The 72,089-nt window shown below is 34.4% G+C and overlaps 3 protein-coding genes and 1 long non-coding RNA gene across 4 annotated transcripts in view; 3 read left to right on the top strand and 1 right to left on the bottom strand.

Moving 5' to 3' along the window:
• The window catches only part of LOC138328997 (putative beta-hexosaminidase), a 9,467-nt gene extending 8,935 nt beyond the window's left edge, over positions 1 to 532 (top strand). Inside the window, exon 9 of the mRNA XM_069275696.1 lies at positions 62 to 532. Coding sequence (XP_069131797.1) covers positions 62 to 532 — 471 coding nt within the window. The remainder of the gene's footprint in view (positions 1 to 61) is intronic.
• A 1,908-nt stretch (positions 533 to 2,440) lies between these two features.
• Positions 2,441 to 13,307, top strand: LOC138329403 (putative beta-hexosaminidase). The gene is made up of 9 exons (XM_069276366.1): positions 2,441 to 2,552; positions 6,814 to 7,542; positions 7,908 to 8,329; positions 8,764 to 9,498; positions 9,945 to 10,182; positions 11,395 to 11,674; positions 12,008 to 12,184; positions 12,555 to 12,603; positions 12,838 to 13,307. The coding sequence occupies exons 1-9, from the start codon at positions 2,441 to 2,443 to the stop codon at positions 13,027 to 13,029; spliced, it is 2,934 nt and encodes a 977-aa protein (XP_069132467.1). The 3' UTR covers positions 13,030 to 13,307.
• A 22,555-nt stretch (positions 13,308 to 35,862) lies between these two features.
• LOC138328779 (uncharacterized) lies at positions 35,863 to 39,506 on the top strand. Its single transcript, XR_011209354.1, has 3 exons — positions 35,863 to 35,934; positions 37,920 to 38,077; positions 39,061 to 39,506. It is a non-coding gene; the product is annotated as an uncharacterized lncRNA (long non-coding RNA).
• A 6,583-nt stretch (positions 39,507 to 46,089) lies between these two features.
• Positions 46,090 to 71,747, bottom strand: LOC138329402 (endothelin-converting enzyme 1-like). The gene is made up of 14 exons (XM_069276365.1): positions 70,696 to 71,747; positions 69,994 to 70,053; positions 63,252 to 63,398; positions 58,507 to 58,596; positions 56,297 to 56,433; positions 52,994 to 53,216; positions 52,451 to 52,546; positions 51,714 to 51,791; positions 51,116 to 51,398; positions 50,188 to 50,339; positions 49,600 to 49,671; positions 48,954 to 49,049; positions 48,238 to 48,311; positions 46,090 to 47,078 (listed from the first exon to the last, which is right to left on the bottom strand). Exons 1-14 carry the CDS (start codon positions 71,395 to 71,397, stop codon positions 46,979 to 46,981), a joined length of 2,310 nt encoding a protein of 769 aa, XP_069132466.1. The 5' UTR covers positions 71,398 to 71,747; the 3' UTR covers positions 46,090 to 46,978.
• Positions 71,748 to 72,089: the final 342 nt, after the last annotated feature.

Below are 72,089 nucleotides of genomic sequence, written 5' to 3'. Positions count from 1 at the left end.
TCAAAAAATTAGGACTAACTTGTATGATAGGTCAAGTATAACTTTCTATTTTGTTTACCAGCACACTGACCCATATGCCAGTGAATATAAAGCCATTATGAACAACTTTACAAGGAGTCCTGCTCTGATGTTCCCTATCCAGTTAATGTTCGGACATGTAGCTGATCCCACGGGCCGATTCTCTTTCGCCATGACAGACGATATCCCATTGTACTACGACACGGATTTCCGGAGGTACTTTAACCAGACGGGGTTTGCAGCATTTCAAGCACGGAAACCCATATTGCTGGCGCGGCAACAGCTGCAGATAGCCATTGTGGAACAGTATCGATGGGAACGACAACTCCGAATGTTGGCAGCGTCTATAGCATCACGCCAAGGTCAGAACATAACGTCTCAAGGTCATGTAAACACTAAACCCACGGACATTGGTGATAGCATAACCAATCAACAAAGTAACAATGGTCCAGTAATTCAAAGTGAACCAACTGTACCTGGGAAGTCGAGCGGCCCGACTCCTTCAGCAGGCTGATCAGATAGAAACTGTTCGGAATGAGAGATGATATTTGGCTACCTCAACTGTATAATACCAATGTATAACAGTATTTTATGGCGTATGTGATGGATTTAAGGCATCTGTTGTGATTTATTGCGTTATCTATTCATACCACTATTTCAGCGGACAGAAGATATTCTACACGTCGTATAATGTATTAAATCACAATTAAAAAAGTGCAGACGTCCATAATTGGTTTTCAGTTTAACATATTCTTTCATCATTTCCTTTTGGGGAAGTATGAAGGATAGTTTATTTATGTTATATATATATATATATATATATTGCTAATAATGAAGTTACGATAGCATGAACACAGTTAGATGTTGTATTACTAGAAGTGTTTGTGTGTAGCATAGTGTAGAGTTTCTAAATAAGATATACATGAATTTTCCCATCCATATTTTTCATAGACCCATATATGATTAACATGAGTATAATAAAATAGGAGTGACAAGTGTATCAAATAGTTTTCAAGTCAATTGTCTTGTCTTTACTAGGATATGGTTTTTTCATGATGTTTACCTGTGCTGTCAGTGTTGTGATCGTAGAACTTTTGTTATTTTAGTAAAACATACCTATTCCATCCTGACCAACCTTTTAGTCTACCTATTTCTCACCTCAAATTCCAAACGTTTGCTAGACTTGAAGACACCCAGATATTCTAGTAACCTTTACAGTCGTTGTCCTATAACAGTAAGGAAACAACCAGTGACCAATTCGTGCAATACAGGAAGTCGTTTACAATGTATGCTGAATACCCTCGAATGTCAGTGGATATTTTTGGAATGATAAAGGGACGGTCGAATATCATTAATATTTATTTGTAGGTAATTTTTTTGATGAATATATAATTTTAAAGATAATACCTTTCAATGATGCATCAGAGGAAACCCATGTGCTAAGGAAGCAAGCGAAAACGTCCCGGATATAGACGTACACATCTAGATCAAATCTTGATACAGCTTCACAAACCTATCGGCAGTCATAGCTTGTGAATTTGTGACTGAAATTTCCTTAATATATACTTTGGTCTGAAGTTCAGACAGATAAACCAAATCATTCTCACTCTTCGACTACTGTAATTTGATATGGTTCTACTAAGATACATGTTCTTTAATGTGTGTGTAAGTGTCGACAGGAGGCGTGCAGAGTGCTGATTAAACAAGTTTTGTCTTGAACAAGTGATATGGCATACCCCAATACAAAACAGAGCAATGCGTCATATAATATTTCCATATTCACGTATACTTTGATAAATACGGCACCTTTTGTGGTTATTAATACATTATTTCTGACAAAACTGAATTCGTTAATCCGGAATATATAATTAGAATCATTTGCGCTGTAATGATTTTTTGTAATACAATTGTACATACGTCAAAAACTATCCTGATTTTAAGAAACATTTAAACATGTTTTCCGCTGTGTAATAAAACTGGAAAATAATAGTTCTGAAATTGTTTAACAGTAACTGCCATCACATCAATTTTTATGCAAGTGCTTGTCTTAATATAGTAAATAAACATATACACATTCTTACCTAAACGGTACATTGGTAGATATATATATATATATAGTAACATTAGTGAAGGTCATGTGTTAATGTCCGGCGTGACGTCATAACAAGTGCGCATTTTGAAATCAACCCCATCATAGTTACAGACCCGTACAGAACCGGTGTCCATCTCGTACGTTGACCAAAACATATGATGTTTGGACTGACCACTACGAACCAGGTAAGCTCGGACTTTGATGACGTCACTGACGGTTTGATGGTCAGTTGTCCGCCCGGCTTTTTATTTATTTATGGAGCTGTCAGGGGACAAACGACCAGTGTGACGCAGCAACATTTGGGGTCAAGCCATCAACTGGACGTATATAATGCTGGCCGGACCGTCCACTCGTTCACTCCGTCCGCCATTCCGGCCAGACCAGAAGTTGACCATGAAGGTCAAGTTATATATCCCATTCCTATTAGTGGCATTGAATGTCGGTAAGTTGCAATATTTCAAAAATATTTTCATTTTGATATTTAGGTGGATTTGGGTGGATTTTTTCTCATTTTATTTTACTCTAGGCTATGGTAAAGAGGGCTTGGACCGCGCCATTTCAGTTTTGTTTTAATGTCCACATCGGTTCAGAATACTCATTGAGTATCAGTCATGGTGGCGTCCTCTCAAAATTTTTACATCATATTGACGTTTTGATATTTATAATTTCTTTTGATTTTTCATATCTTTATGAACATTTCCTTTCATTTTTGCAAATATATTTTCCCAGAACTTCATAGCATACGATGCCGGTTTCTGTCTAACACGTGTATAGCATGGACACAGCAGTCTAAATGTACTATTGGATATAGAGTACATGTCAAATGTACTCAGTCATTCTATCATCCGTTTGATCGAGGTCATAAAATGTATGCAAACATTGCCTAGAATGATTAATGAGGTGTTTAGGGAAAGTCTTACAAAAATATTGCGGTTTTATTTTTTTTTTATTTTTTTTTCTTATGTTTTTTTTTTAAATATGCATTTTTCTTTATAGGTTTTATCGATATTTTTCCATATTCGATGCAAATTGATTTAATGTATATATTTAAAATATTTCATTTAACATTTTTTCCGCAGATATACATTTTGTATTACATATGTTGGGTTTTTTTCTCAATCGAGTAAGACACAATTTAAAGGCCCACTACCTTTCCGAAACGGCTTTTGATTTTTAAAATGGAAATGTAAAACGAGATTGATAATTTTGTAGAGTCGCAAAAGTTATCAACTTACCGGTAATGCTACACTTATCATCACCTTCTGGACAATTTGATTGAAATAAATAAAATGTTAATTTTCATATCGCGGGTCGTCTTATGTTTCCCGCCGTCGGCCTAAATGCCGCGCGGTAGTTGATTATCACTGCCCCAGAAGGCAAAACAGTGAAATGAAACCCAACTGTTATCACATATTACGCAGGATATCTTGCATAAGCTTCATGTTATAACCTTATCTTAGGCCATCAATATATATTTGCTTATGTTATCTATGATTTTTAGAAACCTTTAAATTTTGCTCCGGACAGGTAGTGGGCTTTTAAGACGGATTCGAATTGAATGAGAAACGATAGTGTCTTATACAGGTGTGTGTTTCTATCTATCATATCTTGTGCTAGACAAATGCCTGTGTGTTTCTATCTATCATATCGTGTGCTACACAAATGCCTGTGTGTTTCTATATATCATATCTTGTACTAGACTAATACTTTGTGTATATCTTCATATCTTGTACTAGACTAATGCCTGTGTGTTTCTATATATCATATCTTGTACTAGACTATCTGTGTTCTATGTAGCACTAGACTAATACATGTTTGTTTATATCATATCTGTACTATAATGCTGTGTACTAGACATATACTTGTATGTTTTTTATATATCATATCTTGTACTAGTAACCTGTTGTGTACAAGGCTAACACCTGTGTGTGTGTATATCTATCATATCTTGTACTATCTTGTACTTATATTATCATATCTAATGCCTGTGTGTTTCTATATATCATATCTTGTACTAGGCTAACACCTGTGTGTGTATATCTATCATATCTTGAATTAGACTTACACTTGTGTGTGTATATCTATCATATCTTGTACTAGACTTATACTTGTATGTTTATATATATCATATCTTGTGCTACACAAATGCCTGTGTGTGTACATCTATCATATCTTGTACTAGACTAACACCTGTGTGTGTACATCTATCATATCTTGTACTAGACTAATACTTGTATATTTATATCTATCATATCTTGAGCTAGAATATTCACTCTCTTTCTTTCAAAAGCTGTTATGGATTTGCATTTAGATGTTGTCTAATCTGATACAGTTATGTGAATATAGGTATATAATAATGATATGCTTCAGTATGCACGAGCAAATACATCAATATACCTGTAGTGTAGTGTAGTTGTTTATCTTACCTGTCGGAACAAACATATCTGACAGGTACATTAGCCGCCTGACAGGGCTACATCAGTAGGATGACGTCACAAAATAACATTATGACGTAATAACACGCGTTAACAAATCACCATTATCCTTTGAACCACTGATCGATACTGATCGTTGACGACTGTTACGTAAACAAGACAAGGTGCCCGTCTGTACATCAATCATATATATCATTCTATTGCCCTATCAAGGAAGATACATGTAGGTTAGCTGTTGGCTTTCAATGTAATTACCATTAACGCTTCATCATATTGTCATTATTTTGGAAACGTGTTTGTAAATAAGAAAAGTACATTGTTCATGATATCACTGGTTTCCACTGGGCAAGTTGTACTCTGTGCTAAAATACTCCACTGACGTTGCCATTAGGAATATCATGTACATGGATAACACACATGTGCATGATGATCATTAATAATCCTTTTTATTGATTCTGTTTTTACTTTTACTTTTTATACTTTATTTTGTTTTATTCTGCTGTCGATTTTAATTTTCATAGCTAATTTTATACATATTACGCATATGAGACATTATTTTATTGAAATAGTTACATATTAATTAAGTATTTCTACGCCAAAATATTTCTGAATCGTGACGAGGGGTGCCTTTTTTATCAGTGTAAACATATAAACATACATGTCACCTAAAATACAATGTACCTAGAATTCAGGTTAGTTGCGTGCATCTTATACGAATACCTCACATACAACGATCTATCAGTTTTAGTTTACATCTCAGCCTGCGAAGTTCACAGAGTGCAAAGTTTTATCTTTTGAAGCCAAACTACAACTAAACACAGATTTTATATGCTCTTCACACAACCTAAATATCAGATTACGACTAATTCAGCTTTATATATGTAGCATCTCCCTTCTTTCTTGGAATTTAATAAGTATGTAATAGACCCTGCTGATATACATGTATACTAAGTCTAAATTTGCTGAGTAGTGGTTTCGCTCTCTGAGAGTATCCACATTTGTTATAATGATGAAATACGACAAATGTTAAAAGCGATGTTCTGCTACATGCATAGACATTACGGAAATGCTCACTCTACAACACGCTTCCTAAATTTGCCTCAAGCATTATCTTTGTAACAATAAAATACACGTTCATATATCTTGCCCAGATTATTCCTCCATCGTACATTGTTAATGTACCGCTATATTCCCTTAATGTCAGCTGAACAGACGGTTATCATTGACGATGGACCACGTACTGCCTCAGGCGACATCGTCCGGCCTGTCACCGGCTCGTTACGACCGGACGGGATAATTAATGCACTGTTTTCTACAGACATATATTTCAACCAAACGGATCACATGTCAAACTCCCATCTATATCACGTGGTTTTTTTTTACTTGTTTGGCTGACTTCTCTGTCAAAATAAACATTTTTATTAAGATTTTATAAACAAAATATCACCATTTCATGAGACGATGACTCACTATCTAACAGTTTTAAATTAGATACACTTTATCTCAATCAAGGTTGACCTTTAAATTTAAGGTCATGTCAGATGTAGACAGAAACTACATGGAAAGTCAATATCGTTCTTTATAACACTGAACCCGTATTAATTTCTATTATGTTAAACAAATTCTCATAAATCAGCTTTTTCTGAAATAATTTTTCCTTATTTATTAATAATTTCCGGTTCATTTTCGAACAATTACGTTAACTTTTACAAAAGGCGTAATGAAGGGCTGTTTGGTCTTTGTAGATATTTTTTGTTAAGATTAAATCAATTACTGCAAATACTTAAATTTCACTCGTTTTTGTATTATCGGCGAATAGTCTAAACGAAAATCACGTTGGAAAGTAATGGTGTTTTATACTATCGCCATGGTTTCTAATAAGATCGTCTCTTGTATGCTTATTGATTCTCATCTATTCATTCTCATCATTTGATTCCCAACCTTCCTCTAAAGGTGATTATACTGGTACTATTTTAATTAGTGTTGTCCTCAGATGATCTATGCTTCTTGAAATTGGTTCCAGAATATGCAAAAAAGCTACCATCAATGAAGCAACCTTCGCCGTAATATAGCAATTTTAGCAATAATTTACTGTACCTGCTTAAACTGGGGATATTTTCATTCACGAGTTATCTTTCTTCTTACCATGCCTTCTGACATATCTTCATATACGAGTTGTCTTTCTTCCCACAAAACTACTTTACACCATACATTTGGTATAACATTGCTCTATACGAGTTTCTATACGAGTTCTCTTTCTTTTTACAGCTCTCCTGCTTGCAGTCGATGTTGAGCAGCTGGCCAAGGAAATAACGATTACTTATGATGTAGACCGTCACAACCCACCCAGTCCAGTGTACGGAAACTCTTTCCTGGCCAATATATCGATAGCTAACGTCGGTAATAACACTATCCCTGCCTCAGGCTGGAGTCTATACTTCTGCCATAACCCACTGATACAACCCTTGTATTACAACACCTCCGCCGCACAGTACTTCGGAGGGGGACTCATTCTATCTGGAAACATAACCCTAACGCACGTTAAAGGATGTATGTTTAAATTTGAGCCATATATTGGTAAAAATCCGGCTTACCAATCGCAGCCCTTGTATCCTGGCGAGTCCCGCAATGTGTCGTTCCTGTCGTCAAATACAGCCGTCAGTCGTTATGATGTTTACCCCAACTGGTACTTGTCAAACGGTACCCACACCGCAATTATACAAAACACACAAACTGACGTCCCACATTTCGTCACACCACATAACACCTTCCTGAAGTGGATGAGAAGTGTCCCTACTGACTTGTACGGGACACCCCTCGGTCTATGGAACCGATACACTGGGTACAACTTTACAGCGGTCAACGCTACCAAATATTCCGTCATCCCTACCCCCCTGGAGCAAAAAATGAAGCCGGGGAAAGTTAACGTCAACAACAAATGGTCGATCGACAGGGACCGCGATGGGCGCCTGACCGGAGTGGCAACCTACCTCAAAAGTATGATACCAGTATCTGTTTTCGTTAACATATATTTCCCTTTTTTCATCTGAACTGATCGTATTGGGACAAATCTTTTAGTCGTTTTTGATAAGGCTCCTGGTAAAGCTTTGATGGCGTCTTCAAATTAGCGACTATAATTCAGATATATATGTGGAAAATTTATCATCCCATTGAGTGGTTATATATCTATATTAAAATTATTTTACCTCAAAGTTCAATAGAATTAATTTGAACATTATCAGAATGCATCTTTGAAAAAATGCTCACAAAATGGAAATTCTCCGTGTAGACTAATTATTGTGGTTATCATGCATATTCGGTAGTATAACTTATGCTTTGCAATGTGATCTTTCTTTGTGCAGAATCCATCAGTGGAATAACTATCAAGAACAAGAAGCGTGGCAGCAAAGACGTCATTCAGCTATACATTCGTAGAAACAGGCCAGCCAGCGAGAGTCCAGAACGCTACCTCCTTCGAGTAAAAGCCATACCTCCTAGGATAGAGATAGGCGGTAACACCGTGCATGGGGTATTCAACGGTATCCAAACTCTCTTCAGTCTTCTTGCATTCGACGGCACCGTCCAGGAGATGGAAATTTCAGACGAACCCAGATTCCCGTACAGAGGAGTTATGTTGGATGTGGCGAGCAACTTTTACCCCAAGTCAACAATCATCAAACTTTTAAATGTAATGGCTTTATACAAACTGAACAAACTTCAGCTCAAACTTGCCAACAACGAAGGCTGGCGAATTGATATACCGGACATTCCCGAGCTTGCAGAGGTACGGTTAATATTTTATTTTGTAGTTTAGTCCCTGCTAGTATCATTTATATTCTTAAACAAGAACCATACATTGGTACTGGTCATTAATTCGTTTTATGGAGATTATCGGGTTTTGCAGGCTATTTCTCTTATGATTTAAACAAAGCATTTTCGCAATATACATGCAATGTAATTGCTTCATTAGTTTCACAATGCTCAAATGTTCAATGGTTTTCTATTCCATTTTAAAGGATCATTGTTATTACAAGAATACACCAAATTAGTGCATACAACGACATGGATTGTACCAATGATAACATGTAAAGCCTGTAAAGTTTTCATAAACGAAAAAACAACAACATATAATTATGGTCTAATGAATCGAGTAGCATATGAAGCCTATAATGATTTCCCGAAAGAATATTAGCAATCTGACATTTTGCTTTCTTTCAGATTGGTGGACGCCGCTGTCATGATCTCAACGAGACGTCATGTCTATTCAGCCAACTGGGCTCCGGGCCGGAAAACACCACATCTGGATCAGGGTATTATACAGGAAATGACTATATGGACATTTTAAAAGCCGCCAAAAGAAGGCATATTGAGGTAATTCCTTTGATCAACTTCGGTGGAAAAGCTCGTGCAGCAATTGTAGCTATGAAGGCATACGAAAATAGAACTGGAGACCGAAGCATGCAAATCTTCGATCCTGCGGATGATGTACACTATATGACAGAAGATTTATACAGTGATGCGGTTATCAATCCTTGTATACCGACGGTAGACGCTTTTTACACCAAGATCCTGAAGGCAATGGTCGGGTACCATGCTAGAGCCAAGTCCCCGCTTACATTAATTAACGTCGGAGGCCATGATGTCCCTGCTGCGTCCCGGATAAACTCAACATATTGTAAAGCACTGAACCTCACCGGACCGGATCCGTTTATGTTGATGAAAGTAAACTACACGACTCGTCTTGCGAACATTTCCTCATCACTTGGGGTAAACATGGGTGGCGTTGAGGATTTCTTCAGTGCCTGGCCAACCAATGACGAAAGAGGCGGCATCCTGGTCCCATTCAGTCGTTCTCGTTTCCCTGGCAACATCGAGCTTTATCCTGTTGTGACCAACTCATTTGACCCTATGACATTCCAGAGGGCACAAGTAATGGCCAATGTTGGCTACAAGGTAGGCCATCACATTTCTTGGTGATGATTGTTACAAATTTTCAAAACATTTCCCCGAAAACAGACATTTTTGTTTTTGTCTTTTTGCCTTACTGACCCAATTAGACACACTATTATAACAAGATACATGAGACTAAGTGAATAAGGTCAGTGAATGTTGCAAGACCCCAAACCTTCAACGCTCACTACAGTCAAATAGTAGTCAATTCTATTTCTTCAAATCAAAACATTATTTTACCTTAAAATTTTGAAAAGACAAATTTTACAAAAACATAAAAAATCAGAAAAATTAGAAAAAAATTGCAAATTTGCTTGTTAATGATCAGATTGAATTTTGAGAAGGAAATAAAACACGAAAAAATCGGTGGGCGGTCTAAATAGGATGCAAATGTAATACGTGTCGAAAAAGGTGTTTTGAAGTGAGAATTGTGAACGTCCTTTTTCCAGGTAATCCTATCCCCTGCTGACTATGTTAGTTTGGACCACGCGCCAGAGCCCGACCCTCACATCCCTGGATCCTACTGGGCAATCCGACATATACAAGCTACGAGGGTATTTAATTACTTACCTGATAATCGCTGCTGTAACCTGAATCCTGATGAGTTTAGATACGGGAAGTTCACACCTAACGGTTGTATCGATACTGACGACTGCGTGCCACTCGATTACCCAGGAAACATAACAGGTAAGGATGGGAGTCCTCACGTGTTTCACCTGATTTGAATTACTCAGGAAACATAACAGGTAAGGATGGGAGTCCTCACGTGTTCCACCTGATTTGAATTACTCAGGAAACATAACAGGTAAGGGTGGGAGTCATCACGTGTTCCATCTGATTTGAATTACCGTACGGTATGGACGGTGATTTTAGCAGGTCATTGTTTTTCTTCATGATTTGAATTTACCAATTTAAATTTCGTGATTTAGTGTTAAAAAGAAGCCATTTAACCGTTTCGTATTAGTTCATTTATATAGTCTACGTTACCGCTTCAACGAACCTACAAATTACGTAAAGATATTAAAATAACCGCCTAAACCTGTTATATACAAATAAAAATATGTAATTTATAATGGAACAAAATGTAGAAACAAAACAAATCTTTGTTGTTTGTTTTCTAAGACAGGAGATTTTCTTTTTGATCTGTTTTGTTAGGTGAGGACATCTCGCGTTTTATTTGTCTGCATTTTATGTTTGCGTGATTTTTGTTTTTATTTTAAAACAACATAGGGAATAGCATAGCTCGTTAAGTCAGCGCTGATGAAGTGTCACTTCAAAATTTATTAAACGTGTAACTAATTCTAAGTTTGTTATCGCCTAAGTGTTTAAAAATATCATTCTTTGTTGCTAATTACTCTAACTGTGATTCTTTGGGTTATCATTACGTGGATGTTTTGTAACCATCAAAAAACCCATAAAGCTTGAAAGTTTGTTTTGGACGATTACCCGCCAGGGAACTATCCCACCTCCCTTTCTCTGACGATTACCCGCCAGGGAACTATCCCACCTCCCTTTCTCTGACGTTTCAAGCGCTATCAAAACGTCATTATCGTTTACCAGTTCAAATCATTTTTTTATATCTTCAATGTGTACACGGAACATAATGTGCTTCTTGACAATACAGATCACACACATAATGAAAATGTATTGAAGTAAATAAATAATATATTTTAACATTTGCTTTCTTACTTCAAATTTTTGAAAACATTTAACGGTAAAAATCTGTAACAAAAATAGTTCCGTTAAAGCATCACCAGTTAAATTTTAAAGTAAAGAAATAATGATAAATACTGTATAATCAATAAGAAAACATTTGTCTTAAATATGTATGCAAATATATTTTGAGGCCAAAATATTATTCAAAAAACATATTTTCAAAATATGTCTTTCTTATTTCAGGAATGCAAGCACAGATTTTAACGCCTAAGATTCGTAACGAGGAACATCTCTTTGGACTGATGTTTCCACGGTTGCTGGCCTTCGCGGAGCGCGCGTGGCACAAGGCCGACTGGGAGTCGTCTTACGTTGGCCGTTATAATAGATCCATGCCCTTTGTGCCTCCTAACCTCCAGGCCCAGAATGATGACTGGGTTCGCTTTGCTAGTATAGTCGGTCATAAGGAGTTAAGACGTCTCGAGGCTTATACTATACCTCACCGAATACCTCCTCCCGGTGTCCAGTGAGTGATTATCTTAACTTTATTTAGAAACAGCAAATATTGAAATCACAAATAGATAAATTTGGCATGAACGAAAATACTATATGTTATATGTTTTGGTGAGTTTTTTAACCTTAACATTAGAAATGACATAAATTTCTTATTTTTTTTGTTCCATTATCTTCCAATATCCATTGGCATTTCCTTATTTTCCCCTCTTTTCCTGGTCATTATTACCAGATGTCAATAATTGGCGAAATTCCGTTTAGAATCTCAGTCTGTTATAACCCCATTTTAATTATATTTCGAAAGAAGTTTGTTAACCAAGGTTAACCAACCTTTGTTATATTTCAGCGTCGACCCTCAGTTTTATGATCCTTTTGACGGAAAGAACAAGAGCGTCATACTGACCGATGTCCAATACCCCGGACTTGTACCACAGGTATATGGAGCCAATGGTCAATGGGCAGACCTCGGACCAATCACGGATATAACCAACCTGACTATCTCTACTCTGACCTTCAGGACAAGGTAGGCACTGGAATGACCATTAGATGGCATGCTACAGATACTATCCCTTGATTTCTTGGTTAGATATTGTCAATGCAATGATGCATAAGAAGAGCATTAGGCCCATGCAAATTATAAAATTAGAGGAGAAAGTTTTTGTTCCTAACCCTATCCTTTGCTTTATTCCATTTTTTTCGAATGCTATCCTCATATATCTCGTTAAAAATGGAAAGAATAAGATTTCTTGAAACGTTTATTGTTAAGACCATGTAGTGTCACCTCGTTGGAATAACCTACAATGTGATCAAGAGTGTGAAATATCACTTCATATTTAAAAACGCAAATTATTGATATAACACTTAATTCATTATTTGCATTTTATGCATTATAGAAACGCTGCTGGGAACAGATTCAGTGAAATGGAAGGACTCGATCTCAAGGTAAGTGTTTGATAGCAGATCATTGTCATAATAAAGAAACAAAGATCAAAGTTAGAAACAGTAGCGAAACTAGTTCGCTTAGAACACAAGAATTTAATGCTTTTTTCAAAATATTTTTCCTGGAACATGAGCTGTTAAATGATGGATGGAGTATCATAATATCTTGTTACACATTCCCGTCCACTTGTTAAATTAAGCAAGTTAAGCAAATATTTTTTTTCTTTTATTTTACAGGTTCCGAATGCTTATATTGCTCAATTGATCGCCAATGGTATAATGTACAATCCACGAATGATAACAGGAATGAGACAAACTGTTCCATCAGTACCGGTGTCCACAACCAAGCCAACAACCCCGGGTGTCACGCTTTCCTCTAAATCACGCAAATCCACTACAAAATCAAAAGGCAAAGTAGCGAGCCGATGAGAATACAGCTAGTACCCTCTCGGGCCTCTCCTATCCAGTGTCTTACAATGTTTCTGCAAATGGAGTAAAACGTTTCAAAAATATGTGGTTTCTTCCGCAACTGTAAGTGCTGTTCAGTGTTTACAATATCATCTTCTCAGAGTCACGTGTCTAAGACACATTGACGTCATATTTAATCACGTGACTGTCCAGCTCTCCGTATCCCTTGGAATGTCATGTGCACATAACACGAATGGTTTTAGTAGAATAGTTTTTTGTAATAAAATTATGGTATGAAAGTATTGTTTTATGTTTTGTGTTACCAAAATACCAAAAAAGAATATCTGTTACTCGATTTGAGGACAGAGAAGCAACTGATCCTTTCCTTTTATACCTAGTTAATTATCAAAGAATTAATTAATTGCCTAGAGAAAGTCTTCTATTCATGTTTCATTAGCAACACCATGTATATTTGCTTTTATGAAGAATTTGATTACCGTCAAACTTATCTCAGCGACCACCTGTATACTAAGACCACTTTCTAAGTGTCTGTCCCAAATGCTAAATTTCAACACAATTTTCTGTTTTGTGTAAAAAGACCACTTTATAAAACATACAAAGTATGTTTCTTGATCCATTGGGTAGTCTTTACTGAATGGTGTGACTGTAATGCCCTCCATTAATCTATAAATATAATGGAAATGTGTTATTTAAAATGATAATCACGAAAGTGTATTTTTCACTTAATATTAAAAAGAACATCCGTGCATATTTCTCATGTAAAATAAAAAAAAATCAATCTATACAAAGTCAACATGTGGTGACATGTAATGCTGACTGTACAGATGTGTCGTGTAATTGACATCCAGGGGCACGTAAAATATAAAGTGGATGTTTTATAGAGAAAGCAGTTTTCTTTATCTAGTTCACACCCAATAAAAGCATCTATTTGAGAGTTTCATTCCACATGGATATTACACACAGTTATAACATTTTTCATTGATTTATTATATGAAACTGTTATGTGAATAAGTCTTATTTTAGTGTCATATTTATAATTGAATCAGGATGTTAGAAAACTCTGATGTTTGTTGCATCTCCTATTAGTGTTATTCCCTTAGAATGGATAAAAAAGAGCCAAGGTGTGAGACACGAATGTCGGGTTTAAAACCTACATAACAGTTTATTTCTGTTTTACACTCCTGGAGGGGATGTTGAATTACATTACTTGCATTACGATACGGTTGTGTTATCCTGCTATGACAAAGTAATGCTGTGTGTATGGAACATTAAGACTATAACAATGTTAAGAATCTTGATGGCTATGAATATCTTGGAGATAATTTTATACGTAAGATTAGGCCAAAAAAATATGTCTGTTAGGGTTACATTGGCAAAAAAATAGGGTCGGTTGGTCGGGAGATTTTTTCCCCTTTTTTGTGTGTGTCTTTCACTCTAAACTGATGGCCGGAACCGGAGTCTGAGATCGAAATCCCGACTTTTTAATGTTTTTTTTTTCGTAGAAAAGTGGAAAAACAAATTTGGGTCGGGGTAAAAAAAAAAAGAAAGACGCGGATTTATAGAGAAAGTCCCCAAATAATACGTAACTTCCGGTAAGCGAATTCATTACATTCCTCACCACCCTGTTAAGAAAGATTCCGCTGCCACACCCATAAGTATAGTATACGACTGTGGCTGTAAACAGAACAGAACATCCCCCAGTTTGAATGATTGTCTCTCCTCTGAACCATTCATTCTGTATGATTTAGTCGGGATTTTGACTTGTTTCCGCTCAAACCCGTACGGAGTTTCAACTGACATTGAAAAGGCATTTCTTCAAATTAACTTGGATGAAAACGACAAAGATGTAACCAGATTCTTTTGGTTGAAGTGTTCACGTGACCCAAACAGTGAGTTTGTTACTTACCGTTTCGAATCAGTGTTATTCGGGGCAACATGTTCGCCTTTCATTTTGAATGCGACGGTGCTAAAGCATTTATCAGAGAACCCATCAGAAACAGCAGATATAATACGACGAGACATATACGTTGATAATGTGTTGACAAGACAAGTGTAAACACTGTTGAGGATGTCCAAAGATTCTTTCAAGACTCGCGAAAACACGTTCATGGGCCTGCAACAATACAGATCTACGAGAAACCGCTAAGGAAAATGGAGTTTTAGATGAGGATACAGAAACAAAAATACTTCGCATGCGATGGGATTCAAATAAGGACACACTAACGTTTGCAAGGAAAACAGTGAACACGGAGACTAAGTCTACAACCAAGCGTGAAGTATTACGGCAATCATCATCTATCTTTGATCCTCTTGGATTTCTTGGACCTGTAACTGTCAGAGCAAAACTTCTGATGCAACAACTTTGAAGATGGTTTCGCGTGGGATGAAGCATTGTCAGACTACATTCATAAGGAATGGAAAAGAATTTCGCAGGACATACAAACAATTATTGGAGAAACAATTGTGCCCGTCACTTTTTTCAGAGGCCTTCCGTTACCGAACAACGATTCTACTTAACACGTTTTGTGGACGCAAGTGAAAAGACATACGGAGCATGTGTCTACGTAAGTAATGGAGAAAACTCAGCACTGGTTGTGTCTAAAAAAGAGTTGCACCCCTGAAAACATTAACTCTCCCGAAACTGGAGCTGATGGGAGCTGTGATAGGTTAGCTGAAAACGTTCAACACAGCCTCGATATTAAAATTGTTGTGTAATGGAGTGATAGCCAAGTGGTTCTACATTGGTAATCATAATAAAAACCTCTCAACAAGTTCGTAGAAAACAGAAAGAGAAGCCTTCTGAAGCTAACTTCGCCACATACATGAAGATACGTCCCCACTGATATGAATCCAGCTGATCTACAAACTCGCGGTTTAACCTCGGAGAACTTGATAAAATCAGACTTATGGTGGCATGGACCTAAATGGTAAACGAACCAAACAAATGGCCAGTATTTGATCCAAAACTAAACACAGTATTGCTGGAAGTGGTCACGGAAACAGACTCCATGCATCCTCCAACAAACATTAATACGATTGGAATTCAAATGTTGTTGACATTTCAAGATTCAGCACTCTACACAAATCTTCCATTATCGAGCAATTATGCCTTTATCTAGATAATGATGACATTATACGTTGTTAAGGACGTACAGGAAACTCTGGATTAGAGGAGAATACGAAAATCGCCATTCTGTTACCGAAAAAACACAAATTCACATATTTGGTTGTCATGGATACCCACAAAAAAGGATTACATTATGGATCGCTACAAACAGTTACCAAAATTCGGCAAAATTATAGGATTCCACAAATACGACAATGCGTCAATTACCTATTGAGGAAATGCGTAACATGCCGGAAGATAATGCGAAAACCATATTCAAAACCAAATCCTCTGCAATTACCACGAGAAAGAGTGACAGATATAGTACCCTTTGATACTACTTGTGTGGACTTCGCCGGTCCTTTGTATGTGAAAGGTACAGAAAGTCAATGGAAAATGTACACATGTCTATTCACGTGTTCGTATTCTAGAGCTGTACACCTGGAACTATTGCCAGATTTGTCTACAAAAGTCATTCATTTGGCTTTTAGAAGATTCGTCAGTAGTAAAGCAACTCCTCGTACAGTTTATACAGACAATAGAGCTACATTCGTAGCAGCCGCAAAGTTGATACCGATAAATTTAAAAGTCAAATGGAAGTTTATACCGAAAGTAGTCCTACGGTTCGGTGGATGGCGGGAAAGAATGATCGGAATTATGAAATCGCCAATGAGGAAAGTACTTGGTCGCTCACAAGTAAACGAGGATTCTCTGAGATCTGAGAGCTGTTTTGGACGAAATTGAAAAATTCATAAATAATAGACCAATTACATATATATCATTATCCCTGACAGACCCAGAACCTTTGACCCCATTACATTTGATTCATGGAAGACAGACATGCGATAACCATTTTCGTTTCGATGGCTCGGAGGAAAATGATGAGATAAACCACATTTCGGCAAACGCGCAACTGGAAAGCAAAGAACGTTTGATAGGTGACTTTACAAAAAGATGAGGTAAGGAATATCTAACTGGGTTACGAGAACGCCATCGAGTATCTGGATCCGATAAACAAAGCATTGAAGTTGGGGACAAATACACCATGAAGGATCTCGGATTAACTGGAGACTCGGAAGAATACACAGTGTCACAACAGGAAAAGATGGACTCATGCAATCAGCCGTAGTAAAGACGTCAAATGGACACTATACTTCCAGACCAATTGTGAAGTTATATCCCTTAGAAGAAAACTAAGAACCTTTCATTCAGTTATATTTAATTCACATAATAGGACTGAGACCACAATTACATACATCCGGTTTCAGTACCCACGAATGAAGTCTCTTCAGAAATGTATGTATTTAATGAAAACATGCAACATGCCCCTATGAACTTGGTATTTGCCAACAAATTTAATGTAGATGTGTAGTGTAAATGTCATTTTTAACTCTTATAGTGTAAAATACTGAATTTTCTTATGATTTTGTTGCTCCAGGATCCTGTGTAAAAAGTCCTGTTTTGACCCCAACCCATGACCCGGATGTATATAATTTGCACATGGTGACACTTGATGACAGATATCTTGAGAAAATGCCGGTCATGCCAGGTTGAAACTTTCAGAATTTGTTCCTCAGATATTGACCTTGACCAGGTTAGATGGAAACTTGTCAACGAAATTTTGGGAATTTATTATGAATTTTAACGTTACAATGAAACAAATAGCAGAGTTAATTGTGGTCTCGGCCCATGTTCGCTACATGTGAATCTATTACTGTATATTCATATTTTCATGACCATAATTTGTGTTATCATTTCGTGAACCGGAGAATCTCGGGAAATATATGTGCATTATATTGTTGATGACGTAACGTTTACCGAGACGTCATAATACAGTAACGTTGAGATTAAACGACGTAGTTGAACAAAGCAGACGTGCTTTTTGTCGTCAATACATTATGTTACATTTAGCGATATACGCAACAGGTCGGGTAACCGTAAACCCTAAAATATTTCTTGGCCTCAATGAGAATATTTAAAAACACATGGTTTAGGAATTTCATTATTTTTCTTGAATCATTTTCAAAAGGATCATTAAATTGAACAATGTATCAAAATGTGTCAGAAACATTCACAACCACTGTATGATTAATACAAGATGTGAAAATACACGCTAAAAATAACGTCACAATCAATATCTACCCGCAAGAGCGATAACTCCATTTACAAAGATGGAATTGATGTATGTAATCAATAATCTAAAATAAGTGTGAAAATTGAGCCAAATAACAAAAGATTTGTGACCGTTCTCATCCCATTCAGTATATCCCTATATAAAAATTACGTAGCCAAAAATTTGGACAGAGACTGTTTGTATGATTTATATTGTAAATTATTGAAGATGCTCCACTGCTGACAGAACATAAACGATATCTATCATTTAAACATATTCGTGTTTATACGTGTGTAATTACATCAAAAAATCATATTAAATGATTTATTTTGCTTTTGGTGCATGCGCAATCAGTATTTGATTCCATAAAGGACATAATGCCAAGGAATTTGTTCGGGTCGCAATTAATTATTTTTAGTATTTTATCTTGAATTAAACTAAGAAGCTCAAACTTTTCAATATTGGGAATGGTGTTAAGTAAGTAACTTTCATAACTTTAGAAAAATACTTATTCATCTGCTCCTGTTTTTAATAGGGAAAATACCGTTCTTCGGCGGCGGTGAAGCATTTTTCAATAGTCAACACTTTAGGGATAATACATCTACATTCAATCTACCCATTGACTTCACTGCAGCCCATCTAAGTAAACCATTTTCATATAAATCGCTACAGTTGACGTAGTTCGCATAGTTTAACCATCATTCGCGCATCATGGTCAGTTTTTGTTACACATTGTGTGTTTCCTTATCTCATTTGTTCGTCATTGATATATGTAAGCAGTGATTAAACCTACCAAACTTACCACCAACATCGACAAGTCATCATTAGTTAATTTGCAATCGAATATCTTTCGGATGTGTTAGGAGACCGTCAAATCAAACGTAAACAAAATAAGAAGCTTATAATTCATAGTATCAACTATATACCACAATTCACATGATCAGTTTTCGCAGGTGAAAGTTTGTCCGCCCGCTAACACTCGTGGGTGGTAGGATTTGTTCTTTACGACATATCGAAATACGTCCAGCAAACGTGAATTGTTTAATATGTGGTAGGTCGGATTCAAAAAAATGTATCTCTTTTTATAAATAGTAATATTGTCAAATTTTCTCCCTATTGGACAAAAACGTGCTTAGAGAGAGTGTTGACTGAATACAGATTGCTATTCAAAAGAAATTATCACTAGAGGAAGGTATTGTCTAAATTAAACTTTGATCTAGCCAGCTGCAGTCTTCACTTTGTCACACCTAGGTTTGTTCATAGGTCTCTATCCACTGATGCCGTACAAACGTGAGGACGTGTCACGTGCGCACGTGCGTCAGTTAGACAGAAACATTGCGTTATTTTTAAAAAGTTTAACGTCAATGATTTTTTAATGTTATGGAGATATAACCACAAAATACTCTAGATGATTTACGATAAAAGTATACTAAGCTTATAATACATCTATTTTGGTATTCATAATTCAATAACTACACACTGTATTTTAAAGTAATAAATGAATAATAGATAAATTTATACTTTTAATTCAAGGCTGTCCTCCGTTTGATTAAGCCTACAAGATTGCATTTGCTTGAAACGGAATAAGAAAGACTTTTTGAAAGCTTGCTTAACAATGTATACAAAGTTATTTTTTTCTTCTGAAAAATGTCAGATTTTTTTTTTTTTTTTTTTTTTTGACTTCTTGATTTCTTTTTGACAAAGAGAACAAGTGTTTTCAGATCTCGTATTATGTAGATCATTCTTTGCAATAATATGTATTAGAGTTTTGTTCTACTATATGAACAATCAAGCTCCTTTACACCGGACTCATAACATCTATATGGTATTTAAAGTTTATAATGAGATAATAACAGTATAAAACTAGTATATAAATAATCCGAAATAAAAGGCCTAAATAGATTCAAAGTAGAATCAAAAATATTTTCTATGGAATATATATTCAACCATAATAGGGCTTTCTTCAGTCCAAAATAACACTAACACCTAAACTAATTATAGTTCATTTATAGTAACGTTTGTCTTATAACTATTATTCTATTATGGCCCTTTCCAAAGGGAACTATTCTCCTATAGTGTTGTCTGACGAGATATAGTCCCCGAGTCGAAGACAAAAAGAACAATTGTTTTCTCATATCAAATAAATCATTCTTCACAATAATTTGTAGTAGTGTTTTGTACTACTTCAGGAACAATCAAGCTCCTGTACACCGGACTTATATCATCTATTATGAGAAAAACAGAAGGTAAAGTATGGTTATTGAGAGTACAGTAATTCCAAAATCGCTCGGTCAAATTTCAAATAAAAGCCTTAATAAACAGTTTATCAACCAATCTTTCAGTGAGCAAACTCTAAAGAAAATTAAACGAGGGGAATTTTTTAGGCCTAACTGTATCGTACCACCTTAAAGTTGTATGGTCTATCACTTTCGCTCTTTTTGTCATAGTAAAAACTGTTGAAGTGATATACACATTTTTCTCCGTCCGTCCGAGTTTAAACTTTCGAATTTTAAAAGTGAAAAATCTTTTTAACGTGTACATGAACTCTTCCGAACATCGTCGCGATAATCTCGAAATAACACGAGAGTTGTGAAACCAAGAGAAAATGTCAACAATTTTTCGTAAAACCAGTAATATATAGGCCGACATTTGCTTTTGGGGAGCGTAATCATCCATGTTCAAATATCAAATGTTAAAGCGAGAAATTGATACAGTGAAATAAGCATGAAATATAATTTAAAATTCATAATGAGATAAAAACGTTATAAAGATAGCATATTAATAATCCGAAATAAATAAAAGGCCAAAATAAATCAAAAGTAAAATCAAAAATAATTTCTATGAAATATATATTCAGCCACTATAGGGCCTTCTACCCCGCCAGACCACACTTTAGGAGAACAATTTTTCCCGAGTGAAAGGGCCATAATAGATATAGTACGTCATATGACATTCATTATGACCTCACATATTTGATGGCGGGCTCATTCCCGGTGGAATATACTTTGGTATAATTCACGTAGTCAGGTATAGTCTCCCGTAGTCAAAAAGGACAGGGAACTATCGCAAAATAGACCATAGCTGTTATCCAATGGCATTCCTAGTAATTATCATGTGATTTACTACAAAAAATGTCTTGATTTTCATATTTTGTCAAATTTATTCTTAGGCGTTTATATTTTTGGGTGATAAAACATCTTCTAGAAGACTTTGCTTTTAAAAATTAGCAATTCTGATTGCAAAGGTTTTGCTTTTTACCTTGGTTCTGAATTGTTGTTGAAATAATGGCGAATCAAGAATAAAAATACACCTTTTCTATTATTTTTTAGATGCTAAGGATATTGTTAGATGTAAAAAAATGTTAAATTATCCTTGAAAATGACATGAAAATAACTACTATCACTGAATCAATCCATGCTGCAGAACATCAATATGCAATAATCTTCTAAAACAGTACTGAGGTTACATAACGTACATAGACACAATAAATCAAGGTTCTTAATGTCTCTAGCCAAACCATATACAGACAGGCGTCGATATACTGAAGGCCACGGTAAGATCACCAGAGATATCAACCGGAGTTCCTATCGATGGGCAGCGAGTTATAAGTATGTCATACCTATAAGATCACTATAGAGACACTGGAAGAGACCAAGGACATGTCGACCGCACCCACAGTCCCATAGAACAATAAAAATTATCATTAGTATATATATTGTCTATATGAGGAAAGGAGCGGAACAAAAGTTAAATTCAAGCAAACGGTAAATGAAGATTTAATGTGGCAGATTGGTTAAATCATAAACCATAAAGTCAGTTAATATACTCTGGTGAGGTTTTATTCTCGTCAAAGTCTCGTTTCAATATACACGTATATCAAATAGCTTTTGGGATATCTAAAATGATTTTCCTGTTGTCTATAAGAGGAAGGAAACGGTAGAAAAGTTAAATTGGAGCAAACGGTAAATGAAAATTTAATATGGCAGATTGGTTGAATCATAAACCATAAAGTCAGTTTATATACTCTGGTGAGGTTTTATTCACGTCAAAGTCTCGTTTCAACATATATCAATAGTTTTTGGGATATCTAAAACGATTTTCTCTATTTATAGCAAGTATATAAAAAGGTATTTAAAAAAATCACACTCATACTGCTTGTATAATTTTGTAAACAGTAATTCTATGCTAAACTCATTTAGCGGCCATTTTGAAAACGTGAACTAGTTACACTGACTAGAGAGGAGAGTCGATTATCTTTACTTAAATTGTGCACCAGTGCAACATTATCTTTAGCCATATCAAGGAAATATGTGTTGCAAATATGTCGAAGATTGAATGTGGTAAAATATTTAGCATTTACGTGTAAAAGTAAACCCTTAGCGAGATATTAAAACTTTACTCACTATAGCTTAAATAGAGTTTAATCTTTACAATTGTGAAAAAGGCCTTTCAATATTTAAAATTTAGATTTTTTTATTTTAACATATTTTATTGCAAAATGTGAATGGGATTGAGCACAAGTTGTACAACTTATATAAAGCCCGTTCCCCAAAAAATAAAACATTCAAATTACATAGACAAGATGGCATTTACAATTTAAGATATACATAATATATAAAGTTGTTTTTGAGACACAGAGAGAGGCAGAGAGTGAGGGAAGAGGGAGAAAGAGAGAGATGGGGGAGGAAGAGAGCTATTTTAAAACCAGTATGCTCCTCGAGGTGATGATTTCACCTCCCAATATATTTTCATTTTAAAATCTATCCCTCCGATAAAGGCCACAGAAGTTCTAAACCCCTTTTCATAACTTTCAACTTATCAATGTTCATATCATCCTTTCCTTCGTTTGGCTTTCTCCTGGTCACTCTAGGCTTCCTTTGAATATTCGTTTCCCTTTTGTTGTCAGTATCGGAGGGTTATACAAATACAATTTGCTTGTAAATATAAAACCAGTAAGATGTTGGGAATAAAACACATATGAAAATATTTGATAATAATAGAAGGACGAAGTTAAAATCTATGAGTGTCTTTGATATATTGCTGAGTGGGCATGAAAATTTATTCGTTTTCTTGAGTACTTATGATCATATCTCCAAAAAGTAATAAAATGACAGAAAGTGGAATAAATGAGGTAAGCTATCGAAATAAAATGATTCTTTGGTCAATATATGAATTACAATTAAAAAAGAAATTTTGTGGATCTTCAACTTGGAAGCCGCAATGACATTTATTTTCTGTTACAATATTTGCTCTGAATAAATGACTTCGTAATGTACTTGAACGATTTTTAAACTTTGTATGTATTATGTTTAATTTACGGTCTCCAAAACAGAAAAAGTCGGGTACAACAGATAAGTCTTGGTTCCGCATACTTAAAATTAGAGAATGGCTCACTATGCCCAGTAGGTTATAGTGTTTATTGGCAACGGGTTCCATAAACGAATGGTAGACGGAAAAAAAGAAATATTTGAAGATTCAAGTATATTATTAGGAAGTGTGTAATTTTCTGCATTACGAAGAAGGTGTTGGGTGTTATCAGCAACTTTAGAAGGGAGGAGTGTTTGTAGATAGGTTGGGGTTAGCCCATGTTGTATTTTATAAAAGAGTTAGAGTTTTCTGCGAGACTGTCTGTTATAGACAAGGGCTCCCACCCAGTTTCACAATAAATAGAGTTTCTGCTTGAGAACGATGGTAATCCCGTAACAATGCCACCTGCCTCTAGTTGCGATTTTTCTAAGATTTCAGATTCAGCGGCCGTATACCCGTCCTAACTCACAACAATATTCAATTATAGGAAGAAAAAAAATTCTATAAATTTTTGCTTAAAGTTTGTCTAGTTTCTAAATTTCCGAAGAACTCCTAATTGTTTCGTGACAGTTTTTTACTGATATGGTCTATATATCTGCCCTACTTTTCGATATTTACATTATTACAAACAATATCAGTTACATAATTAAGGTCAATATTCGAAATGAGGGGAGCCGGAGTTTTTACTAGATTAAACTTCACTAACCATTTACAGGCCCAAGACTGGATGTTCGAGAGATAATTATTTATTTTTTTGTTCTTTAACTTGTGGGGATTTGTCAGTGCATAAAAGAAAAGTGTCATCAGCGAAAAACTTAGACTGTCTAAATTATCAGTGATATCATTAATATAAAGAATAAATAAAAGGGGACCTAGGACAGACCCTTGAGGCACCCCTGCCTTCCTAATTGGAACATTAGCTTTAGCATTCCCCAAACATACTTGTTTTGACCTATTCTTAACATAATCAGCTAACCATATCAATAATTTTCCCGATATACCATAGCTAGTTAATTAATATTTTGTATTAAAATTTAGAGGGTAAGTAAGTCAGTAAATTTTATTAAGGTGCAATATGGCGGCTGTCGCCCTCGCTTCAAAATTTTCGCACATTCTCTTCAACTTAAGTGATTATCTCAACGAAAATGCAGAGATGATCATGGAGTCTGCGCTATTAATGTTGGATGGATGTTTGTATCACTTTTGTTTGTGATGCTTTCAATATAAATATACAACCAGTCTGATGTCGCATTGAGGTAAGCCTAATGTGCACTAGGAATGTCGAATTATTACTGATTTATAAATTATCAAGTATTGTTCTTCATGTTCCTTATACAGTTATTTGTTTGGAAGAAATACATAAATAAATATGTAGGCTTACAGTAGGCCAAATATTTTAAAAGCGGCGACAGTAGGCCAAATATACGTTTACATACACATATAGTAATATTCTATTATTTTATTAGATTGTTTGTAAAAGAGGTATGGTCAATCTCTCCGCTTGCCATGACCGACACTTCAGGTATTAATGTCACGTGATGAATTATGGATCTCCAATGGCCAAAATAGTTTGCCACTAGTAGTCTACATTATGTATTTCATCGTTCGTTCAATAAACTAATAGTAGATGTGAGCGCTGCGAAAATTAAATTGTATTAATTATAATTACTAATCCACACTTACTTTTTTTTCCATGCATCAGGTTGGGCGTGACACAATGTATACAACTTACACGAAATTTGAAATAAAAAGTGTATAGATTATGACATTGACTAAGGACATTTTTTCCTATTATTTTCTTATCGTCATCTTTATTTGTGTTTTTATTTATCATGTCACATTTAATTCAAAATCTATATTTGTAATGGCAATTAAAGAATCTATGTTGCTTGTTAAAATAAAATAAAATATATTAGACCATTTAGTAATTCGAAGACTGAACCTTCATTTTACTACGCTGAATAAGATAAGCCATAGTAAAAGTTTGTCCTCTGATGCGCTTTATGGTAAAATGGATTTTAATATGGGAAAACCCCACCAAATGTCACAAATTGCTCGATGATGCAACGTTGTGGTCATTTAATGAATTATCTACTGCAATTAATAAATTACTTTTTTTTCTCCAAATAACATCACTATATATCAGATGTGAAGTACATGTATTCAGAACCTCATATTTTGATACCTATTTTTGAATTATGAAAACGGCACATTTAGGTAAAAACGGGCCGATAATCGCCATTCCTCTTTATACAATAATGTCAAGTTTACCAATATTGTCATGGTAACGCCAATGGCCGATCCTGATGGTTTGATGGCTAGATTTCGAAAATAGAATTTTTGAAGCATTCATCAATCTTCCCAAAGAAAAGTTTCATTATTTATTTACATTAACATCATAACATTTTAATATGTATAAGAACTATATCATAGTATTTACAACCATCGTTGTACAGTATACACAGTTATACTGAGGAACTTTACAAACTGTGGAGTTCTCAAAACTTGGGGTAATATTGTATTAGTACATGATTACTTATCTTTATCCTGCAACTGTCCCACATACTTACCGACAACTACACCGGATAAACTTGTGGTTTATCCGTCAATACGATCACGTGAATTTGTTCCATATCTGACGGAACTTTTTCTAACTTGACTCAGAACTTGAACCTTTCTGTGAATGAAACGTCATTCAGTCCCGCTAAAACGTGACATCACATTCACCGGAATGACGCCATTTTTACGATATCGATAATCTCGTATTGCGATGTCTTTTTCTTGGCTCATGGCAAAGGTATGTATAGTAAAGTAATTTTTAACGGGTATTCATTGTTTTTTTTAGTATTTTCATATTGTTGCAGTGACATATCACACTGAATAGAATTACGGATGGCGTTTGTGAATGCACTTATTTATTTCCTACGGCAGTAAAAAAGATTACACTCTAATCCGGTTTAGTGAATGAATGATTACCTCCGCATCAAAGAAGCGTCTCGAATTGAGCGAAACCAAGTAAATAACTGTCAATTTGCTTTCGTTTTGAATGTCATAATACTTGCAGAATAAACAGAATACACGGTTAGTATCTTACAATACAAGTTTTATTTTGGTGCTCGACACGGAAAGTCGAGAGCCGGCTTTCCTAAGTCTCGCCCCCCCCCCACACCAAAACCTTGTATTGTAAGATACTAACCATGTATTCTCTATTTACAACCATCGTTGTACGGTATATTTTATGTATCGGATCGTTACAATGTTTGTGCAAAATGTAAGTCTCGCACAAAAAACCATTGTAAAATTAAGTATCGGATATTACAATGTAACCATCAAAACAAAGTAATCGGATATTACCAATGTAATCATCAAAAACAAAGTATCGGATATTAACAATGTAACCATCAAAACTAAAGTATCGGATTTACAATGTAACATTTAAAACAACACGTATCGGATATTTACATTATTGTGTGTAACCATCTGAAACAAATATCGGATCATTACAATGTAATCATCAAAACAAAGTATCGGATATTACAATGTAATTCCATCAAAACAAATATCGGATATTACAATGTGTGATCATGTGTAACCATTACATAAATGTAAACAAAGTATCGGATCATTACAATAATGTAACAATCATCAAACAAAGTATCGGATTATTACAATGTAACCATCAAAACAAGTATCGGATATTACAATGTAAAGCCATCTAAAACAAGTATCGGATATTACAATGTAACCATCAGAAAACAAATATGGATATTACAATGTAACCCATCTAAAACAAGTGTCGGATATTACAAATGTAACCATCAAAACAAAGTATCGGATTAACAATGTAACCATCAAAACAAGAGTATCGGGATCTTATACAATGTAACCATCAAAACAAGTATCGGATATTACAATTGTAACATCAAAACAAGTGATATATTACAATGTAATCATCAAAACAAATATCGGATATTATACAATGTAAACCATCAAAATCAAATATTCGGATATTACAAATGTAACCATTCAAACAAGTATCGGATATTACAATGTAAACCATCAAAAAAGTATCGGATATTACAATGTAACCATCAAAAACAAGTTCGGACTATTACAATTGTCGAATTTGTTGTGTGCAAAAAAATATAGGATATTACAAATGTAACCAACAAAATAAGTATCGGAATATTACAATGTAAAACCATTAAAACAAGTGTCGGATATTACTATGTAATTCATCAAAACAAATATCGGATATCGTATCGGATATTACTATGTAACATCAAAACAAAGTATCGGTTATTACAAGGTATAACAATCAAAAAACAAAGTAGGATATTACCATTGTAACCATCAAAACGAGAAGTATCGCGATATTTCAATTGTAACATCAAAACAAAGTATCGGATATTACAAATGTATCTATCAAAACAAATATCGGATATTACAATGTAACCCCATCTAAACAACATTAAACAAGCGGATATTACAATGTAACATCAAAACAAATATCGGATATTACAATGTAGTACATCAAAAACAAATATCGGTTGTTTATATTACAATGGATATACAATGTAACATCATATACAAGTCGGATATTACAATTCATCAAAAACATATCGGATAATGTAACCATCAAAATAAAGTATCAAATATTTAAAACAAGGATATCGATCTATGTAAGCCATCATAAACATGTATCCGGTTATTACAATCATCAAATCAAATACGGATTATTAAAATGTAATAATCAAAACAAATATCGGTTTTACATGTAAGCCATCAAATACAATATCGTAATTGTAACATCAAAACAAAGTATTATCTATGTTACGGATCGGTTATTACTATGTTTTTACATATATATATAATTAACCATCAAAACAATATTGTGATTACAACCATCTAAACAAAGTATCGGATATTACAATGTAACATCAAACAAGACGGATCAAAAACAAATATCGGATATTTACAATGTAAACCATCAAAACAAAGTATATCATGTACCATCAAACAAAGTATTCAGGATATTACAATGTAATCATCAAAACAAAAGTTTCGGATATTACAATGTAACCATCAAACAAAGGTAATATTACAAAACCTTCGAGTATTCGGATTACAATTGTAACATCTAAAACAAATGTCGGATATTACAATGTAACCATCAAAAACAAAATATCGGATATTACAATGTAACCATCAAAACAAGTATCGGATTTTACAATGTAACCATCAAAACAAATATCGGATATTACAATGTAACCATCAAAACAAGTATCGGATATTACAATGTTAACCATCTTCAATAATACATATCGGATATTACAATGTAACCATCAAAAATATCGGATACAATTACCCTAATGTAACCATATTACAAAACCATTAAAACAAGTGTCGGATATTACAATGTAATCATCAAAACAATAATATCGGATATTACAATTGTAATCATCAAAACAAAGTATCGGATATTACAATGTAACCATCAAAAACAAAGTATTCGGATATTAAATGTAACCATCAAAAAAACAAAGTATCGGATATTACAATGTAACCATCAAAACTAAGTATCGGATATTACAATGTAACCATCAAAACAAAGTTCGGATATTACAATGTAATCATCAAAACAAAGTATCGGATATTACAATGTAACCATCTAAACAAATTTCGGATATTACAATGTAAAACCATCTAAACAAGTGTCGGATATTACAATGTAAAAATCAAAACAAATTATCGGATATTATTAAGTACAATGTAAACATCAAATCAAGTATCGGATATTACAATGTAACCATCAAAACAAGTATCGGATATTACAATGTAACCATCAAAACAAGTCGGATATACTACAATGTTATCATCAAAACATATCGGATATTTACAATGTATCCATCAAAATAAGTACGGATATTACAATGTAACCATTTAAATACAAGTTTGTCGGGATATTACAATGTAAGCATTCAAAACAAGTATCGGATATTACAATGTAACCTATCAAAACAAATATCGGATATTAAAATGTAATAATCAAAACAAATATCGGATATTACAATTGTAACCATCAAAACAAATATCGGATATTTAAATGTAACCATCAAAACAATATATCGGATATTACAATGTAATTATCATAACAAATTTCGGATTTACAATGTTACCATCTAAACAAGTATCGGATATTACAATGTAACCATCAAAACAAATATAGGATATTACAATGTATCTATCAAAAACAAATATCGGATATTACAATGTAACCATCAAAAACAAATATCGGATATTGAAAATGTAACCATCAAAACAAAGATCGGATATATCATCAAAACAAATATCGGATATTTAATGTAAACCATCAAAACAAGTATCGGATATTACATGTAACCATCAAAACAAGTATCGGATATTTAAAATGTAACCATCAAAACAAGTATCGGATATTACAATGTAACCATCAAAACAAGTATCGGATATTACAATGTAACCATCAAAACATAAGTATGAGATATTACAATGTAACCATCAAAACAAAGTATCGGATATTACAATTAAACACAAAAAAAACAAAGTCGGATAACAATGTAACCATAAATATCGGATATTACAATGTAACCATCAAAAAAAGTAATATTACAATATCAAAACAAAGTATCGGATATTACAATGTAACCATCAAAACAAGTATCGGATAATACAATGTAACCATCAAAACAAAGTAATCATCGGATATTACAATGTAACCATCAAAACAAAGTATCGGATATTACAATGTAACCATCAAAACAAGTATCGGATATTACAATGTAACCATCAAAAAGTATCGGATATTACAATGTAACCATCAAAACAAGTATCGGATATTACAATGTAACCATCAAAACAAGTATCGGATATTACAATGTAACCATCAAAACAAGTATCGGATATTACAATGTAACCATCAAAACAAGTATCGGATATTACAATGTAACCATCAAAACAAGTATCGGATATTACAATGTAACCATCAAAACAAATATCGGATATTACAATGTAACCATCAAAACAAATATCGGATATTACAATGTAATCATCAAAACAAATATCGGATATTACAATGTAACCATCAAAACAAGTATCGGATATTACAATGTAACCATCAAAACAAATATCGGATATTACAATGTAACCATCAAAACAAATATCGGATATTACAATGTAACCATCAAAACAAGTATCGGATATTACAATGTAACCATCAAAACAAGTATCGGATATTACAATGTAACCATCAAAACAAGTCGGATATTACAATGTAACCATCAAAACAAGTATCGGATATTACAATGTAACCATCAAAACAAGTATCGGATATTACAATGTAACCATCAAAACAAGTATCGGATATTACAATGTAACCATCAAAACAAGTATCGGATATTACAATGTAACCATCAAAACAAGTATCGGATATTACAATGTAACCATCAAAACAAGTATCGGATATTACAATGTAACCATCAAAACAAGTATCGGATATTACAATGTAACCATCAAAACAAGTATCGGATATTACAATGTAACCATCAAAACAAGTATCGGATATTACAATGTAACCATCAAAACAAGTATAGGATATTACAATGTAACCATCAAAACAAGTATCTGATATTAAAATGTAACCATCAAAACAAGTAGGATATTACGATGTAACCATCAAAACAAGTATAGGATATTACAATGCAACCATCAAAACAAGTATAGGATATTACAATGCAACCATCAAAACAAGTAGGATATTACAATGTAAGCATCAAAACAAGTATCGGATATTACAATGTAACCATCAAAACAAGTATCGGATATTACAATGTAACCATCAAAACAAGTATCGGATATTACAATGTAACCATCAAAACAAGTATCGGATATTACAATGTAACCATCAAAACAAGTATCGGATATTACAATGTAACCATCAAAACAAGTATCGGATATTACAATGTAACCATCAAAACAAGTATCGGATATTACAATGTAACCATCAAAACAAGTATTGGATATTACAATGTAACCATCAAATTATTTGATGGAACTAAAAAGAAGTCTGATATCGTGTTGCAAAAAGAAATAAAAGTGCTTAAAGGCCAAAAAAATTTACAATACGTTTCATACGTCTACATCTTTCGAATATCACGGCGTGAGGAGGAACACGTTCGTACGGAAGAAATTCACTATCCAGAAATGGAAAAAAATGGTATACACCAAACTTATGATCATATAGCTTGGTTTTATAAAGGCCTATTTGACACCAATGGAATACATAATGCAGTGAAAAAATGTGTCTGTAGATTTCATGGTTATGGTTGAAAAGGTCTTCCAAATAGCATACAGATGGAAAAAAATTGTATAAAAAAAAAAAATGTCTTATTAGTTTCATAATATGACCCCCTCCCTCCCCTTCCATAAATGCTAAACATTTTCATCTATACAAACAGAATTCGAAATAAGTATCACATCAGCTTTTTCTGGGTAAAATGAAATTGACCAGATTTTCGATGATGTTTCAAGGATTCTAGATCTATTTTCAAAAGTGTAACAATTTCAAGATAAGAGGATATTAATATAGAAAGGATTAGCTGCTGATTAAAAAGTAGCGTTCATGTATATCAAAAGAGGACCAAGAATAGATAATTTGTTCTCAAGTAGATCAAAAGTTAACAGGTAAGCTTGAATATTTAGGTTGTGTATTAGAGTTTTTAAATTCAGTATTTAATGGGAAAAAGAGTTATCTATAAGTAATTTCGTTTTCTATTACGCAGGTAGTTTTCTAGCAAACCGTAAGATTTGAACTTCACCATCACACCTTTATGCCATAAGCGATCGATTTTTTTTCTCGAAATGTCACAGAAAATCATGCAAACATGTTTTCCCTTCAAGAGCGGTACAAATATCATAATAAATTTCAATATTGTGATAAATAGCTGAGTGGGCATGCATAAAACAAGAGTGGTCATTTCAAGAATTTAAGCAAACGCGTGCTTAACGATTATCTTTTCGAACATGCTACCAACAGGAGACAATGAAGAAGAAGACCTATAATTGAATGGTGAATGCATATCACCTTTAAATGGTATGGCTAAATTCCCGTACAACAATTACGGTTCCCGGCGCTAGAGCCAAGTCAAGTAAGATTTCTAAAGGAAAACAAATAGTTTGAGATGTATTTTTATCATTTGATGACTTATTTCATTTCAACATTATAGGTGTCTATTCACTAGATGTCGTGTAGGTGGCGAAGAAAGGAAAATACGCTTTAATTTATGATGTAATACTGTACACTCAAAAGTTATGCTAACTCATGTAAAAGGAAAATGACTAGATCAATGGTCCTTCGTCACGACATTCAGGGCAAATCCTGAACCATGCAATACAATAGGTGATAAATCTACATCTACACTTGTTACTGATACAAACAATTACTCGATATGATATTGTTATTGATAGTGGCGGCGCCTTTATATGTGGTCGAAGGGCTAAAAGGCGCGGATCAATTACAGGCGTGAACAAATACAAAAATACACAATGGGTCGACAGATATGCTTAGTAAGCAGGTACTTCTGTCTCTCGATTAACATCCAATAAATGACAGAAAAGACATTTCTTTACATTTTAAAGGAAAATCATGATGCTATTAACATTTAACAAAAATGTTATTACAAATAAATAAATTCAATTTTCTTCGACAGCTCTAGTTTTTCTCTCTTATAAGTACTTCAGAGAGTTTACTACTGTTTGATATCTGATTTTATTCTCACAGTGATTTCTATAAAGTTTTTTGTTATTTACGAATAGGAATTATAATATCTTATCATAAATATCCTATTTCTTAATTTTAAACCTTTTCAGAATAACATACCGTAAATTGGAATATTTTGGCGTCGAGAAATTTGGCGTTTTGAATCAAAATAGTCATGTAATTGAACTTTACATGGCATTTACGAGTACGATCACCTTAGAACAAAAATGTGTTACATTTAAAGATAGTAAACTTCTCTTTTGCTTCATTATATTTTGTTGAATTTTCAAATTTGATTAAGGCAATTTTTTTTTAATTATAAGCATAAAATATATTTTGCTATTAAAATTGTTTCGTTTAAATATATTCCTTATTTGCACATAACAGAGTTATCTGCCCTTGCGGATGAGTATTGATTGTGACGTCATGCGTTTGCGAACGTAACGTCATACTTTTGGGAGAAAGCGACGTGAATTGCGCTCACAAAATAATGACAATCAATACCTACCCGCAAGGGAAGTAACTATGTAATGTGCAATGACGGAATATTTTGTCAGCTGCAATTTGAAACAGGCATCGTCTTTTTATAGAGTTGTATTGCATACGGTAGTTTTTAAGATTACTTAGTAAACTTCCAGATCTTTTCCTCGTTATATCGACATAAAACACGAAACCATCCTCCCACATCAGGATTGACCGATCGCCAGGTGTAATATAGCCACGCCTCGCGCTCACAAACGCACGTGTTTCTATTCAATGTCGGAGCAAACATCGTAGCACACACAGTACAAAATGCAAGGTCACGTGCGATTTGATTGACAGCTGGCGATCTGTCAATAATTAAGGTTGGGTGTAACACGATTTGATTGACAGCTGGCGATCTGTCAATAATTAAGGTTGCTATGATTTTGACATTTTATTAAATTAGAAGAGATGGCATTGCCAGTTGCCAAACCTAATTAATATCTTATAAATATTCTGAGAAATATAAAATGTTAAAATAGTAGTCAGTTATGACGGGACAAAGCTGCGTACCGGTTTTCAATGGAGTGACATAAGATCCTTAAGCACTTATTTGACCATGATTAGAGTAACCGGAAGTAGTTGTAACTTAATTCAGGGAATAATTGCACTCTCTCAATGTCGCGAACTAAGGTTACTGTGAACTTGCCATTTTATCAAATTAAAAGAGAGAGCTAATATAAGCATTGCCATTTTCAGTACCCTATTTGTATCAACATTTTGAAGACACAATACGAATATACCGCAGTCTCCCCAAACACGCACCTCTCACAATATACACGCAACACACCGCATACATGGGGGCCGTCCTTACATGACCACAGCTGTTAATAGGACGTTGATTTATAATCAGTTATAATGGGAGATAACTTAAGTTTTCTAACTGTGTGTAGAATTTATTAACACTTTATTAAATTGTGTTTCGGTTTGCTTCGAAATATATATATGACGAAGTAAGGCTTTTGATGAGGGTTTTATAAGCCTTTAAAATATAGTATTTCCATCATTTTGCGACAAAATCGACAAAAACATAGGTCATGGAAAGAATTAAGGCGTTTTCAATGTCAACCATTTAAAATGGTCAACCATTTTCTCTGAGGTCAAAAGGGGTGTTGTATATCTAATTTTTGCAATAGAAATTCTTGATTTGAGGAAAGATGTATTACAATATTGCAACATCATTACCCATTTTAAATGACTAAGCTTATTAAATAGAATGATATCAACACCTCGTTTATGGGCGTACCAATTTTTTTGGTGATGAACGTACACGTTCGTACTAAGCAACGATCTCATTAAGTAGGGGCTCTGACCCATAACCCAGATGTAAAACCCATTGTAATAACAATTGAACTGCTGAAACAGAGGGACCCTTTCTTGTGAATTGAAACAATATAAACAACATGATTCGAATAAAGTCACCTGAAACATAAATCCAACACAAATAAGATGCTGCATTTTAAATATTGATAAAGACTAGGAACTGTACTCCTCTCCATGGCATATAATGTGCATGCATTAATTCGATATATACTGTACACCTTTGAATTTTCAGATACGTTGTACTCTGATAGTCTGATCATTAGGCGATTCCAAACATGTACCAAAGTCTATTTTTCTTTTAGAATCATTTTTTTCATTGTTTTCCTACCTTTTATTTTAATTTTGATTTTACAAAAATCACGTTTTATTCACAAAATATGTAAATTATTTCTTAACTTACAAACAAGGAGGAAAGAAAAATATTCGTCACTCTCACCTATGCGCATTGGTTGCCACGCAGTCACGTGCTACATGCTTGGAACAACAATAGCACCTCAATGGCACACACAGCCGACTTAACATGCAAATAGCAGTGGGCAGATGTAAGTGGATCAACTTACATCGTATTATCAGGATCTGGTTTCAAATTAAAACTGCGAAAAATAGATGAATCACTCATGTACATAGATATGTAAAGGAGGTGACAATCCGAAGGAGACTGACTATATAAAGCTGTGACTGTCACCGGGACTGTCATAACGTTTCCATACGAAGACGTAACGTGACATACTCTCAAAGGTAGGAAGTTTTTACTTTATCATCTGATAGTCATAACAAGAAGAGACGTAAGAATAATCAGGAATTAATGTTGTTACCCTTATCATCATTTCAGTAGCAATGCAGATCGAGAGATTAATGTTTTTTGGTTAAGGTTAAAATTGTTCGTTAACTGTTTAGATTTTATAACTGCCTCACTTTTAATATGTATCATTGTTTTATTTTTCTTATTGCTAAGAGAGGAAAATGATAGACGTTTTGTCTAAAACAATTACTCGAGGTTGTTGTAAACATGTTCTTAACATACTTTTATAAAATTAAAATAGGATCAAAGATTTTGTATACAATAATACATTTATCAGCAGCTAATGATAAATTTACCTTCATTTTTTTAATAAAGTAAGAATCAATGAATGCTTTGAAACGTAGAAAGTTAGAGGCGGCGATACTACGTGTGATAAAATGATCCTATTTTCAACTGGACAAATCACTTAACACCTTATTATTTGGTATTTAAATTGTCGTAACTTGTTTTATTGAACGTTTAGCTATAAAAGCCACAAAACGTGTAAAGTACTGAATATTAAATATATTGAAGTATTGCTACATATAATCGACGATTTGTCATTTTGATCATGTGAGAGTATTGGTCCGACTATCGTGTTGCCATTGAAACGTTTTTAGAGAAGTCATTGTGACATAGATTCGTATAGGACACACAGACGATTCGGTACCGTGGATTGTGAATTCGAGACCCGGATAAGGCAAGAGTCGTAACATATACTGTCCCCCTTCGTCACGTTGTGTTTTTGAGATGTTATCTATTGCTACAATGAGTATGGGTTTATCTATTATTTAAGAATTAACTTTAATAGATTGTTTATATTATGGAGATATAACACAAAAATCTGAGTGTACTCTAAATAAACCGCTTCGCGGTTTATGATGAGAGTACACTCAGATTTTTGTGTTATATCTCCATAACAAATTCAAATTGATCCTTATAATTCAGTTTACTAAAGAGAGTTTCTTCAATATTCAAAATTCAATTAGGAACACCTTTGTCTTTGAAACCACCGTTACCTCAGCCAATCAGAAGCGACGTTACAAATGGTGACGCCATTCTTTTTTTATAATTTTTTTGGTTGATAAAGTAAATTTTTAACCAATGAAAATGTTCGTTAAAAGCAAACTAGAATTATGGTTGAATGTGTTCTGACACGTTTGGAGACAAACGAAATTTTTGTTATTTAGTGATACGAATCTAGGATACCAATCACACATATACCATACAATATGACGTAGCACTTGTTAACGAGCTTTGGTGTTTATCTGGATTATGTTATCATATTCAAATGCTTTATATCACACGAAGCATGTTAACGCAATATAAGTTTGGTCTCATCATTATAAATTGCGTATATTGGGTATTGGGTTATGCGGTTGACATCATATGCGTAGTATCATCTTATATATACATTTGAAATATCGACCAATAGTTATAGATTGTCTAATAGAATATCTATCAAAGAATATCAATGTGATAAATTGTAAAATCTGTGATTGTTCATATTACAACTCTTCTACCTCTGTTACGATTTAAAAAAAAAAACAAGTGGAACAGATGCCATGAATTGACCATAAATCGATGATTGTCTCTGGTAATTTTCCTCTCTTTCCTCCTGAATATTGATAGATTGTCTAAGAGAGTATGTATCAAAGAATACCAATGTGATATATTGTATGCATATGTGCTTGCTCATCTGAATACCCGTCCGTCGTGTTGCGATTTTGAAAACCAAGCGGAAGAGATGCCATGAATTGACCATAGGTCGATGATTTGTCTTTGGTATCTTTCCTCACTTTCCTCCATGCTGATAGATTGTCTGATAACGTATTTATCTAATATGCACATCTTGTATGTTCGTCCATATTCGTGTCTTCTTATATGAAATGAAAGCATATGGCATTGTCTATACCTATTTTTTCAATATTTTTTATTGTAGATACCGTACCAGTCACACACACACAATCATGACGAGGCTTGGAAACAAAATCGCCGCCCTGATAATGTTGTTAAATTTTCTAACTATTGCCATCACGTGCCCACTTCACAGGAAAACAGATTTAGGAACTCGTTCAAGAATTTTCAATAATGAATACGGTAAGTTTACAAATGTTTTTATTTCATAAGAGAATCGTCTCATACACAGATATATTAATATAAACATCTTTAACGACATTAACACATGAATAATTCGCTAAATTTATAATTACTTGGCAATCGTAGATAGATAAATCTTAAATATAATGTTTTAACACAATTAATTACTCATTTGCATTCATATATTTTTCTAGTAATATCAAATTATCTCATAAAGCATGAAAAGAAATACTGTGTAATTGAAATAAAGAAATGATACATTTATGTTGAGTGAATTTTATAAATAAATATAATACAGAGACATGTTATATTTTCTTTAATTTAATATCGCTGCCAATCTACTTAAATGTTATGAACTTTTAGCGTTATATTCTTATTCTAAAAAGTCTCTCTGAAATCAATTTTAATGATGAATGAAAATACTTGTATAAACTTATTGTGTACGTAAGTTGTGTATATTAAACATCTATATCAGACATCTTATCCACCAATAGAATATAAACAGGAAAATAACAAATAGGAGTCTAGAAACTAATTTATCCCTGATGGCTAACATCCCTACATTTCTGTGTATCAAAGTTATATAACATATTCTCCGCATTATGAGATAATTACAATGTCGAGTTAATCCCAAATGACTAACCTTTTGATTAATTCGTCAATACCATAACATTACTTCTCTTCCACACCTTTCAATTCTCTATCTGTGTATAAGCGTTGCAAATTTCCAATTAAATGTCAGAATATTTTTCTGGAATATATGTCGGTCAAATAGCTCCCCTGAGATGGCGCCTTTGAGCGCTCCTTATTAACGAACATAACGTGATTGTGTTCAGCTTCCAAGAGAAAAGAAGAACTATCCATGTATCCTATTGACTAAATCTTGGCTTGAACAAATCAAATATATAGTATGTAAAAGTCGGATTTGGCAGCGATAGTATTTTACACAACAAATTGACAGTTCGGATCTTCTTACCCTACAGAATCCAGGACGAAGATAGAGAAACGAAACATTCGTCTACCCAAGGGATTTCAATGTCCTCCAGATATAGGAGATGTTGATTGTTACCACGAGCTCATGGGACTTTGGATGAGACTCCTCATGCAACAATAGCACAAGCCTTCTAAGTGGAAAAGAACACGCAAAACAATAGGATTATCATAAAGCATAACGGTATCTGGAGCTGGTAGGGAGATGTTCAAATCTGATTATTAGTGCAAAGCAGTCATAGTGCTAATGCCTGCAAGGATACTTATCATAAACAATAGTCTTATTGCAATGATAAAGATTTCGTGAATTGAAAAAATCTTGATAGTCTTATGGACTTGTTTGCTGAACAGTATAGTTTGGGGGCAATTCTGACATGTTACAGTAACATATTGAATTGAGGATGTACCTTGTTCAAAATTAATAAAGATTTTAATTTTGTATTAAGATGTTCATCTTATATGTTCTAGATGTACCGTTCGTATTGGACCTTTATCATATTAATTAATCAAAAATGAAAAGGATAATAAGATAACAAGTCATTTTGATCTGTGTTGGCTCATCTTACTTCACGTTCACCTCTGTTGCGATTTTTAAAACAAAGTGGAGCAGATGCCGTGAACTGACCACAGGTCGGTGAATTTTGATAATTTAGTATAAGACTTTCACAATGGTTAAACAGTGAATAAAATGGCTCCTCAATTAATCATTTAAAATTTGAGTTAGATAGAATTGAGACGAGATAAATCTTGCAACCGTTGTGTAATCAAAACAAAAATATCTTCTTATTAGTAAGCACTACTTCATCAAACTTCGAACTAAAACTAAAAAGAAAATAAATACTCTTTTATCAGTAAAATGCAATTAAGTTTGATGTTATTTACAATTTGGATACTAATATTTAAACAGTAAACACAGAATGTGTATCTGTTTTTATCCTGCAACTGTCCCACATACTGACGGATAACTACTGCCGGATAAGCTTGTGCTTTATCCGTCAATACGAAATGCTTTATCCGTCAATACGATCAGATGAATTTGTTCCACATCTGACGGAACATTTTCTAACTTGACCCCGAACTTTAACCTTACGGTGAATGAAACGTCATTCAGTCCCGCTAATAAGTGACGTCACATTCACCGGAATGACGTGATTTTTATGATATCGAAAATCTCGTATGGCGGTGTCGTCTTTTTCTTTGCTCATGATAAAGGTATGTACTGTAAAGTAACTCTTTGATGGGTAAATATTGTTTTTTTCAGTATTTTTTATATTGTTTCAGAGATATTACACACTGAATAAAAATACTAGTACTGTTTGCGAATGCGCTTATATATTTCCCACGGCAGTAAAAAGGAGTATACTCTCATTCGGTTAAGTGAATGAATCTTTTCCTGTGCATCAAAGAAGCGTCTCGCTTCGCGCGAAACCAAGTAAATAACTGGCAAATTGCTTTCGTTTCGAATGTCATAATGGTTGCAGGATAAACAGAATACACGGTTAGTATCTTACAATACAAGTCTTATTTTGGTGCTCGACGCGGAAAGCCAAGATGACTTGACAAAGCCTCGTCATTTCGGCTTTCCTAAGTCTCGCACCAAAATAAACATGGTATTAAAATATACTTACTATAAATTCTCTATATAACAAGCTCCTAAGTATACCTATATGACGATGCAGTCAGGTGCGCGGTTGTGCCATGTACATGATGCAAGGTCATCACTTAACGTTATTGCATGACTGTAACAAATAGCTTTGTCTATATATTTCCATATGTGGTACACGGTCACCTGGAATGTACGTATTAAGTGATGCAATTTCAGGCACACTATATTCCAAGCTCTACCCACGTGTTGGCAGTCAGCATTATACATGTACAGTACAGAATTTAGATTCTGCATTATAAAACCCCAAGCCTCGTTCATTGCCAATTATCTAACTACATTTTAGTTATAATACTTAAACAAAACTATTTTCGTAACGGTGTCAAATAATTGACAGCATGCGACTTTGTATTGAATATGCTACGATGTTTGAATGGACACACGTGCGTGTGCAAGCACGTTGCATAACTTCCTCCTTTCTGGCGAACGGTCAGTTTAGGACGTGGTGAATGTAAAGTATGATATTAAACGTCAACTGGAAGTCGTTCTTTTTTAACTAACATACATAAATGTTAGGCAAATAATTTGAAAGGGTGCACCAAGATGTTTTTAGTAACCAAACATGAATTGACAGAATTTATGCAATGTGAAAAGTAATATTATGAAAAGGGAACCGACTCAACCTTTTATTAATTTCTTATTCGTGTATTTCAAACTCTATCTTTCGTCCCAACCCAATTTGAGAAGGTGTAAATGGTATTTTCGTAATAGATATTCCGTTGTTGGTCAACCAATTATACTGAATGCTGGTAGTGAAACGGTATTATTTAAATACCACCCAAGAATATATGTTTATACCAAAAGGTTAAAAACAAATGTAAAAAGAAAAAATCTGACGCGTAAAATGGTCTGAAAACAACCTGCGATCAATAGCATGGAGCGTTGTATTTTATCAAAAGGAATGTTATAAAATATCCCAAGTAAAATAATTCAAAATTTCAAATTACTTGAACGTTTGTAAATGAGAGATTTATAATTTCATTTTATCATATATCTTTCGGATAGAGAGTCATGTTCATCGGAATCACAAGAGAATTTGATGAATATGTTACCTTAGAAATGCTTTACACGTCGTGCGCGAAGACGGGCTGCTCCCCTATTAACCCTTATAAAGAAATACACTTCATCCGTAGAATTATGAATTAAAAATTAAATGCTTGACATTAGTAATATATCTCGTCATATTTATGAGTGACATAATTATATTGGCATACCAACAGTAAATATGTAGATAAACCAATTTGTGTTACACTCAAATGTATGTTTAAAATATAACCAACCTTAATGAGTTTTAATTGTGCAATGAAAGCAAAATGCATCATCATATTGATCAACATATCTTTGCATGAAGTTAAATTGGCGATCAGCATATCGAAGATCATATGATTATAAGACTTTGCCAATTAAGTAAATTGAATAACCACGTCCAGTTTTCAAAATGACGACTGGGGTTAACGTTACGATAAAGGATCCACTGATGTAGAAAATGATATTTTGATAATAAATAACAATGACGCAAAATATGTCAAAGAAAATCTAGAATGCAAATCAAGAGTGTACAATTCTATTCCTAATGAATTAATGGTCATTTATCCCAGACTGGTGCAGTAATTACACTCATCAAACGTCACATATAGTTGATAGTGATAGTGATAGTTAGTAATACTTTTATAACGAATTCCTGTTGATTCGATATTTCTGATTTGGTTTTCAGCTTTGAAAAATCCATGTATTAAAAAAGCACTACATGTATGTAGAAAATACAAAATGTAACCGTCATCAGATGGTTGCAAACTAGGTTTTATTTTAGTATTTGGACCTCGTACTTCATTTGAACGAAACAGTTATCGTTATTTTCTCCTGACTTTTAACACCAGTGAGATGAAGGTCAGGAAATGCTTCGTATAGAACATGTGGAAGTCAGTGCTAACAGAGATTTAGATGGTGTACCTTAAACTCTGTTGTGAAGTCCGTTCAGTTGTGTGCACTTTAAACGGCGTTTTAGTTATCAAGGGATGGAAACCAAATATCTTGTAATCAAATAACATCAAAGTCCTTCGTGTAAAGCCTTTGAGTACGCGTCCGTCTACGTATAGGAAGTACGCCTACGTTCATGTCTAAAGTAATTAAACATAGCCGGAAAGTATGATGATGCTGAAAAGGTTAAACAAATCCAAATCATCATATAGCTAACACGAATTACAGTGAACTAAACAAGTAGTAATCATCACCCGTGAAAATTTCAAACATAATTTTGTTTTCATTTGTATAGAATTGTACACTAGGTGTACATATCTTTTTGACATACATTGAAAACTAATAGCAACTGTTCTACACGGAAAATATGCCTGAAGTGGCAGGATTTTCGCCATTTTATGAAACATATCATTTTGAGTTACGTGATTTCCCACCCTGACTGGATCCTTAATAACATATGTCTGTAGGATGCGAATTAGTAAATATGGAACAAAGAAGTAATTCTAACAGTGTGGACAGAACATCTTCGATTTTCGAGGCGATCTGCCATTGACAAAGGGACGGAAATACTCAGTTATCTATGTTTATTTAGAATTACTCTACCAAATGGCTTCTAAAACAGGGAACAGCGTTTGATTATAGAAATCAAATTCTGTAGCATTTGAATAACCGCACTGGCTGCTCAGCATTATATCACATTACGTCGGTGTGAGTTTTTGTTACAACCCATTCTCAGTTTCAGATTTGACCTGAAAAAAAACCAGAAATATTTTTGTCTATTCACAATTTCTTCTAATGAGGGAGGGATATCTGTATTTGTTCTATTCCCAACTCGTCTTATTGAGTCAGAATGTAATTATGGTTCGTATAAGCACCGGCGGTAAGTCTAAAATATCTAAAAATTCATGAATCTAGTAGTAAAACCAGGAAATCAGGCGATACACAAGTGAATCATGGAAGAGGTCATTGGACACATGCCATGCAATTACTGTTAAATCAAGATTAGGTAACTTTTAAAGAGTGAACACACAAGTTATACACTAGATCTAATTGTCTATGGTGGCAGAAAAATTATTTCAGAACTGAACTTTTACTAGCCATACAAAACTCCAATGGTTCCCATTAATCTTTTCTCTTCTCTCTACTGTCTTAACGTTTGCCTTCACATCGCCATACTTCAGTTGGGCACTCGTCCCTGTAGAGTACGCTCTTGGATTATGTCCTCTGCCTGAGCACCCACTATAGCCTATGAAAGTGGTAATTTATGCAAATGCTCAGCGCTCAGCAAAAATGGAGTGGAACGACTGCCCGTCGTCAGTATAATGTGTATTGGCGGGTTTGCTTGTTTTGTGTCTTCGGCAGCATGCTTCAGTCAGATAGTGCTGTAATAGGGCAAGAGTTCCACTAATACATGAAGACACACCACGAATACACCACAGCCTTTCAAAAACAAACAGATATCCCATTTACACATGGTAGGCTGTCCTTAAAAACGCCCTCTTATAAACCATATCAAACCAAAACCTTGAAGACTTTGATTATAAATTACTGAATGAGTACTGATATTATTGAGAAGAAACTGCAATTTCGGCAGTCTAATGACTTTCTTTGACTTTTATATTTCACACGAGATTGTCTTAATGTTATGTAATCACAAAATGATAGAATAGACGAAACGGTGCCGGGTAGCCCTAAATTCCATTTTGTAACTTGAAACACCATGTCTAAATAGAAATAATCTGTGACCTCGACCAAAATTGGCACTAGATTGTTTTATAGTAATCAATATGTCATACGGAATTAATTACATATACGTTTATTTATACTATAAATCACTTGCACACGATATCGTCAAGGTAAATGTTGAGGTAAATATGGAAAGAATTCCCGCTTGAAATAAGCCTGATTTGGTTGAGGAAGTGACCTTTTTGTACTGATTATTTAACAATGAACATAAACAGATTTTTATGTTATGGAATAAAGCACAAAAAAAAACAAAAACAAAACACACTGCGTGCATTCTTAATAAAACGGCGAAGCAGATTGTGATGAGAAGATGCTCAGAATAGCTCCATAATTTAAAAACAATTAAATTGATAATAACAATATAGTTAAGGCTAAACTTGAATACATTTTATCTTTATAGATATAAGACAAAATATCAGTGTAAGCAGCAAATGTGTTTATGATGAAAGTGTAAATGGTCGTGTTATATATCCATAACTTAAAAAATATGTTTAATTCTTATAATTCAATTTAACGAAAACAATCTCTTCAGAATTCCAAATGTATTTAAGGACTCTTTGGGCTTTCTGTCTCAACCAATCAGAAGCGATATTAGAAATGGCGACGCGACGCCTTTTTTCCATTATGGACTGATAAAGCAAATGTTTACGCCAATGAAAATGCTCGTTACAAGCAATAACGAAATATTCTACTTGCGACTATCTCTTTGAAAATCTATATTTATTGAAGAGCTCTTTTCCTCTAAAAAACCACACATTACGCCGATGTAACATCCAATCAGAATTAGACATTATAAACGACAACGTCACATTTTCCATTATGGGATTATGAAGTAAATTCTTCAGCCTATAGAAATGATCGTTTCAAGCAGGATTTGATAGAGCAAAAAAAAAAAAATGGTTTCTGAGCGTTTATGTAAGATTAGTTATAATAGTATTAGTTCATACGATTTTTGCTCTTCCATAGTGCAGTGATAGAATGAACCGAAACTTTAGTGGTGCATTCACTGTTTTGTAACATAGACTTTGGACGTACTAAAGCGACGAAGCGACGTCAGGAATAACACTTTCAGAACACTGTAGTGAGTTCGGTATACTTTGGTTTCTCGACAAATATTGATATTGATATTGGCTAAACGGAAAATTTTAAAATTAATCCGTGATAATTTCATATGAAATTTTATATAAGTCGTCTGAAAAATTATATTTTCTCTCTAAAAGTTCAGAATATATTTTTTTACGAATCAGAATGGACACAAAACTCGACATCTATATTCTCAATTCCATAAAGGAGTTGAAAACATCCCGTTAGGGGTCACATTCTGGTGACCTTTCAAGTTCTATTAGTTTTAATGCGCATTCTCTATCTGGCTTCCTGAAAACGAACATATGAACTTACTTAAGTTTACAAGAACTAAGGACAAACTGACTACATAGACGAATAGGAATAAGTAAACTCTACAACTTTGTCCTTTGAATTTTAATTTATATATACTCAGGATTCTATAAGCAGTGATTTGATTGGTCAACCAAAAAGGTCACCAGACTGACCCCTAATGAGATGTTGTCAGATACACTTTGAAACGAAGTGAGAAAAATCTTCTCATGTTATCTTATACAAAACACGAATATATGTAATGTTTTTTTAAGATTTAATGTTATGTACATGATTCATTTTCTTATATTCGCAATATCAATAATGAAAGTTTCTGTAATGTATGAATCCTTAAGCCTTTGTTCGACCTTTATTGTTAGACATAAGGACTGCATTATCACATTTAAATGTTATTTACATTGTAATCATCCGGTTAATATTATTCCAAATTACCATTATCGATATTCAATAAATTGAAAATTTAAACTCGTATAAAAAACTAAATGATTATCAAAAAATAAACAAAATGTTATACATGTTTTGATATATATAAGTGCATATAGAACTACATATGTACATGGAACAATATGACTACAACATATATAATAATCTCGAGACATCTGAGCATTCTGTTTAAATAACATTGTTAATGGCACAAAGTGAAGAATAAATACAAATGACACGACAGAAACGATAACCAAAAACATACATATTGCAAGAATCGTTTCTACAAAGGAAATTTGTTTTGAAATTGAAATCACGAAAATAAGTTGCCGCGAAAAAACCTTGATTTACACTATCTATAGCACAGGGCCACAAACCACCACCGACTATAATTCAAAAATAGCGTTATGACCCGATAGATGTCGGTAACCATAGAGACAGACACACATGGACCATGTAAGTTTGTAGTTATATGGGTATATAATCCATAAAAGTCTATTTCCGAGGAATATTGTCTATTGATGTGTAACCGTGGTATCTGTAATCATGACAGTTCTAAACATACAGGTCAGCACCGTGGAGATATGTTGCCGAAAGTGTAGGCATAAAAGAGATTTGTATCCATAGATTTTGTTTTTTCTAAAAATCAGACTATAGTCTATTTACTAACACGACCTATCTAATTAGCAATAATCGGGACAGAAATTTTAAAAATAGCTGCATTTCTTCTCTGCGTTCATTGGCGATTTCACAGGGCACTTGAATGCGTCCACAAACTCCGGAAGTTGTGATAGGATGCTGTTAGTTCTGTAAAAAGTAAAGTACATATGTATTACATGTAAAAAAAGAAGTATTCTCCTTTTCAATGATTAATCACACATTCACGTAAAAAACAACAGAATATGGACTTAGATTGTATCTAATAATTGCTCTTTATATATATATGAGTGATAATGTCCACCAAAGGAACATATTTTCTGCTCATCCGTTGTCGCATAGAGATACCTCAGTTTTGCTATGACATAGTCTAGGGGGGAGTAACGACAGCTGCCACCCCAGTAATAGCGTTACCGTGATAATCACTTCATATTCCATGATAACTTCGTGTTTCATATGTTTCATATCGTTTAAAGGGGCTACACCGCCAACGTGGTTTTTAAATTTATTCAAAACAGAAACAGACGAATTAGTTATTGTCTTCACATCAAAAGTTTCTCACTTTCCAATATTATAATCATTAAAAAGCTTGGTCTTCTTATTTCTGAGTAAAAGTATTTAAATTGAAATTATTTTAACTTATTCATCCCGAAAGAAAAGCTATGGCGCTATACCCTATATGGGAAGAGGTACTGATTGCGCAGACAACAAAGCAAAACAAAATATTTTATCCATATTTTATTGTTATATTACTTATATGATTTTACACAACTAAATATCAATCATTTTCCAAACGATCAATTCTATTTATGTTCTGTCGGCGGCGGAGCACTTTTAAAGATTTCTCTCCTGTTAAATGTCAACGAATACTTACAACCAATTAGGTCCATCAGGCAAGTAAGTAAATTAATTCCTTTATATAAATGGAGATACTGAAAGCAGACACCATTTACTTGCATTTCGTGTTACACCAATATACCATCTATGCCCAGACACAGTATGTCACAGTACCGATAGTGCGTTCGTGATGACGAACACCATGAACGTGTTTGAATAATTGTATGTTATTTCAAAATGTTATCACATTTTGCACCGACACCATACATAGGTTACAGACTTATATTTGTACTCTGGGTCATACTCATGATTATCGTTCACAGTGTATGTTCATCAACAATCAAAACGACATGAACCAAGAACTGGTCTGGCGCTTTTTCCGTTTCCTTAATTGCTACTTTGACAGATTAGGTCGAGAACAAGAAGTAATACTTGGCCTCTCTTTTGACGATGAAAGATCGAAATAACTTACCTGATGTTTTCCGAGATGCGTCCGCGAATGGCGAGGTCGTAAGCGGTATTGTCGTTTCTAGTGTAACACATCGTCTGTAAACACAATGTTACAACACGTAAAAACTACATATTACTTGGCGTTTTTTCTCCTGGTTCTCCGGCTTTTCTCCGCCAACAAACCTGATACGCCCTTTCATGACCCTGGTTTTTAATAAGATATTAAACTAACTCACCCCAAATCCACTAAAACTTAATGAAAATATTAAAGAAAGCTGATTAAAAGATAAATGGTTATGCGGAATAATCTTTCCTCAGCCGAATTTTGTGAACAATATAAAAAAGTATTTGTCTAAATATCGAAAACATATTATATCATTTAAACAAATGCTTAATATAGTATGAATTGTATGATGTGAGGAAATTTCATCACTCGACTTATATGTACACCAGGTTTAGTGGAACCTTCCCCTAATTAACATGGTTGATTATTAGAACATGAAGTGTTGTTAGTTACTATTACTGCGTTTCCGACATTGATTATAGACGTCCCACGAAATTACTTGCAACAGTATAATTGGGATTCCATACTGAGCGCTTCTGTGTCATGCAAATATCATATGTCATGTATCAGACAATACTATTACATAACCGCATAGCCGGTTATTTTTCCCAAGGATGATAATACTTAGGCGATTCTGCTGTGTATGCAGGTAGTATTTATATAATGGTACTTACCTGTGCAAACGCGACGAAGAACATTTGTTCGTTAGACATATCTAGACCGGGTGCTTTTTTCTCTTCTCCATTTTGTTTGATCCAATTCAAGTAAGCCTGAAAACAGTATGTATTGATAATATACACACATATTGTAGGCAATTTGCACGATACAATCTTCAATGTTTTGTTCCATGAATCAATTTATTGATAAAAAGAGCCCATTTGAATAAAGCTGTATCAAAAGACAAAATGGGAAAATATCTTGCACATATTACATCTCATATAACGAACTTCTATCCGTACTATCCAATATCAACATTATCGGTATATGATGATATAATGATCCATCGAAGGGCACAAATTGGTTTCATTAATTCTGATCTGATTCAAAATTAAGTACACATTTCCCTATTACCACTAGCCACACTTAATGAAAATGGTGATGCTTTCGTAGCTGTTCTTGTTCATCGATTACAATTAATGAATTGTTATATCTGATGTCAAGTTGAATATTACCATTACCTAGCCTTTTAAATTCAAGCGGAAATAGTTATCCGTTTTCAATTTTCTCACTATGAACTTAATAATCTGCAAAATTTTCTTTTGTCTCGTTCTTCTAAAGCATCTCTTCCAGTAAATCCTAATCATTTATGCCCCAACGTACCTGATAAGCTACTTTTACTCCACTGGCCTCTGCTATACCCTCATTTCCATAGTACTGTCCATTCACGGGTACCTGTAGGAAGTTATGTGTTGAGTATAGATATATTGGTTGCTTTCAACAGTAGTATTCAATATCTTAATTCTAGGTTTCAGAGAGAAAGTTTTATAGTGTATGTCATCGGGGAATTAGTCAACGCTTTTTCTTTAGGACCACATGGTTCTAAACCTTTTTTGTATTGTTAATGAGTCTCAAAAGATATCTACATTTTGTTTTCATTTGATAACTTTCAATTTTTAATTAAAATCACATCGCGTTTGAAGCTACAAAATATTTAAATCAGAATAAACAAAAAGAAAGTAATGCAATAAATAGCAGAAATTAATATGTTCTTATATTTCAATATTAATATGTAATATCATTCTTTCGTAACCATTTGCTATTACGTTATCTAAAGAAAAATCCCATTCTTGTGTAGTTGAACTTATAGTGAATGGTTTGGGATATCACACTTTAATGTCGATATATATTGTGATATCTATTACGTTTATTAAACCAAAGAGTAATTAATGCCTGCGTAGTTGAACTTACTGTGACTGGTTTAGGATCACCTGGTACAGTAAATGGCCCCATTGTCTTGGAAGAGTAGTAATCACCAACACATTTCTTAGTCTCTTCCCATTTATTTCTGGTAAAGTTGCTCCACCAATTGTCCACAGTACCATCCTTCTGATAATAGGACCCTGGAGATAATAAACAGATATTGAAAACTTAATTAACAGTGTATAAAATACGTATGGGGTGTTAATGAAGAAACAAAAATGTTTAAAATGTTACTTTTCAAGTGATGAAAAAAAACACAACAACAAAACTTGTAAGCGTGGTTGTTATTAACATATTTACTGGATAATGCAGTAAATAGATTGATTTTAGAAAACTTTTGTTATCAAATGAAAATCTAAAGCATACGGGTTTATTCACCTAAACGTAAATAAACGCAAAAAACGGTGTGTAATAATTTTTTTTTAATTATTGGAAATTTTGTTGGGAATAAAAAAAAGCCATATAAGACATTTTCCGTGCAATGCATCAAATCTAAAATCGAGATTTTGTTTTTATTTTATGAAAATCTAAACCATGTACGCATACTGGTTTATTCACTTGAACGCAAAAGAACTAAAAAAACTATGCGTGATTATTATTTTTTGATATGTTATTTTATCTCTTTTTTTTATTATTTTTTACTGAATTAAGAATAAGGTGAAGTTCTATCCTAAGTCCTGCTTTAGTATTTATTAACTTAATGTTGTTTTACCAGTGATGGTCAGTGTCTGATTCCCAATATTAGGGTACCATATGTTACCAATATGAGATTTGTAGTTAGACATTTACCCGTCTTAATGCTATTTAACCTCTTTATGTGACGTTGTTTGACCATATCATATGGAAACAAAATCATCGATAGCGACTCGATGCGTCGTAGAATTGTATGTGTGAATTTGTAATTAATAATAATCACCCCATTCGTCTATTCCATGAACGAGGTGATGACCAACAATACTGCCCATCGTGCCAAAGTTCATGTAATGCTTTAGAGAATTGTCATAAAAGGGGAACTGTAGCAGACCGGCCGGTACTATGAGCTCGTTCCACCCATTGTAGTAAGAGATAAGAGTGTCGTATGTCTTGAAGTACCATTCATCTACGTCACGCGCTTTCTGAAGTCGTGTGTTCCATTGGATCCTAATAAATTGGTTCATGCTGAGAACATTCTCAAAATAGTCGTCTTTATCCACCTTTAACTGCAATAGGGAGATAAATATATGATTAAACAAAAACATATGGTTTAAACATAATTTATCTTTAGCGCTGTTCAGATTTGCTTACCGTATTCGACCCAATAAGCGCCTATGTCACTATAAGCGTCCTTCCCATTTTGATGCCGCAATTGCAATTGTCCGGGCATAAACAAAGACCAAAACTGAAAACTTAGGGATAGTGGGACTTTGACTTAAATTCAATAGGTTGAGCGGCGGATCAGTACGTCTGGGGTTGCGAGTTCGACCCCTGCCTGTGGCAGACTATTCCCATCCTATTACACGTTTATTGCCACTTACCGGAGAGTACATGGAATCCATCTCGCTATCATTCATCAGAAAGTCAGGATAGCCCAGTTTATACATGGCAGCCTCCAGCTACAAATAAACCGAATTGTTTAAACATTTTTAAATCTGAAAATCATAAAATGAGAAAATTCTCCGTTTATCTTGACTATTTTGTTCAGTCATCGATACGTATGGTGACTATTTCTCTACAATTAATGTTCTTTTTTAGGTTTTTATTTTGTTTTTTTCTTCCAAACGTTCCTTGAAAAACCATATGCAACACAAACTAGTGTGATTGGATGATAACGTTTTCTTTCCAAATATTCTACGTTGACGTAACACAAAATATCTGCTTCTTTTACATGTAATTAATATACTATTCCGTACCTATTGGTTTCAAATTATTTCAAATATGTTCATTAATCGTAGTACTAACTGTACGAAAAGACAAATTAATGACTTACTGTGTGAATAGATTAACAGAAAATATCCATGCTCCATGGAATTAAATAGTAATTATAAACGTTAGTATTGACGGATCACCAGTTGTCAATAAACCGTACGTGACCTTGTATTTTGCATTGTGTAAGCTACGATGTTTGCCCCGACAGTGAATAGGTACATGTGCGTTTGCGAGCACGAGGCATGGCTACATACTTCCTGGCGATCGGTCATTTATATAATGTACATTGATGCAATTTGGTCATTGTATTCCTGAACATTACGCTGAAGGAGCACGGAACACTCACCTTCTCTTTTGCCTTGGCCCTTGTCTCTTGATCGAAAATGTTATCAACAGTGGTGCTTGTTAGAGCGTCTTTCACGAATTTTACAATCTCCACAGCCTATAAGTAACCACAAAAAGAAACCGTATGAACAATTCTAGAAAATATATACGCATAGCTCATAACATTGGAAATATAAAAACAGTGATAAAAGTCATCACTAAGCATTCTTTCATTAAACTAATTCCATAGACACATAGTATGGTAATTAGGATATTTTTACCGATATAAAATGTAAGTTAGCAATTTTTTTAACTTCTGAATGCAACATTTCCAATTATTTTTGGTGTATTCTTTCTTTTATTTATGTTCTTTCTTTATTGTGGAGGGAGGGGGGTTGTGTGTTGTGGGTTTTTTTTTATCAATTAAGCGGCATTGTTTTACTTTATATTATTTTTTATTGTTTCTTATACAAATTATCGAAAATTCGGTAACCAAAGGTTTACAATTTACATTGTACACTCAACTTAACTTAATTTAATATTTTTACATGCCATATCTGTTTACCTTTTGTTTATTTTTGTCGGAGAAGTGGTCGCGAACAAAGAGAGCACTCAGAGCGTCCCCGAGGTATATTTCCATTGTGTTGAAGCAGTACTTTACTGTACCGAGGAAATTCGGAGTTCCATATAAGTCTACGTAAAAGTCTCTGTTGGCGTGTATGTAGTCCCAGGAGAGTTCCTGGCGGTATTTGTGGATGACCCTCCATACCAGGTAGTTACTCAGTATCCTGGAGAATGAAAAAAAAAACCGCTTAATATTATAAGATACTTTTACATGTAGATATAAAGGATAGGGCCATTCTACCCGTAGGTCACAATTAAACTGTTGTAAAACCTGAGGCTTGTCAACGGTTTTACATTTTGTGATCCTTAGGGTAGAATATCTCTATCTTTAATGTTAAAATTGTACCCCAAAATAGTAATTTTGTTATAACGCTGTGACGTCGCGAGGCTCTATTGGATAGATATTACCCGAGACTAGCCAGTACTACACGTGTAGCTATGAGAGAAATAATGTATATATAACAGGAGAGGAGAAAATGCAACGACTAGACCGGGGCTCGAAACCTCCAAATGTGTTTGTTCGACCCAGGCCAGCTCACTACGCTCCTTGCTCCTTTCTCAAATTCTACGCGTCCTTGAATTCATATGAGACCTTTATAATACTGCCGTGGGTATTTGGTTATGCGCCAAGTTTGCAACAGAAAAATTTTAAAAAAAAGTAACAGAAAAACTGAGACTCGAAACCTGTCGTAATGTCGCATGTCGCATTATCAGAGTGTCGCATGGCGAGGTCGCCAATGTGACAGCGCAACTTGGCGGAAATCAGCCACCATAACAACGCGTTTTTCCAGATATACAAGATTGTAGGCATCAAATGAAGTGCCCATGAGAAATCTTTCTGTCCTCATTCACGTTCTGTCTAAGAATCGAACTACGACGATAAATTCGAGTTAAAAATTCCTTAACACTGTGACGTCCGGCATTCAAATATATTTGGGTTTTTTTAAATCTCATTGGGTCGTTATAATTATTTGTTTTGATAATATTGTATCGATCTACGGCGACAAAGGTTTCCGTGACAGGCTTCATATAAAGTTGTTTTATCTCTAATAAGAATTACGCCATTATGTTATAATTGTGAGCTGACGCCGTATGGTACAAACGTTACGCACTTCTATCTGGATATATCAAGATATACAATAACGTAAATGATACAGGTGCCACTTTGTAAGCTGACCATTGACAGTTTTTGTTCTAGTATTTCAAATAGGATCATCCATACACGTGTATAACCTATACACTGATGTCGCGCTACTGATTGATGAGAGCTTTGAAGTGTTGGTAGGATATTGTCTGCCACCCACCACTGTTGTTAAACTAAGTAGCCGTGAAACTGAGGTGGTAGTACAGGGTCAGATACAGGCAAAATATAGGCGAGACCAGGCCGAATTGGTTTGGATCTGATCCTTGGTTGGCTATACATTGCAGCGTCAGACGCAGGCAAAATGTAGGCGGGACCAGGCCAAGTTGATTTGGATCTGATCCTTGGTAGGCTATACACTGCAGCGTCAGACGCAGGCAAAATGTAGACGGGACCAGGCCGAGTTGGTTTGGATCTGATCCTTGGTTGGCTATATATTGCAGCGTCAGACGCAGGCAAAATGTAGGCGGGACCAGGCCAAGTTGATTTGGATCTGATCCTTGGTAGGCTATACATTGCAGCATCAGACGCAGGCAACATGTAGGGGGGACCAGGCGAGTTGGTTTGGATCTGATCCTTGGTTGGCTATATATTGCAGCAGACGCAGCAAAATGTAGCTTGCAGGCCAAAATGTAGGCTTGACCAGGCCAAATTGATTGGATATGATCCTTGGTTGGCTATACATTATAGGACCAGAGGCAGGCAAAATATAGGAGGAAATAGTCATGTTGGTTTATATCTGATTCTTGGTAGGCTATACATTGCAGGTCAGACGCAGGCAACATGTAGGGGGGACCAGACCGAGTTGGTTTGGATCTGATCCTTGGTTGGCTATATATTGCAGCGTCAGACGCAGGCAAAATGTAGGCTTGACCAGGCCAAATTGATTTGGATCTGATCCTTGGTTGGCTATACATTATAGGACCAGAGGCAGGCAAAATATAGGAGGAAATAGTCATGTTGGTTTATATCTGATTCTTGGTAGGATATACATTATAGGACCAGAGGCAGGCAAAATATAGGAGGAAATAGTCATGTTGGTTTATATCTGATTCTTGGTAGGCTATACATTATAGAACCAGAGGCAGGCAAAATATAGGAGGAAATAGTCATGTTGGTTTATATCTGATTCTTGGTAGGCTATACATTATAGGACCAGAGGCAGGCAAAATATAGGAGGAAATAGTCATGTTGGTTTATATCTGATTCTTGGTAGGATATACATTATAGGACCAGAGGCAGGCAAAATATAGGAGGATCTAGTCATGTTGGTTTATATCTGATTCTTGGTAGGATATACATTATAGGACCAGAGGCAGGCAAAATATAGGAGGATCTAGTCATGTTGGTTTATATCTGATTCTTGGTAGGCTATACATTATAGGACCAGAGGCAGGCAAAATATAGGAGGATCTGGTCATGTTGGTTTGAATTAGATCCTTGGTAGGCTTCACTCTATTGCGTTTAAGGCACGAAAAAATGTAGAAGAAATCAGGCTAAGTTGGTTAGATTCTGGTCCTGGGTAGGCTATGTATTACATGAGGTAGGCAAAAATGTTGGAGGGATCAAGCCATATTGGTCTGGCTGAACACTAAACATTATGCAAGCTTCACTGTATAAAACTGTGCTGCTTTGTAGTGTGGCGAAGTGATTGTCAACTAGTTCAAGGTTGTCTATGACGATTTCTGCGTTGGAAATATCATTATATTTTTTTTATCTTAAGGAAGTAGCAATAACTGTAGTATCATAGGAACCCTAATGAAGTTTTTTGTCCTATCCAACTCGTTTTAAAATGGCAATTTAGAAATCAAAAGCGGTTGAAGTACCTTTAACCAAAAATAGCTTTGTTGGCGTAATCGTTTTTAAATCAAGGTTTTCGAAACGTGTTTTTAGCTTTATTTTCCCGTGCCGTTTTAGGAGTCAGACTACAGTTGTTTGATTATCCCGCTAAACTGAACTTGGATTAGAGTTACGTTTGGCATATACGTAATGCGTTTCCGTATACATAATGTATATTAACATATATATATATTAATATAAACAAGGGGGTCATTTGATACCATTAGATACCGTTCTTGGTTAGATATGAAATTGAAGACTTACCTGGTACTATTCGGGCCAAGGTTGCCTACAAGATTCGACATCCTGATGAGATAGTCCTTCTCGTAAAGAACGACCTTATCAGTATCTCTCAAACGCGCCTCCGCGAACATGGCCGTCAGGATACTGGAGAAATCAATCTACAACACAATATTTGATATGTCGATACGATTTCAATAACGTTACGATTTAAATTACACAGGCATAGTGTCTTTTACACAGACACGATGTCTTCAGGTTAATTCAAGTCAATTTCATGTCTATGTCAGATGAAATTTCGTATAGGTTACATTCACCCGAAAAGAGCAAAAACGTCATTTAAAGTCAAAACCCTGGTATTCATAGAAATTGATATTTTCATGTCAAATTGACCTGAAGATATATTGAGACACTCCACTGTCGCGGACAGGCGTGTTTTACATGCATTGTCAGTTTTAACTTCTAACCACCGTTTTAAGAAATTGATAAACAAGCCGTATCTGGGATTTATCTCCCTTACTTAGTAGTCACGTGACGTTGATTTATCACGTGACTCTCGATGAAAAAATTTTCACACACTTTGCAACGACCTGGGAAAGAAATTGAAAATACCCACCACCTCCCCTTTCTGTAATTTCCTCCAGACAAGTGTGATAGAAGATTTTATATAATTTGTTTGCATCAGAATTAAAATTTGATACTATTCTTTCTGTTGATATTATGATGGGATGGCGTTTTTTATTTGTAAGCTACCCCCATCTTTTTTGGCATGTAAAACAAGTTCATCACTGGCATTAAATAAATGCTCAATTTCGACGTGTGTGAAAATTTTTTCATCGAGAGTCACGTGATAAATCAACGTCACGTGACTACTAAGTAAGGGAGATAAATCCCAGATACGGAACATAATTTTATACTGATGAACCGGAGAAACATAATAATAGATGAAAAAATAGTTGATATAAATTACTTTATGCTGTGCATAAATCCAAATATTTCCATCACCTGTTGGATGTAAAACTACAGATTTAATCAGTATTCGTGATGACAAATAGGTATGTACATAATGTAACTTAATTGGAAATTTACAATTGATTTTGAGACAACCAATAATATGACCTCACATTCACACCAATGTATTTTTGAAATACAGGTGACATCGAAGTTTACTTTCGACAAAACCCTTCAATTAATCTGAATCTTATATCGAGATCCGTGTCAAGGATGGATTTCGCTATAAAGCCACAGGGATAAATAAAAAATAGATAAACCGCAACAGAAAGGAAACATCTCTCAAACCATTTGGACTGAAAGGCTCGCCTTGAAATGCGATAAATCACCAGGTTAGAAGAATATGAGAGACATCTTATCGATTATATAGTAGTAAATACAACATAATGAACTCTTTGTCACGATGTTAGTCCATTGTTCTCGGATACGGATCCAAGTTAATGTCATACTAATATATCTTAATGGCATGGGATACAGCGCAATATCGTTGTCCTCGCTGACCCCATTTAGGTCGATAAATTTTAGCTAACACGGAAATACTGTCAGATTTTATTTATGTTATCCGCGATAGCACATGATTTTATGAATATGAAACAGTCATTGAATATCAATTGTTGTTTAGACAATAAGTGAAATTTAAAAGTCACAGGTGATTTTGTATTGAACTTGAAACCCCATCATATGAAAGCATGATTATTGTCTTCTAAAATTTGATTCGTTTAGAAATTAAGAAATTTATTATTGACGTGCATGATGATAGGTTTTTAATGTCATAATCGGGCTGGTTAAAATATATATCTACATTGTTTATACTAAAACCATTTCGACTTCCGTTGTGTTCAAGTATAGATATGTAACAAAAAATCAATAGAACTGTGAATATTCATATTTAACTAGGAACTGTATAGATAATAGCTGTCTGACGACGCTTATGTTTCCTGGTCCTGGGATCTTGAAACAAATGAGTTTACTTAGTCAATCTTGTTTTTAACTTTTTTTGTGATGTTATCTGTGACTGGCCATGTATATTGAATAGTTCACTTTTGTTTTGTTTTTTTGTTTTTTTTTTTTTTTTGGTTTTTGGTTTTTTTTAGTTTCAATTTTCTTCATTATGTAAATTAACTTAAAGTCTCAATGCAACATAACAGTGTTCCGTGTGGTAGAATTTATGTTTTCATTTTCATGCTTATAACATTATCTAAATGGTGTTGCCTCTGACTTACAGCGTTTCCTGTCGTTGTATCGAATTCTCGCAATGTCTCGCGCTCCTCTTCGGCATGTGGATTGTAAGAGGGTTGAGTGTTCAGGGTTATCTGAAAAGAGATAGTGGAAATATTATCAGGTATGTTAAACTGATATCTGATAGATTATGTGTCTTTTTTCTCTTTAAAAGGTCGTATAGATGTGATGCAATATACCCTGAAACTTCTCCTAGGTTGCATTAGAATTCGAGCCATTGTAATGCTGGTCAAGAATAATTTTCATAGAAGGTATTTATACCATAATCCAATTCAATTTTAGTGACAGATGTATAAGTTAGAAACTTGATAGCAGGAAGAGCAAAATCACGAGTAGAAACATTAAAAAAAGTAGAAAAGACGACGATTAAAATAGTTTTCTTTTTGTGAAATGTTTACTCTCTACAAAGCGTAAGAAGCAAAATGGCTGCCCCATTGATAATTCCTTAAACTGTTGTATGTTAAATTCTAAACAAAAAATGAAAATTTGATTTCTGACAAATTTTCATATGAGTACTTGCTTCAAATACAGGCATTTATATGTTTTGAAAATCAAAAAATCAGGTAAACCTTTTGAGCAAGGTTGAAACGAGACTTTGATTATAGTGAAAGCTTACAACAGATGATTCTTGTTTTATAAAGCATGTGCAGCGACCGCCAAATGCCTCCCTTGCTTTTGTACAGACATATGGTATTAGGTTTTTTCTTCAAATACCAATCATACTAAATTCCATGTTAAATAACACTACAGTTATCATTGTCTGCTTTCTGAAAGAATCACACAGGCACAGTAAATCTTGGTAGAATTGTGTTACAACACCTCCAAGGTTATACCCTACGTTATTCGAATAGTCACATAGCTACCAAGAGACTAACTTGTAATTTATATCACATGTCTGTCTTTTACATTTATTGTGCTTGCATGCTTTCTAGTGGACTCAACATGTAAATTTTCTCCATTTGTTCCATGCAACTTAAAGGAAATTCCAGAGAAAATGTGTTTTTGATGATGAAATTAATCTAATTTTATGTAACATACACAATATATCTTCTTTTACTTTTATTGTACTTGCGTGCTTTCTGTTCGTCTCAAAATGCAAATTTTCTCCCTTTATATCATACAACCAAAAGACAATTACAGACGATGATGAAATGATACATAAGAGAACAATAACTAGTTTATAATTTAGCCTGATTTCTATTTTCTCCATCTACAAGGGAAAGTATGTTTTTGGTGATGAAATTAAAAAAAAGAAAGAAAAACAAAAGAAACAAAGTTTATACGTTCAGCTGGAGTTATGAATTATAACCTTTCTTTTTCGAATATGTGTGCTACTCTGGTATTGTGTAGCGCTTTGATTTCGCAAGGTCCATATGTCGCGGCCTCGTTTATGTAACTTATTTGCAAGAGTTAGTGGTATACCAAATCAAGACCATAAGAAGTTCCAGTATTTCCTTTACAGTTAACGTAGATTATTGTCAATTGAGAGCGATTTGCTTTGTTTAGTTTGACGTCCTATCAACAGTCTGGGTCATGTAAGGAAAACCGGAGGACGTGGAGAAAAACCACCTATCAGCCTTGAGAGTGAAACCATTAGGTTACCCATTTGTCCATGTGTATTTCTGCGTAACAGTATCAAAATTCTGTTTTTTTCGCTGGTGTTAAATTCGTGGATTTCAGTCAAACTGGTAATTTTTGTCTCAGAATAAATCTAATTACCTCTTATTACAGGGGGATGAAAGCAATAGGTTAGGTGGTGCAAATCTCATCAGCCATTATACTCTAGTTGAGACGGAACTATGTTAGTGTATTAATTATTGTGTGTCATTTTATATTAAAAACAACGGTCAAAGAAATTTAAACGTATGGGAAGTAAATATAGGTTTGCGTGTTGAATGAATCTCACCATGTGCGGGGACACGCAATGTTTTCTAATTTACTATGATTTTTCAAATAAAATTTAATTTTGAACCTAAAACAATTCTGTTATATTTATCTATGCTGGCATTGATTTAACATATAACACCAAACACGCTAAAATTAATATAAAATTCATGGGCGAATCGATTTGCGAGTAATAGGATACTGAGGAAAATCAATCGCCGAGACATTGTTGTAATTATAGGTAATGAAGAACCAAATATCTACCAATCGAGAAATACCTTTCCATGAAAAATCGCTAAACAATAAAACGTGCAATTAAGTCGATGCGAAATAAAGTGTGTTTAACCGTATATACTAGTATTGTAACATACTATAGTACATATTATCATAAATGCATTTGTAAAGAGTAATCGTTGACTTGGTTTTGAGTTACAAATGAGTAATGTTACTAAATAAGGATGATGAATTGAGAAGGAATCATGCTGAAGTTCTCGCGTTGTAATTCTACTGAAGCTAAATATCTAGTACAAATGAGAATATCATTTCATTGCTTACATATAATATAGAGACTGCAGAACACATGCTAAAAGGTCTTATAATAAAAAAAACCTTACTGCACTGTCAAAGCCCTATTTCGATGATACAAATAGATTGTGGAGAAGTGCGTGATGAATGGTGTGCGTGGGCAATAAATAGCGATATTTGATCATGAAGTAACGGGGACTTGCCATTCATAAAAAGGAAAACCCTTTTATCATAAGTATATATCCATGTGGTATACCAGTAAATGATAGATAGAGATCTATATCATTGAACACGTGCATCGTCTTGAATGTCCTTTCCGTGTCCCTTCCTTGTTCTGGTGATTTATGCACGACGCTGATACTATGTTAGATATAAGATTCATTCATAAATCAGCTACATAGTATCTATAAATCGATTGACTTTTGATATTAAGAAATTGAGAACCGGCTCTAGAGTCTGAGAGTTAGAAATCCACATCCGTTTCCGATGTTCTGAATCGATGACACGATTTTTTATTATTTGTCTTTGTTTGTCTAAGTTTTGCCATGGATCCCAATGGTATATTTACATTGAAGAGGAACATCAGAATGTTTCATGTGCTGAATTCGGGGTCTTCGCCATCTAAAGAAAGTTCCACATCAATTCCGTTGTGTGGTCGTGAGAGGAATAATAACATAATATCACTTAATTGTACTTTTTCTAGCATACTATAAATAAGATAAGAAGTGTTTGAAATGAGAAATGAAGCAAATTAAAACCATTCAAAAGGAAACAATAAAGTTTGATCGCTTTATTGCTTCTTAGAAAGACAAATCAAATGTAAAAAATGTATGCAACGAATGTGTCGATTTAGCTTAATGAAAGTTACAAACGCAGTATCGTATGTCATTCATTCTCTTTATGATGTACTTCCGTTTGCATTTTCATGAGTACGAAGTTTGGGACAAAGAATATCTTATGATATGCCTTATTGCTAATATTTTTTTCATACTTAAATAAACTGTATTAGCCATGGCGAATTTTCTAAAAGACTGCATATTTTGCCGTGTTTATCACAGGTCTGTTATTTTGATCAACACAATATCACCAGCATTGTGACTAGGAAGTTCTCAACCTTTCAAGATGTTTATTTAATTGCACTTTTGTTTTGTCTGTGTGAAGATATCTTTGTTAGACACTTGGTAAAATCTTTAGTAAATCTATAAACCGTCTCCTGATAGTTGTAGTGAATGTTAGTTTCACACGCGTTGATTATCTAGGGAGCTTTTGCAGAAAATTTCCTCAGGATAACAAGTAAAGAATGTTTTTTATACGGTTGCATGAAAGCTGAATGAAAAAAAATCTGTCTTCATTGTTTTGCCAGCCATTTATGTGTGTTATGTAGTTACAACTGTTTACCCTCCGCGCCAACAACTGATAGTGCAGTGTCACTCCGTATCACGAACATGTGTTCTCTAATATTCCACGTATTTGAAACTGCGTAGAAAGTTAGTAGAATGCGATGAAGTAAGAAATTAGTCAAGTTTTCGATCTCTCAAGGATAGATTTCTACATCTACATTGACATTTTTCTTCTTCTTCTTTTTTTATTTTCCTGTATTTCAAGCAGCAGTTTTATACAAATGGTTCGACAAATAGGACTTTTTCATAGATCTGAAAAGTTACTATTATGCTTGAATATGGAATCTCAATACATTGTTTATTATATTTTTGATGATTAATTATATCAAATTCACCTTAACAACATTTTCTTTGCGTTTTTATTTCAAGTTTATTAAAATTAGTTCCCAAAAAAAATAATTTGTTCTTTATCTCACATTGTTTAGTAAGTGTGAGACAATGTCGGTTAAAAATCGTTTATACAATATATCACTATTGTTAAAGGCTTTTTCATGTTTCTTTTTTTTATAATCATAATTATTTATTTAAGATCTTTTTTCTCTCTTTCTTAGAGATGCTCCACCGCTAACAAATGGTATTTTTTTCACTCTCAAAAACATGAGCAAACGATTTAGTATTTTTCTTCAGTTACAAAAGTTACTTACTTTACACCATTACCACCGTTGAAAAGTTAGAGCTTCTAATTTTACTTTCAGTTGAAAATATAAAGCAATAATTAATTGCATCCCGAAAAAAATCCGTGTCACTATACCCCATATGGAATGAAATATTGATTGCGCATGCATCAAAGGCAAAATAAGTTATTATTTTATTGTAGATTTTGTGTTAATTGGACATATATATATGATTGAACACCAATTATTGTTCAAATGATGAATGTCCTTTATGCTCTGACGGCGGTGGAGCATCTATATACTTACATTGGCGAGCATTGATTCTACGTAGTAAGCGTCATTGACGAAGGTGTTAAGCCTCTCCGTTTTCGTCGCCTCGTCCAGAGTGACGTTGGAGTCTCGCAACATGTACGTGGACAGTGTCATCATCATCTTCCGGAGGTCCGACCGGTACTATAAATAAATCGGGAAGGTCATAATCAACTTCTGGTACTATTAATAGAAACTAACGAATTATCAATCTTTTCCGGAAGTCTTACTGTTACTAAAAATGGGAAAATAACGAATCATAAATAATTTTCGGATATCAAACCAGTACTACAATATATGCATTAAGAAATTATCAGACCATCATCAACTTCAAGGTCACACCAGTACTATGAATAGAAATATGAAACGTCATCAACATCTGGAGGTCGGACTGATCCTAAAATAGATCACACGATACAAAATATTATACAAATATAGCATTTTGATGGGGTCGATACATGGTTATATCGACCAAAGAAAAAATATTGACCGAGGACGTAGTCCGATGTCGATATTTACATCCTCGGTCAATATTTTTTCTGTGGTCGATATAACCATGTATTGACCGAAATCAAAATGCTATAATTGTTTTATTATTTTTCTGGATTTTTTACATTTTGAAATGAGTGTGAAACTAAATGAGCATCGCATTGTAAATTCTGCTTCGTGATGACAGTTACAATCCAATGATTTCGTAAGAAGTATAATTCAAAAACAACATATGAAAACAGTAACAATTAATGCACTTTAAGCTTTTATTACATGAACCCGGTGCATGCGTGTTTGTAAACTACATACATGTACATGTGGTCCGTTATACATGTAGCTCTATGTCTTAAGGACACAGTCAATTAAATTGAAAGTTATCTGCACTTGCCAGTAGGTATTGATTGTGACGTCATGTGTTTGCGAACCTAACGTCATACTTTTTAGAGAAAATGACGTAAATTTCGTTCACAAAAGAATGATGTCATAATAGATACCTACCCATAAAGGGGGGGGGGGGGGTAACTCTGTAATATTCAAAGAAGAAATACAATAAAAGTCAAACCTTTTTCGACAACTTAACGAAAGCCATAATAACTAACCATGTATTTATAAATGGCTTAAATCTAGAATATATAAAACGTTTGATTATCTACGTCTGCTCGACATAAATTTTGATAGCTTAACTGCATAAAATGATGATCCAATACCGTTACACGTTTCTAAATACATATCTACTCTCACACACAACCACATGATACCATATATAAGTTTAAGTTAAACACAAAACGTGTATGGCTTGCGTATGTTCAGTATTTACGAAGTACTGTAACAAAACAAAAACATGGAATACCTGTACAAACGAGTTTTGATACCCAAACAAAATTTCTAAGCTGTAAAACTTCAAACTTTGAATTAAAAACAAACTGCAGCATTAACATTTACAACGACAGTCAAGGATTATTAGCATGTCTCCGTGTATGACCTGTGTGAACTGACATCAGGATATGATTCGGTTACGAGGAGGATGAACCGTCCAGTTAGAGTACAATCAGTCAGTGGGGAGGTCATTAGGCGCTGCCCCCTATCAATATCGTCTGTTTCTGTAAAGAATTTTGTTTTCGACATACTTGTACTTATGTATATCTATTTGAGACTATTTGCCTTTATTAAGTTGTTTCATTGAACCTTAATGAACCTCACTGTTGAGGAAACAAAAATGACTCACTCTTAATCACATTATTTGACCTTTTATGAACGAAACAAATCGCTTGACACGGTTTCGAAAAGCCATTGGTTTCGGAAAATGGGACCCGTTGGTCAGCAAATCGAGGAAAGCATTGTAGAGGGAGTCTTATGGGAAAATATCAAACCATGACAATGAATAAAACAGATAAACTCAGCTAATTTGTCGCTTTATTACCATAACATGGCGTTATTCAAGAGGCATCTACACAAGCCAAGACAGGCTTCCTTTTGATGAAGCTTTCAGCCAAATGTGATACCAAGTACAATTCTGAATCCTATCAAAACAAACATTAAATAATAACGCCACATAAACGAGAATGAAACTTCCAAGGTTTGAAAGCATGATTAATCTCTCAGATACAAACTGGTTATAAAACATCAATAAGTACATAGAATTGTGACTGCATGAAACAACAACACTTAATTAAGACAAATATCGGCGCCATTATGGAACAAGATCCGTCAAATATAGATATTTAATCAAAGTAAAGAAATACAACGAACTGCAAAGAAATTAATTAATGTTGTAATTCTTTGGGGATCAGTTTAACACACACAGGTTTGCGGTTAAATTGATACAATAAGCAAGCTATGGGGGATAGAAGTTAATAATGTGACAATAAAAAGACAAAAAAGAAAACAAATCATAAGGCTATTTTTGATATGAACCATGTTGTTGGAGTATTTTATTTTTAGTGTGTTTACGGTTCGCATCCCTTTTTATGAATTTAACTATTTATAGAATGTAATTCCATTATGATAGGTCAACACGAGCCTTTGAAAGTCAACAATTAAACTCAAATGATTTCATCTATATCGAGTTCTATGTTTTACTGTAGAGTTATCTAATTTCACGGGAGTACATTTCATACTAATTCGGTGGAAGTACAGAAAAAAATACACAGGTTACTTACTTAATTTACTCGTCACTCTTTCCGTTTTATTCGCGAGTATTTAATTTTACTGAAACAAATTCGACCACAACTACAGCGATATTCAATCTCCCGCGAACAAAACAACCATATTCAATACAGCAGTTTTCTGCCATAAACTTTAAAATAGTTCCTCGTCCAAAGCATAGCTTTACCGATTTGGAATGAAAGATGTCAAATCTGTCTAATTCATCTTTTTTGAAAATATAACTTTCATCGTCACAATATAGAGTGGTAACTTTTTTCATTCAGGGTTTGACTTTTGCGATGAAACGTGCCTAACGATTACTATCACAACAGTGTTTTTGACAGTCATAGTGTTATAAAAGGTCAGGCGCTTCAAACTTCATATTGCAAGCAGGCGGTGTCTAACACTTATCGACCAACAAAGAGGATGGAGATCTGTCATTAAAAGGGCATTGTCTTGTTTATATGAAATATAGGATCTGTTTTCATTTAGAGTTCACTGACTGAAACTCGAATGTCAACGTTAGGTATATGTTGAATGTTCATTTAATGTCTTTTTGCTTGTAACGAGCATTTCTATTGGCTTTAACATTTATTTGATCGCCTAATAAAGGAAAAAACTGACGTCGCTATTTGTAACGTTTCTTTTGATTGACTGAGATGATGATGTTTTGATTTCATAGAAAAAGAGTCACCAAATGAATTTGGATTTTATTTTTTTTTTAATTCTTTAGTAAATTGAATTATAAGGATTGATTTGAATGAATTGTTTTTATGTTGTAACATAAAAGTTTCAGTGTAGTCTCATCAAACACCGCTCCGCGATTTACTTAGAGTGCGTACATCTTCATGGTATTTGTAAATGAAAACATCGCTTGTACATTAAACAAAAAAGAACTTTTTATCGGAATGACCGTTCTGAGGCTAGTTGAAATATGTAGTAAAATATGAAAGCTATGTTAGAGGCAAACTGGAAACACATCAGAGTAATCTTCACTGGATATGTACATGTATTAAGACAAAGGGAGACAACCAGTATTACAGTCAGACTGAAAATGCATCTGCTCTGAAATAAAAAGCGGTAGACAACAATTTTATCAAGTAACATGTACAACTACTGTCTATGGGGAGATAATCTGTCTTGAATTGACGTTCATTGTACATCGTGCAGAACCTCGAATTAAGTAGTGTTCTTCAAGCGCGGATTCGTTTGATTTTGTTTATTAATTATTTTTTCAATTAAAAATATGATTTGGATACTGTTACATTCAATATTGTGGTTATGCTGATTCTACCGTCGAGCATCACTTTAAATTGAAAGCAAAATTTCATTCTTTGTATGTAGAATGTCTGAGTGAAACTGACTTTCGTCAGGTGTGGAATTTCAAAAATACTTATGCTGGTCATTTCAAAAAATATTTAAACAAACAAAAGCAGGGGGCGGGATCGTGTGGTTAAAATGCTGTTAATTCACCGGCTAATCCCGTGAGGTCTAAACCAAGGTGAGATATAAATTTCAATCTATATGATAATGTGTTATTTGTAAAAAGTACATGGATTAGTCGGCATTTAGTCATTAAGCTTTAACATATTCGGGCTCAGCTTTTCAGTGCACGTGATCCCCGTAACGTGAATACTGTCATCAGTGTAAAACTGAAATTGAGACTATAGTTCATACATTATGGGACTGTGAAAATGTTCAGTTATTCCTGTCAAATTTTGAATCCATATTAGAGATGGTGTTAATTCCATTTACGTTTATTAAGGAATCTTTCATTTTTGGACTCTTTAACTATAAAAACGATACAGATAATGTTGTCATTTTATTGCTATTGCAATATATTTATAGTGCTAAATGTCTCCAAATTGGTTTATCAATGATTGCGTTTAAAAATCTTTTGAAGGATATGTACAGGACTGAAAAATACATTGCAACCACCAAGGGTGAAACACATATTATGAAATTTGTCAGTGAGTGGAAAGTTTTTTTTTTAGAATGATGTCAATTTTTAAACTTTTTCTCTTAATATGCTTTAATTGGTTTTTTTTTTTTGCGTGATCACTGTGTGGTATCTAATCTTTTTACATATGATTTTATAAATCTCATAGAGAATGATGAGCCTTGTCAGTCCATTGCCACTTCTTCTTTCTCTCAGTTCTTCCTACTATTCTTCTTTTCTACTTAATCTCTTCTTCTGCTTTTCTAAAAGGGTGCAACTTGCAAATTAATGTCTTTGATCGTTCAATTAAAACTCAAGAAAATTACTATCATATTTTATAGGAAATATCGTGTACTGTAAACCACTTTCTCTACACGACAACTACTTTTTTCCTGGCTCCTTTTCAGATATGATATAAATTAGTCGAGTGATTATATATATGTGAAAATACTTAATAACTAATTAATATATACAAAGCGTATATATATATATCTACAGAGAGAATAAACTCTGTTTTTTCAATGAATATTACAATTTAGATTAAAATAATGAATATCGAATATCATATGTAAATGCTTTTTGTACCCATATAAAATCTCTCCAAAAATAAAAAAAAAAATAAAAAAGTGAATACATAACAATATATAGCTAATTAACACGATTCTGTATCTATCGGAATTTTAAAAAGTTAGCATGTAAATCGTAAACAGTTCGTTATCACTCGATACAGTGCAGAAAGAGGAATACAAACAATCCTGAACAATGGAGACAACTTAAGTTCAGTCTCGTCTAAATGATTTATGATTGCCATCCCTATCCACTCTATTACTTCATATCATTGATTTCCCTACCTGTCATAATGCCTTAATGACAGAAATACTAATTTAATTTGAGTCGACCACTAATACGCAATTCAGACTAGGTGGACATACTACTAACATGAGAATATCGGGGGGAGACAACTCATGATTTTATTTTCAGGAATCATGCATGTTTCGCGTGCACATCAGAAAAGAAAATAAATAAACCTTGATTTTAATATCATACCCTGCCTCCACTCCATTCCCAATCTTCCGTTCATCGTTCAGAACTATGTCATCACAGCTACGACTAAATATACAAGCATATATTACATAAATACACTATGTTTTTCCCACTATTTCCATTCTCCATATGGCTAATACATGATCACGTGAGATACCGTATTTTATATTGCCCAGACATTTGACAAATGTGTGTGACAGGGGAGATAATCCTGGTAAAACAAAATAATAAAAATTCTTTCTTCATGTCAAATTGTGGTATTCTACAAGTATCTTTAAATCGTATACCATAGGCGTGGGGCGTGGGAAGCGGGGGGGGGGGGGGAGGGGGGGGGGGGGGGGGGAATGGGGGGGGGGCCCGCCCACCCACCCTCCCACGCCACCGTTTCCCAGGACGGGTGGGGGCAAACATGTCTTTTTGCCCCCCCCCCCATTTTCGCCAAGTGAAATGTTCTAAAAATGCAAATTTGAAAGAAAAAAGGGTCCTTCTGCACATTTTTGTACTTCATTTTAGAAAATAAACCACCCCCATAAACCACCAAAATCTCGTGCCTTCGCACCTCGCAAAATCATCAAAATACATCGTAAAGCTCATTTCAGTCATTCTAAATCGTAATATTTTTCCAGGTTATACCCCCCCCCCCCCCCCCCCCCCCCCCCCCCCCAAGGATTATATAATAGTAATGAAAAAATATATCGATTATCTCCTGTGGGTGCGGGGCGTGGGAGAGGGGGGAGGGAGGGTGACGAAATATTGAGGACCTTTGACCCCCCGCCCCCATTACGTTTCATCTTCCTACGCCACTGTATACAATGTTCAAATTAGATGCATTACATGGCACCAAACCAGAAATGAGAATTCTAACCTTTAAGAATTCGTTTTCACTTTGAAGAACAATTAACAAATATGCAAATGACGCCAGTGGTATCTCTTTATCCCATGTTTACAAAGGTATTTAGATATTGTTTACATAGGTGGTCAACACTTAAACCATGATCCTGTTAATGTTTTGTCCAAGCACACGGACAAAGGGACACAACACAAGAACAACAAACGACACATACCGGATGATAAACAGATAATTGTTAATCATAGAATTAAAATAATGTATGAATAACTTACCTTAGCAGTGTCATTGGAGACGAAGTACCACCAATACATGGAGGTCCCTGACAGGTGAAGCTGAAATAGATACAACAGCGACTAATAGGCATTGTGAGCTGAGTTGTGATGGACTACAGCTACAGTTTTAACTTACTTCTAAGAAATGGAAAAGTTTATTTTTTTAGAAGTTTTAATTAACAATATGCATTTTAATTAGGTGTCAAAAAAATCCAATAAATGTCAGTAAGGTGCCCGTGCCTACAGAAAATCATATAACGGACAATTTGTTTCGCTATTTTTTATCGATAGGTCAATATTGGTAATATTGGGTAATTCCGTGACGTTACTAACTGTTCCTAAGACATGGCCGCTCTCACCAAGAATGTACACGGTGAAGACGTTTGAATTATTTCTAAACAAATACTTGACAACATGTTTTAAATCTGTCAATTGTATGTCAATACATGATTTAAGAATTTTCAAATGATACTAATTTAATACATAGTAAAATAGCTAAACACTTTTTATTAATCGTATACATGTAACTCTATGATTGATGCTACTTTGTACTTCAAAAATTTTCTTCGGAAACTTTTCTATATAAAAGAATAAGATTAACGCAAAAATGAGTTTCCCCTTTGAGTTGATGTAAACTTTTACTACTTCTCAAAACTATCACAAAAAGTATATATACTAATCATACAAAGAGATGCTACAAACCTCGACAACTTTTCTTGTGGAATCGTTCCAATCCGTGGCTACATATACCGTAAAGAAAGCGTGTGTCCAAAAGTCGACAATGGTTTTCTTCAGAGCATCTTGGAAATTCCATGTAGATGTATCCAGAGTTCCCGTAACGTACCAGCCTCCAATCTCGGGAAGGATTTTGGTAAGGACAGGCGTCCCTTTGGCTGTGTCTTTGGCGTACGTATTGGTGCAAGATTCGAACAAGTGCTTGATCTTGCGCTCTGAAGACCATTCCTCCGTGCGAAGAAGAGGAGCTGTTAGAAGATTTTCTATCTTCTCCTCGTTGTCGGTGTACAGGTTGTTAAACATCGTTCTAGAGGACAGGGTCGGGTTAAGAGGGAATGCAGTTGGATAACCTCCGCAAGCGTATTGGAAAAAATCCGTACAAGGATCCACGGTTTTGTTCATATTTTGTGTGACATACGAAGCACTTTTTAAACATGGACCCGACACACAGATGGATTCATAAATGTTCGTTGTGCCTTTTGGCTCCTCTTTTTTTCCACCTAGTAGGGCGGCGAGAACAATGAGAGCAATAACGGCTACAAATAGGCAAGCACCTAGTGCCAGTTCTCTTAATTTGATATCCAAATTTTTTCCAAATTTAATGTCCGGAAGTATGGAAGATTTGTCCGTACCAGGACTGTCAAAGTTGGAATATTTTTCCTGGCTCATGTTTGCACCTGCAATGCCACCTGACACAGCCGCCGAAAACCGTACACTCCCCAGAATGTCCTTCTAATTAAAATCCCAGTGTGCGGCTATCGTCTGATATCTCCTAATTAAAGTTAAAAAAACCCACAATAACTTCATTAAAAGTAACAATCGACAATAACCCACCGTCTTATTGTCTTAAATGCCTATCTGATAGGACTGACATTCAGAACACTTAGACTGTAGGGGGCGTATCCGGCGACTTGTCGTCCGAAAGTTTCCCGTGGTCCTCGTCCTACGGGTGTCAAACAAACTATACGGGGTGTACGTACCTGGCATACGTTTATGAATCTTGCCTACCAACTAAATAGATGTCCCATCTAGTGGTCGTTTTATGATTTCACAACCCACGAGGCTGGTAGCGCACGGGCTGATTTACAGACTAGGTGTGCTGTTGCATAATTAGGAGCCTCACTAAGAGAGAGGTACCGCTTGGTCCCCTTTAGTTACAATAGTTAGCTTATTTATATGAAGATGTCGTTTCCCTTCATTTAAAACGAAATAACTATCATGATCCAGGGGCCTCTGGGTTTTACATAAAAATTACATAAAACGCTTTCGGATTCCGTAACACTAATTGTATACTTGTAATGTATTGCAATGAAACGATAATGTTAATTGCATGCAAATCGAATTTCGTGCTTCATTTCATC

The sequence above is a fragment of the Argopecten irradians genome, chromosome 8 (genome assembly GCF_041381155.1).
Source record: "Argopecten irradians isolate NY chromosome 8, Ai_NY, whole genome shotgun sequence".
In the NCBI taxonomy this organism is placed as follows: Eukaryota; Metazoa; Mollusca; class Bivalvia; order Pectinida; family Pectinidae; genus Argopecten; species Argopecten irradians.
The sequence above is the reverse complement of the archived record's forward strand: the minus strand, read 5'-3'. Positions and strand labels throughout refer to the sequence as shown.

What these genes read in the sequence shown, in the direction of transcription:
- LOC138329403 (XM_069276366.1), top strand. Translation starts at nt 2,441, where the DNA reads ATGCTGGCCGGACCGTCCACTCGTTCACTCCGTCCGCCATTCCGGCCA. An exon ending in TTACCCAGGAAACATAACAG is followed by an intron (nt 10,183 to 11,394) that starts GTAAGGATGGGA and finishes TTCTTATTTCAG; the next exon opens with GAATGCAAGCACAGATTTTA. An exon ending in TGGAAGGACTCGATCTCAAG is followed by an intron (nt 12,604 to 12,837) that starts GTAAGTGTTTGA and finishes TTTATTTTACAG; the next exon opens with GTTCCGAATGCTTATATTGC.
- LOC138329402 (XM_069276365.1), bottom strand. Translation starts at nt 71,397, where the DNA reads ATGAGCCAGGAAAAATATTCCAACTTTGACAGTCCTGGTACGGACAAA. An exon ending in TCTCCAATGACACTGCTAAG is followed by an intron (nt 63,399 to 69,993) that starts GTAAGTTATTCA and finishes ATTTATTTATAG; the next exon opens with TACCGGTCGGACCTCCGGAA. An exon ending in TAGAATCAATGCTCGCCAAT is followed by an intron (nt 58,597 to 63,251) that starts GTAAGTATATAG and finishes ATCTCTTTTCAG; the next exon opens with ATAACCCTGAACACTCAACC.